Source organism: Haematobia irritans, chromosome 2 (assembly GCF_050003625.1).
Source record: "Haematobia irritans isolate KBUSLIRL chromosome 2, ASM5000362v1, whole genome shotgun sequence".
Taxonomy (NCBI): domain Eukaryota; kingdom Metazoa; phylum Arthropoda; class Insecta; order Diptera; family Muscidae; genus Haematobia; species Haematobia irritans.
The window spans coordinates 56,927,224-56,999,312 of record NC_134398.1 but is presented as its reverse complement, the minus strand read 5'-3'; positions in this window follow the sequence as shown (position 1 = coordinate 56,999,312).

The window sequence follows — 72,089 nt, the reverse complement described above, 5'->3', positions numbered from 1 at the left end:
ATAGTACCAACCTTCAAATGATTCGTGTCAAAATTTGACGTCTGTAAGTCAATTAGTTTGTGAATCCTACTTCATAAGTCAACAGTAGGAACATGGTTTAGCTATATTTCTCACTGTATCACTTCGTTTAGCTGACCTTTCGCATTTATTCAAAAATTAGATTTGCTAATTCTCCTATTTGATAATGTTTATAATTTAATTTCTTGTTTTATTTTTATAATGTACAATCTATAATAGTGAATGATAGAATACTTAATATAACCCTATATATTTCCAACAAAATTAAACAAATTGTCTGTCATTCTGGGAATTGTACCACATTTTAAGGAGGTTTCAATTTGAAATTTCATGCAATAGCATTTGTCCCTTTGACGCCTTTTTGGGCTATTAAGAGATTTAGCTAGGATTTTTTCAGAGCCATTGAACATGGAAAGTTGCGCTTGCACGCATATGTCATTGTCGTTCATTGGGGAAGAGGTCTTCCTCTCCGGCCAGTTTAGAGAATAGTTGATGGTTATATTTTAGCAGAGCTTTTAGCTACATATGACGGAAATGCTTTTTTTCACCATGGACCATGGTGTTCTGCAACCACGTTGCAACACAGCAATTGCATGGACTACAGTGAGCGGACATATACAACAGAGTACGTGTTCAAGTTAAGTCCCCTTAAGACCAAAACATGGAAGCACTTAACACCAGACTGAACTAAAATGAACAAGAACGAAGTGAACGACGAATTTTGCGAGTCAACATTTGAAAAGCGCTATAATTGTCAGAGTTTTAGTTTTTAATTCCAAACAGTTGGCATAGTTTTTATTGCAAAAGCTGTAGATGATGGAAACATCACATCTATCATGTCGCAGAGATGTGACGATAAGTGAGTGGCAAAGAACGGAAAAGTCCTAACAAAAGGCATGAAGGGTCATAGCAATTAGTTTTCAACATAAATAAAATCCCATAGACAAAACCGTTTAGTTTCTTAAAAGCCCAATAGCTATTCGAAGATCCATAAAATGCAATCTGTGAAAGCTTAAAGACAAATTGCATAAACGTATTATTGCATCCATTTAAAATGTTCAATATAAATTAACTTTGTTCAGGAAGAAAGATAAATTTATTTATATACTGGTTCAGATTTAAATGTATTGTCCATAAACAGAGTGGCTGGTATGCATCAAAGAAAAGCGCTACATACCCAGAAAAAAATCGGTAGTTAAACTAACGCTAAATTTAACTTATTTTTATTGCAAAATAATTATTTGCCTGTAGTTAAATTGTATTATTTTTCTTCGAAATTTTCAACAGTTTAATGAAAGTTTACTTCTTTTGTAGTATGTCTGAAACATTTTATGAACTAAACGTGGGTGTAAAGTTTAATGACCATACACATAAGTTCAATATGAACTACAGCAAACGAACATTTTCGTACGATTCCCATAAATAGTAGGAACACCCAAAAAAAAGTGAACCCACCGTGCAAGAAAATGTAGGTTTATTTTAGAAAATTTTAACTAAAATAGTTTTCTAATTGCAACATGTTACAAATAAGTTAATACTTTTTGTCAAATTGAAGAAAATTTATTAAAAATAATTAATTTTTTCTCGTGTTTAAGAAAATTTCATATGTTGAAAGAAAAAATTGGATTGAAAAATTATTAAAATGTCTTTAGCGCTATACGAAGTTCATGACAGGTACAAGTTTAGTAAAGTTTACTCATTTGACAGACTTATGAACTCAATTTAAGCAAATTTCTGCCATTTTAGGAAAACATGAACTATTTTATTTTTTAGTAAAATTGTGCACTATATTGTGCACTATGTTTGTCGCTTATATGGGGGCTATATACAATTATGAACTTGATATGGACCAATTTTTGTGTGATTGGGGATCGATTTATATGAGGGTTACATAAAACTACAGACCGATATGGACCTAGTTAGGCATGGTTGTTAACGTACTAGCACAATCTACCAAATTTCAACTGACTCGAATGAAATTTGCTCCTCCAAGAGGCTCCAAAACCAAATTACGTACCAAATTTCAACCGAATCGGATGAATTTTGCTCTTCCAAGGGTCGGTTTATATGGGGGCTATATATAATTATGCACCGATGTGGACCAATTTTTGCACGGTCATAAGAGACCATATACTACACCAGTACAAAATTTCAGCCGGATCGGATGAAATTTGCTTCTATACAAACCGACTTACATCAATAACAACTACTTGTGTCAAGATTCAAGTCGATAGCTTGTTTCGTTCGGAAGTTAGCGTGATTCAACGGACGGACATGCTCAGATCGACTCTGAATTTCACCACGACCCAAAATATATATACTTTATGGGGTCTTAGAGCAATATTTTTGGATGTGTTACAAACAGAATGACAAAGTTAATATACCCCCATCCTATAGTGGAGGGTATAATAACAATTTTTAACAAAAAAATGGCGTTAGTATAAAAAGTTTGAAATTTTCGAAGAAATTCAAAAACTCTACCAAAAGAAGAACGTGAAGTCGAGTATAAACATACATAAATTTACACTATACACATACATTTATTTAGGCTTTAACTATTTTTTTATACCCTCCATCATAGGATGTGGGTATATTAACTTTGTCATTCCGTTTGTAACACATCGAAATATTGCTCTAAGACCCCATAAAGTATATATTTTCTGGGTCGTGGTGAAATTCTGAGTCGATCTAAGCATGTCCGTCTGTTGAAATCACGCTAACTTCCGAACGAAACAAGCTATCGACTTGAACCTTGGCACAAGTAGTTGTTATCGATGTAGGTCGGATGGTATTGAAAATGGGCCATATCGGTCCACTTTTACGTGTAGCCCCCATATAAAGGGACCCCCAGATTTGGCTTGTGGAGCCTCTAACAGAAGCATATTTCATCCGATCCGGCTGAAATTTGGTAGGTGGTGTTAGTATATGGTCTCTAACAATCATGCAAAAATTGGTCCACATCGGTCCATAAGTATATATAGCCCCCATATAAACCGATCCCCAGATTTGGCTTGTGGAGCCTCTAACAGAAGCATATTTCATCCGATCCGGCCGAAATTTGGTATATGGTCTCTAACAACCATGCAAAAATTGGTCCACATCGGTCAATAATTATATATAGCCCCCATATAAACCGATCCCCAGATTTGGCTTGCGGAGCCTAAAAGGGAAGCAAATTTCATCCGATCCGGCTGAAATTTGGCACATGGTGTTGGTATATGGTCTCTAACAACCACGCAAAAATTGCTTCACATCGGTCCATACTTATATATAGCCCCCATATAAACCGATCCCCAGATTTGGCTTGCGGTGCCTCAAAGAGAAGAAAATTTCATCCGATCCGGCTGAAATTTGGTACATGATGTTGGTATATGGTCACTAACAACCATGCAAAAATTGGTCCATATCGGTCCTTAATTATATATAGCCCCCATATAAACCGATCCCCAGATTTGGCTTGCGGAGCCTCTAAGAGAAGCATATTTCATCCGATCCGGCTGAAATTTGGTACATGGTGTTGGTATATGTTAAAATTTGTTAAAATTTTATTTCTGTAGAAATTTTTGTCAAAATTTTCTTTCTATAGAAAATTTTGTCAAAATTTTTATTTCTATACAAAATTTTGTGAAAATTTTATTTCTATAGAAAATTGTGTTAAAATTTTATTTCTGTAGAAAATTTTGTCATTTGCTTCACATCGGTCCATACTTATATATAGCCCCCATATAAACCGATCCCCAGATTTGGCTTGCGGTGCCTCAAAGAGAAGAAAATTTCATCCGATCCGGCTGAAATTTGGTACATGATGTTGGTATATGGTCACTAACAACCATGCAAAAATTGGTCCATATCGGTCCTTAATTATATATAGCCCCCATATAAACCGATCCCCAGATTTGGCTTGCGGAGCCTCTAAGAGAAGCATATTTCATCCGATCCGGCTGAAATTTGGTACATGGTGTTGGTATATGTTAAAATTTGTTAAAATTTTATTTCTGTAGAAATTTTTGTCAAAATTTTCTTTCTATAGAAAATTTTGTCAAAATTTTTATTTCTATACAAAATTTTGTGAAAATTTTATTTCTATAGAAAATTGTGTTAAAATTTTATTTCTGTAGAAAATTTTGTCAAAATTTTATGTCTACTTTGTCAAACTGAATTATATACGTATTGGATCGATCTTTTTTGATTTAATATATACCACGTATGGACTTACATACAATTTAGAAGATGGTGTTAGGAGGTTTTAAGATACCTTGCCATCGGCAAGCGTTACCACAACTTAAGTAATTCGATTGTGGATGGCAGTGTTTAGATGAAGTTTCTACGCAATCCACGATGGAGGGTACATAAGCTTCGGCCTGGCCGAACTTACGGCCGTATATACTTGTTTGCATTTGAAATTTCCCGTATTTTGAAATACAAATAAATATGAATAGTTATTAACGAATAATTTTGTACTTAATTTCATTTTTACCGGAATTAAGTAGGCATTATCGCTCTAAAATGGCCATGTTTGCACGTTTTCTTTTCTTTAATAATTCATTTTAAAACAAATAAACTTTTTCAATTGTTGCTTTGGATCGATTTTTGCCGCTAAAATGAAAAATAATTTTAGCGGCAAAACTCGAACTTAATACCCGTTTTTATTTTTGAAAGTGTACGTTAACTCATCTTGGACTACTTATTAATAAAGAGGAACTAACCTTATTTTTTTTTGAAGATCCCATTGTAATTTTTATATATTTTGAACTGTTTTTTTTTTTTTAATTTCCTTTCTTGCTAAATATTTTGACTTACTCGTGGAACGTTCCGATTTATTTTGACGAACCAACAAAACAAATTTTGTCCATAATGCCAAAATGATAAACAAAACACATGTTCACACATACTTAAATTGCTGCTCTTAATGCAAAAACACATGCTAGTTTTTAATGTCTATTCTCTTGGTTCCGAATGTCTATTCTCTTTACTCCGAATACGCAATTTAATGTTCAAATTAAATAATATTTTGACTTAAGCATATCCAATTTTTGGCGAAGCCTTATTAACATGACAAGCGCATAGCCAAAACAAATGAACTCGTAAAACAGTTTTCCGAAACAACATACAAGCAGATTGCTCTCTTTTGATGCTCTAGCTGTGTTATGTTGATATCTTTCGTCAACCCTCCCGAGTTCTTTCTCTATACTCTCCCTGTCTCGGTCGCTCTCAGAATAAAATACCACATCATACATATGTTTACTCGAAATTTGTAAATTTATTTATGTTTACATTCACACATATTATTTTTATGAAACATTGTTGTCCTAAACAAAATATATTGTAACATATTAATATATGTGTCCCAAACATTTAATGCTAGTTTAGCAACATTATATTTTTGCACTTAAATATATTGTGTTTAAAAATTGTGCCCAAAACACATTTTGTTTATATCGGAACATATGAAAAACATATTTTTTTAACAGTGTGTAAACGAAATAGTCAAAAAACAAGTACATACGGCCGTAAGTTCGGCCAGGCCGAAGCTTATGTACCCTCCATCATGGATTGCGTAGAAACTTCTTCTAAACACTGCCATCCAGAATCGAATTACTTAAGTTGCGGTAACGCTTGCCGATGGCAAGGTATCTTAAAACCTCCTAACACCATCTTCTAAATTATATGTAAGTCCATACGTGGTATATATTAAATCAAAAAAGATGGAGCCAATATTTATATAATTCAATTTGACAAAGTAGACATAAAATTTTGACAAAATTTTCTACAGAAATAAAATTTTAACAAAATTTCCTATAGAAATACAATTTTCACAAAATTTTCTATAGAAATAAAAATTTTGACAAAATTTTCTATAGAAAGAAAATGTTGACAAACATTTTTACAGAAATAAAATTTTAACAAAATATTCTATAGAAATAAACTTGTGACAAAATATTCTATAGAAATAAAATCTTGGTAGATTATTTTTGGCTCGAGTGGCAACCATGATTATGAACCGAATAAAATTTGAACAAAATTTTCTATAGAAATAAAATTTTGACAAAATTTTCTATAGAAATAAAATTTTGACAATGATAAAAATTTTATTATGAACCGAATAAAATTTTAACAAAATTTTCTCTAGAAATAAAATTTTGAAAAAATTTTCTATAGAAATAAAATTTTGGTAGATTATTTTTGGCTCTAGTGGCAACCATGATTATGAACCGATATGGACCAATTTTTGTGTGATTGGACCAATTTTGGTATGGTTGTTAGCGACCATATACTAACACCACGTTCCTAATTTGAACCGGATCGGATGAATTTTGCTCCTCCAAGAGGCTCCGGAGCTCAAATCTGGAGAAAGTTTTATATGGGGGCTATATATAATTATGGGCCGATATGGACCAATTTTGGCACGGTTGTTAAAGATCATATACTAACACCATGTTCCAAATTACAACCGGATTGGATGAAATTTGCTTCTCTTGGAAACTTCGCAAGCCAACTCTGGGGATCGGTTTATATGGGGGCTATATATAATTATGAACCGATGTGGACCAATTTTTGCATGGTTGTTAGAGACCATATACCAACATCATGTACCAAATTTCAGCCGGATCGGATGAAATTTGCTTCTCTCTGAGGCTCCGCAAGCCAAATCTGGGGATCGGTTTATATGGGGGCTATATATAATTATGGACCGATGTGGACCAATTTTTGCATGATTGTTGGAGAGCATATACCAACACCATGTACCAAATTTCAGCCGGATCGGATGAAATATGCTTCTCTTAGAGGCTCCACAAACCAAATCTGGGGATCGGTTTATATGGGGGCTATATATAATTATGGACCGACGTGGACCAGTTTTTGCATGATTGTTACAGAACATATACCAACACCACGTACCAAAATTCAGCCGGATCGGATGAAATATGCTTCTCTTAGAGGCTCCACAAACCAAATCTGGGGATCGGTTTATATGGGGGCTATATATAATTATGGACCGATGTGGACCAATTTTTGCATGGTTGTTAGAGACCATATACTAACACCACATACCAAATTTCAGCCGGATCGGATGCAATTTGCTTCTCTTTGAGGAGATCGGTTTATATGGGATCTATATATAATTATGGACCGATGTGGATGAATTTTTGCATGGTTGTTAGAGACCATATACCAACACCATGTACCAAATTTCAGCCGGATCGGATGAAATATGCTTCTCTTAGAGGCTCCACAAACCAAATCTGGGGATCGGTTTATATGGGGGCTATATATAATTAAGGACTGATGTGGACCAATTTTTGCATGATTGTTACAGAACATATACCAACACCATGTACCAAATTTCAGCCGGATCGGATGAAATATGCTTCTCTTAGAGGCTCCACAAACCAAATCTGGGGATCGGTTTATATGGGGGCTATATATAATTATGGACCGATGTGGACCAATTTTTGCATGGTTGTTAGAGACCATATACTAACACCACATACCAAATTTCAGCCGGATCGGATGAAATATGCTTCTGTTAGAGGCTCCACAAGCCAAATCTGGGGGTCCCTTTATATGGGGGCTATACGTAAAAGTGGACCGCTACGTATAGCCCCCAATACCATCTGACCTACATCGATAACAACTACTTGTGCCAAGTTTCAAGTCGATAGCTTGTTTCGTTCGGAAGTTAGCGTGATTTCAACAGACGGACGGACGGACGGACATGCTTAGATCGACTCAGAATTTCACCACGTTCCAGAATATATATACTTTATGGGGTCTTAGAGCAATATTTCGATGTGTTACAAACGGAATGACATCCATCCTATGATGGAGGGTATAATAATCACGAAAATTTACGTTTTAGATAATCTTTCATGTTGGACTTTTAGCCTCACTGTGATGTGTTGATGTCTTTCGTTATCTCTCTCATTCACCTTCTTTAGTTTTTCTTTTTTAATCTCTCGGTCTCTCTTTCTAAACACATATATGTTTATAGCCAGTTACTAAATTAATATGTATTTGCATCCACGCATATTATATTTAAAAAAATTTTATGTTCCAAACATAATATTTTCTAACATATTAACATATATATCGCAAACATAGTATGCTAGTATATGAACACTATATGCTTGCACATAAAATTAGTGTACTAAATATTTGAGTTCCCAAACGTATAATTTTTATACCGAAACACATGAAAAACAGTCTTTCTCGTCCGTGCATACATACCTTTCGCCCGATTTAGACGGACATGAACATGTAAAGTCATATGACCACCGTAGCTAAAAGTTTCACTCCGAGTTACTTGCAATTTTGCACAGAGAGTACAATTAACATTATTGTAATATGTGCCAAACTTGGAAAAAAATCGTCTCCAGATAAATGTCTTTCCGATTTGGGCAAAAATGGTAAAAACACTCCCATTTTATTTGTAAAATCGCAACTGCTAAGTCGAAAACTCAAAAATAGATCATGGATCAAAATGCATTTATGTTATAAGCTTGTAAAGAACAAAATAATGTGTGATGATAGCAAACTGAAGTTTATTCGATAAATATGAATATAAATCCGCACAAAATCATTAGTTAACCCTTAAATGCACAGGAACGCCGATTCCTCTGAAAACAATATATATAATAGTAACGTGTATATATGCGGCCGTAAATTCGGCCAGGCCGAATCTTATGTACACTCCACCATGGGTTGCGTAGAAAATTCTACTAAAGATTGTGATTGTGATAATACTTTGCGATGGCCAGGTATCTTAAAACATCTTAACACCGTCTTTTAAATTGTAAATTAGTCCATACGTGGTATATACGAATATTAGACAAAAAAAAAAAACGTATGTATATATAGGGAAGTCTAAAAATAATTACGAACCAATATGAACTTTTGCGCAGTAATTAGAAAGACAGAATTGAAATATGGGGGTTGCTTTATATAGGAACTATATACAATTATGAACCGATATGGTCCAATTTTTGTGTGATTGGGGATCTGTTTATCTGAGGGCTATATATAACTTTAGACCGATAATGATCAAGTTTGGCATGTTTGTTAGCGGCCACAACCGCATCAACCGCATCGGATGAAGTTTGCTCCTCCAAGAGGCTCCAAAACCAAATATGAGGACCGATTATGGACCGATATGCACGGTTGTTGGAGACCATATTCTAACACCACGTATCAAATTTCAACCGAATCGGATAAATTTTGCTCATCCAAGAGGCTCCGAGGTCAAATTTGGTGATCGGTTTATATGGAGTTTGTATATAATTATGGACCGATATGGACCAATTTTTGCACGGTTGTTAGAGACCATATACTAACACCACGTATCAAATTTCAACTGAATCGGATAAATTTTGCTCATACAAGAGGCTCCGAGGGTCAAATCTGGTGATCGGGCTATATAATTATAGACCGATATAGACCAACTTTTGCATGTTTGTTAGAGACCATATACAACACCACGTACCAAATTTTAACCGGATCGGATGAATTTTGCTCCTCCCAAGAGGTTCCGCACGCCAAATCGGGGCGTCGGTTTATATGGTTTATATATGTATATGCAATGCCATCCGACCTACATCAATAAGAACTACTTATGCCAAGTTTCTAGTCGATAGCTTGTTTCGTTCGGAAGTTAGCGTGATTTCAACAGACGGACGTAATGGTTAGATCGACTCAGAATTTCACCACGACCCAGAATGTATACTTTATGGGGTCTTAGTGCAATATTTCGATGTGTTACAAACGGAATGACAAAATATACACTGAAAAAACAGTGAACCCTTTTCCATTGCAAAATGAACTAAACTGTAGTAATATTGACCATGATTTAGCCCTTAAGATTTTTTTCAACTTGTCTAGTTTATAATTTTCTTAAATTTTAGTTCATCTATAACATTGTAGTTTAGTTCATTCTTACAACACCATAAGATTTATATACCCCTACCAAGTTAAAAAGTCAGTATTATTTTGGTTTACTTGCTTATTTTGTGGGAAACCCGATAATAAAAATTGGTTAACAGTCTCTTTAAAATGTCGACGACTAAACTATTTTTAAATCAATCATTCCACAGTACAGAGAAATTAAATAATTAAAGGAACAACAAACCGTTTTACTATTATGAAAATTTTCATACATTAAAATTAAACTTTCTTTAAGCAAAAGTACTTTATTATAAAAACTTATAATGAAAGTTTTTAATACAATGTTTTTTGTGAATAAAAATGATGACCAAGTGGAACAGAGAGTAGTTCATTTGAACCCGCTGTTTGGACATTTTGACTTATCCTTTTTTTATTCATCGTAGGTAGTTTTTTCACATATCTTGCTGGAAAAAATGGAAACAAAAATGAAAATTGTTAAAACGATTGCTACTTAGGATTTGTAAAATTTCCTTCCGAGTAGTTAATTTTCGTTGAAGATGCGAAAAATGAACTAAAATGCTGGAAAATTCTTGTAATAAATTAATGTAAAAATTTTCTTAAATTTACGAGACACTTTTTTTTCTGTGTACTCACCATCCTATGGTGGAGGGTATAAAAACATAACTTCTTCATAGAAGGGTTTTTTTTTGACAAAAATAGTGTTTGTATCTTAAAAGATACAGTGCGCATTACATTTTGTTTTTACAAATAAACAAGTTTATTTTAATAGGGAATAGAGATATTTTTACACCACAGATTTTTATCACTTTTACTTTCATCTCTGGTATTTATTGTCCCAGTAACGTTACGTAAACTTTTGTTCGTGTATTCATTAAATTTTTCAAATATTTATGCAACATTTTAAATTAATCAGCCGTCATAGGCCAGAAATGAATTAACAATCAAGTGCAATTAAAATAATGGCCTGGATACTGTGTTAGAAGTTCTATTTCTGTAAGATTTGACTTACATTTAATTTAATCCTTACATGGTATATCTCACAAACAAATATTCGTTCAAGAGCCACCATTTTTATAGTCAAGTATGCGTGCACACAAATATGGGGAATGACCTGGAGTATACACACATATACATGTATACAATGCACAAGGATATTAACAGGCAAATGTGAAGAGGATTTTACAAATGTGTCACTGTGAGAAAATCTAATTAAAAGTGGATGTCATCAAAGCCAGCTTTAATGGCTTTCACACAGTCACATAATACGAGATATGGGACAAAAGACAAATTACACACAAACAAATTGTTGTACATACATTCATAAGCATTTGTAACCTGTGGAGCATATATATATGGTATACAGAGGTATTTCTTGATATATTTGCCATAAAAGTTATGTAGTAATTAAAAATTAAACTATTTAAATCAAAAAAGTATATTCGACAAAAAGACCATATTATTTATATTACCAAAATTTTTATTGTACTCTCTGTGCAAAATTTCAAAATTTTTGGTATGAAACCTTGGCCTCCGTGGTCATATGAATCTAAATCGGGAGTGTAAATTGGGAGCTATATTACATGGTCACCACCCAAAAATAACATTTTGCTCTTAAAACATGTTTGAGGTGATCATATTCTTTCTCTGGGTGTACATTTTTTCAAAAGTCTTTTTTTATGGATAATTTTAACTTTTTTTGCTACGAATAAGTTAAAAACAGAGTAAGAATTAATGATATGGTACAAATTATCTAAATTTATTTTTGAAAAAATGCTAAATCCTTTCCAGAAAAATTGCGAATTTTTGAATTCTAACGTTTCAAAAATCATAAAAAGATTCTATTAGTTATTTGGCAAAATATCACAAACATTTTTAATGCACATCCAAAACACTCTATTCGGATCATACATGTAGAAGTGATGCAAATTCAGAGCAACGTCTGTTAAAATGATGGACATCCGTCCTATGACAAGCCCATATTAAATTCATCGCTTCTGCGCCAATTTTGCACCACTTCCGGATCCAAAAAGAAAATTTTCACTACTTTCTTGGCGAAAGTTTTTTGCTGGGTAGCCTTATTTTTGTATACCTTGTTTATTAACAATCCCCACAATCACATAATAGAAATGTTCATATCCATATGCCGTGCAGTATACATAGTTGCCTACACAATTGTACACACAAATCGCACGTACAACAAAAGCCACGAACGGATTCAACAATTCCAAGCATAGAAAATTAAATACAAAAGTCATGTGTCTGTGAATGATCACTTTTTTGAGAAGGATTTTAATTACATATCAACTTTTGACATATGTTTTCTATTTTAGATATTGCAAATTATTTCGGACAAAACAGTCAGTTTGACATTATTACAAACAAATAAAATGAGACGTGCCTATGGATTTTAATAACAACTCAAAGTCAAACAAGTAAACACATCAAGCGTGAATATGAGCCAACTTCATTATAACCTCACTGTGGATTTCTCTAATTATCACTTTTGTATATAAAGCGCGTTATTATTTGCTACAGTGAAACCAAGTAAAAGTTGACAAACACGGTCGTCTAAAGTTTGTTCATATACCGGAATAGCTCACTTGTAGCAGGATAACTTTTATGTTATCATATATCTCAAACATTATAATACATTAAAGTCTCTCGAAAATTGTTCACTTTTGTGAACGCTTTTCCAGGTGTCTAAATTTGAAAGATTTTACTGTAGATGTATGTTCACTTTGTGTATATAGTATTTCCATTCATTACTTTTTTGATTGTAGGCCAAATATATTTTAAAAAAGTTGAATAATTTAATTTTTATTTAGTAAATTATAATAAAAAAAAATCCTGTTTATTTAATTTAATTTGTCGAACTTTAATTTAATTTCTTTCCATATTAGCTCGCTTTTAATTAATGTCCCAATACAGACAAAAAATTGACTACAAATGAAAAAAACGTTCAAAAATTGGAAATGTTTATCAACACTTTATTTCGAAGACGTTTTATACTTGATACATAGCATAATTTCTAATTGCAGACGAGTCTGATTTTGGTATTTTAAGTTGTCTTTAACAACTTAAACAACTTTTAAACGACCCAGCAAAAAAAGCGTCGCCAAACAAGTAGTGGTAATGTTCTTTTTGGATCCGGGAGTGGTGCAAAATTGACGCAGAAGCGATTTAACATGGGCTTGTCATAGGACTGAAGTCCTCCATTTCAACAGCCGTTGCACCTAATTTGCATCACTTCTTTAGGTGTGATCCGAATTCAATGTTTTGGATGTAAATTAAAAAATTCTGTGATATTTTGTCAAATAAATAATTTTTATAATTTTTTAAATTTTTTTGATGGATCTAATGCTTGTCTGAAACGTTTGACCTCAAATATTTTCAAAAATTCACAATTTTTTCAGATTGGATGTAGCATTTTTTTTTTCGACAAAATTTTAATAATTTGTACCATTTTATGAATTCTTACTCGGTTGTTAACCTATTTGAAACACAAAAAAGTAAAATTACCCATTAAAAATATGAAAAAAGCATATTATTGAATAAAAAGAACTTCCTGTGTAGTTAAAATAAAGAACATCATTGGGAGTACACCTTCTGGAAGTGCTCTTAAGGTTGTGCCTTTGAAGAACTTCAAAATTTTTTGCTGGGTTGTCATAGGACGGATGTCCACCATTCCAACAGCCGCTGCACTGATTTTGCATCACTTTTTAAGGTGTGAGGAGAATTCAGTGTTTTGGATGTGAATTAAAAAATTTTTTGATATTTTGACAAATAAATATTTTTTAAAAATTTTTATGATTTTTAATGCATTATAACGCTTATCTGGAATTTTCGTGATCAAATATTTCCAAAAATTCGAAATTTTTCTACAAACGATTTTGCATTTTTTTCGGCTAAACTTAAATACTTTGTACCATTTCATTAATACTTAATCTGTTTTTAACCTATTTGAAACACAAAAAAATAAATTTCCCATTAACAATAAGAAACAAGTAAGGAAAGTCTAAAGTCGGGCGGGGCCGACTATATTAAACCCTGCACCACTTTGTAGATCTAAATTTTCGATACCATATCACATCCGTCAAATGTGTTGGGGGCTATATATAAAGGTTTGTCCCAAATACATACATTTAAATATCACTCGATCTGGACAGAATTTGATAGACTTCTACAAAATCTATAGACTCCAAATTTAAATCGGCTAATGGACTAGGGTGGAACGCAATGTTAGTCAAAAAATATGCGAAACATTTAAATCTGAAGCAATTTTAAGGAAACTTTGCAAAAGTTTATTTATGATTTATCGCTCGATATATATGTATTAGAAGTTTAGGAAAATTAGAATAATCTTTACAACTTTTCGACTAAGAAGTGGCGATTTTACAAGGAAATTTTGGTATTTCGACCATTTTTGTCGAAATCAAAAAAACATATATATGGGAGCTATATCTAAATCTGAACCGATTTCAACCAAATTTGGCACGCATAGCTACAATGCTAATTCTACTCTGTGCAAAATTTCAACTAAACCGGAGTAATAAATTATGACCACATAATATAAGTGTAAATCGGGCGAAAGCTATATATGGGAGCTATATCTAAATCTGAACCGATTTCCACCAAATTTGGTATAGACAGTTGGAATGTTAATTCTCCTTTCTGCGCAAAATTTCAAGTAAATCGGAGTAAAAGTATGGCCACTGTGGTCATATGAGTGTAAATCGGGCGAACGATATATATGGGAGCTATATCTAAATCTGAACCGATTTCAATAAAACTTGACACACTTGACTACACTACTAATTGTACTCCTAGTGCAAAATTTCAAATTGGGGTAAAACTCTGGCTTCTGGGGCCATATAAGTCCATATCGGACGAAAGATATATATGGGAGCTATATCTAAATCTGAACCGATTTCTTCCAAACTCGACAGGGTTCTATACCGAGCCAAAATACATCTTGTGCCAAATTTGAAGTCGATTGGATCAAAACTGCGACCTAGACTTTGATTACAAAAATGTGTTCACAGACAGACGGACATGGCTATATCGATTCAGGAGCCCACCCTAAGCATTTTTGCCACGGACACCATGTGTCTATCTCGTCTCCTTCTGGGTGTTGCAAACATATGCACTAACTTATAATACCCTGTTCCATAGTGTAGCGCAGGGTATAAAAATTGCGGATGTGTCTTTTTTGAACACCTGTTTCTATATGAAGGAATTGCTACATCGAAACAAAATTTAACATGCGTTCATAATAGAGATGGAAGTTTCCAAAACACTTAACTTTTTTCTGTTTATACCGCGCTTTTTGTGCTAGGCTAAGAAGTTTCCGAACTGCCCTCGTACTTATATATATTAGATGTGTGCACTTGACATGAAATTGTCGTGAGTCACGAAAATTTTCGTGACTCATGCGTGTGTCACGCTGATGGTATCGGCGTGAGTGTTCGTGAGCGTGATTAACCAACCAAATGTCGAGCGTTAGTCACGAAAATAATATATTCGTTATTGTGCGTGAGTAACGAATTTCGGAAAAACACACTCACGAAAATATTCCAGCTAACGAAAATAAAATGCTTACGATTTGAATTCATTTATAATATGTATTAGTGACATCCTAGGTGGTAAGAGTTTTATAATGCTCTCGATTTTAATCATACTCATATTTTTAGTCAGGTTCTATAGGTAAATTACTCATAAAATTATTCGTGAGTGACGAGGTTTCTCGTGAGTCACGACATTTTTCGTGAATCACGCCATTTAAAAGATTTTCGTGCGTGAGTACAAATTTTGTTTTCGTGAACGTGAGTCCTACCAAAAAATATCGTGCGTGAGTGTGCGTGAATAAGATTTCTTCGTCGTGAGTGTGCGTGATCGTGAGTAAAATATTACTCACGTACACACCTCTAATCTATATATGTACTTCGTTATCTATCTCCGTCCCCCATATTTATCTTTTTTCTACTCTCTCGCTCTCTCTGACGTTTCTAAACATATATATATATGTTTATACGAAATTTCCCAACTTTATATGTTTGAATCCAGAGATATTATAATTAAGAAAATGTAAGGTACCTAACATAATATGTTCACTGAAAAAAATATTGTCCTGAGGTCAACGATTTCATGTTTTTAAAATACGAATGCAAATTTTGCTTAGCATACAAGACACATTTCTCTAATATAAAGTTTTTTTCCTTGTCCAAAAGTTGATAAACTTTTCAATGAAGTCGTATTGTCCTTATAATTAAGTGATTTCACTTAAAAATGGGTATCATAACATGAAAAAAATGTTTGGGCTAAGGTCAACTTGACTTTAATAATTCAGAAAAATTCTCTAAATTTATTGTCGTTTTGCATCTTGACTACAAAGCAAAACATCGTTCAAATATAGGACATGTTTTCCAACACCAAAGAAGTTTTTACTTGAAACATGGCATAATTTCTACTGGAAGTCGAGTCTTAATTTAGAAAATAAAGTTGTTGTTAACTCAGTTTTAGAGGACTTTGATAGCCTATGAAGAAAAAGGCTGAAAAGCGAAAAATTTAAATTTGCTTCCTCGAAGCAAGTACACAAAACCCAAATTTAAAAGAGAATTGTGTCTTAAAAGTATCCTTACTTATATACTCCACTTCTTTGGTTGGAATCAATACCAAAATTGTTAAAGTAAAGACAAAATCTTTGGAAACGGGCATGCTTTTTTCAGTGTTCTAACATATTAATATATCGATGTCCTGATTCCAGAGTACGCTAAGTCAACTTATCGTTTTTTTCATGGAGTGCGTTGTTTTTATTCGGATTGATATGAATTGCATCCTGTCAAAAGTTCCCATTTATTGGACACTTCTATCAAATGGTATGGTTAATGTAGCACGTAGCCTGTGATTTAAGTTTTAAGCTTTGTTCGGTCTAAAGTGGTCTAAGTCATTTTTAGCCATGTTCTATTATCACTATTTTGAATTGAATCTACAATAAACATGATTTTAAGACCGAAAAAGTGAATTTATATCTTTAAAGTGAATTTATATCTTATATGGTTTTTGAGAAATTAAAACAAAACAAAAAAAAAAAACTTTGAACTTGTTTCCTGTAACATTTACTTTTTAGACTTAGCGTACTTTGGAATGGTGACATCGATATATGTCCCAAACATGTTATAAAGGGTGATTTCTTAAGAGCTTGATAACTTTTTTTTTAAAAAAAACGCATAAAATTTGCAAAATCTCATCGGTTCTTTATTTGAAACGTTAGATTGGTCCATGACATTTACTTTTTGAAGATAATTTCATTTAAATGTTGACCGCGGCTGCGTCTTAGGTGGTCCATTCGGAAAGTCCAATTTTGGGCAACTTTTTCGAGCATTTCGGCCGGAATAGCCCGAATTTCTTCGGAAATCTTGTCTTCCAAAGCTGGAATAGTTGCTGGCTTATTTCTGTAGACTTTAGACTTGACGTAGCCCCACAAAAAATAGTCTAAAGGCGTCAAATCGCATGATCTTGGTGGCCAACTTACCGGTCCATTTCTTGAGATGAATTGTTCTCCGAAGTTTTCCCTCAAAATGGCCATAGAATCGCGAGCTGTGTGGCATGTAGCGCCATCTTGTTGAAACCACATGTCAACCAAGTTCAGTTCTTCCATTTTTGGCAACAAAAAGTTTGTTAGCATCGAACGATAGCGATCGCCATTCACCGTAACGTTGCGTCCAACAGCATCTTTGAAAAAATACGGTCCAATGATTCCACCAGCGTACAAACCACACCAAACAGTGCATTTTTCGGGATGCATGGGCAGTTCTTGAACGGCTTCTGGTTGCTCATCACTCCAAATGCGGCAATTTTGCTTATTTACGTAGCCATTCAACCAGAAATGAGCCTCATCGCTGAACAAAATTTGTCGATAAAAAAGCGGATTTTCTGCCACTGATTTTGGTAATAAAATTCAATGATTTGCAAGCGTTGCTCGTTAGTAAGTCTATTCATGATGAAATGTCAAAGCATACTGAGCATCTTTCTCTTTGACACCATGTCTGAAATCCCACGTGATCTGTCAAATACTAATGCATGAAAATCCTAACCTCAAAAGAATCACCCTTTACTAGTTTATGAACATTATATGCTTGCACTTAAAAATAATGTGCTAAAAATTTGAGTTCCAAACATATAATTTTTACACCGAAACATATAAAAAACAGTCTTTTTCGTCAGTGTAGACATTTTAGTTTACACCAAATTAAGAAAATTACACCAATGTGCACTGCTACAGTAATAGTGGCATAGCAGCTGTTGTCGGAGCTCCTATCTATTTCACTTTATCCCTGTTTGTATATTCTTTTACAGGCAAGTATGGGTACATTGTGTTTGTCTGTATATGCCTTTATAAGTCTCTTGGCTCTATGGTATTTTTACGATAAAAATATAATGTAACATTATTTTGCATAAACAGTTTTAGATAACTATGCGCTTGAGTTTGTAAATAAATTGTCGAAATTCCCCCGATAGTTTCTTAGTATTTTCCGTTCCATTTTCGGTGCTTATTGTAGAGCGCACAGAAGAAAGTAAAGCATCCTTCTCTCTATTAAAATAAGAAGTGTATCAGTGTGAGTGTACTATCTCTTTGGTCGCTTCTATGTTTCATATTCCCAAAAGTGTGCAAGTTTTTGGACCAGACAGAGTATTCTTGCTCCATGTCTATTTTCGCCAATGGTATTGTTGTTGTTTCCGTCCGATAGAATGCATATGTGTGGCTTATAAATTTATTTAAATCCTTAACATTATTTGGGGATTCTTTAAATTAAGTTGAAGCTTATTTTACAATGTTTAAGTTTACCAATCCGAAAAGTTAATAAAATCGAACCAAGTGGGGTAACACAATTCCTCCACTGATAACTAATATTGGACATTGTAGTTATTTTATATTTCGCGCTAGTTCGATTGAAGACACATTGGGAATGTTATTTGGGAAATGGGACAGGTCTATGCGTTTTCTCGTCGAAGGTGGTATGACCTATAAATCGAATTTGAATGGTTGCACATAGACCCCTCGCAAAGAAACACAAATATTGGCCCCTTGTGGTTAGGTTATAATAATCTTGATCTGTGTGAAAAACTAATATGAAATTTTTATGAAACTTCATATTTTCTCAATACGAGGTTTGCCTTTTATATTTTGTAACATAATAAGAGAACAAAAACAAATATTCATTATCGAAAATCGATTTATGCTTTTGAACCCATTGCCAAAGCACTTTTGCCACACTGATGCATTCTAAATGCATAAACCACTTCTTAAGATGTCGAATCGTTGGCCTCTCATACTATTTTTTACACACGGGTATAAAAAGAAGACTTTCGGTGCCAAGTCACATAACAGGTTGGCTGATAAGTCGCCGGTCTGACACATAGATGGCGTCGCTAGTATTAAATGCATATTATTTTTATATAGTACCAACCTTCAAATGATTCGTGTCAAAATTTGACACCTGTAAGTCAATTAGTTTGTGAGATAGAGCGTCTTTTGTGAAGCAACTTTTGTTATTGTGAAAAAAATGGAAAAAAGTAATTTCGTGTTTTGATAAAATACTGTTTTCTGATGGGGAAAAATACGGTGGAAGCAAACACTTGGCTTGATAATGAGTTTCCGGACTCTGCCCCAGGGAAATCAATGGTATGCAAAATTCAAGCGTGGTGAAATGAGCACGGAGGACGGTGAACGCAGTGGACGCCCGAAAGAGGTGGTTACCGACGAAAACATCAAAAACAATCCACAAAATGATTTTGAATGATCGTAAAATGAAGTTGATCGAGATAGCAGAGGCCTAAAAGATATCAAAGGAACCTGTTGGTCATATCATTCATCAATATTTGGATATGCGGAAGCTCCATGCAAAATGGGTGCCGCGCGAGCTCACATTTGACCAAAAACAACAACGTGTTGATGATTCTGAGCGGTGTTTGCAGCTGTTAACTCGTAATACACCCGAGTTTTTCCGTCGATATGCACTGAAAAAACTGTGAACCCACCAGGAAGAAAAATTTTGGATAATTTTAGAAAATTTTGAATATTTTTAGAAAATTTTAACTAAACAGTATAACAGTAAACAGTATAACGCTGGCATCACGCCGATAACATAAAAATAAGTAAATATTTTTCTACAAATTCAAGAAAATTTATTAGACATAATTAAGTTTTTTCGCTTTTTAAAGAAAATTTGGTAGTTAGAAGGAAAAAATTGGAGTTAAAAATTGCAAGAATGTCTTTAGTGACATACGAAGTTCACGATGGACGCATTTGTAGTAAAATTTACAAATTTAAAGAAATATTGAACTATTTTGTGGAAGACACGAATTTAGTTAATCTTTATCCTTCATTTGTGTATATTTTCTTCCTCGGTCTTAGTTAATTTAACTAACGTACACAAAAAATTATTAGAGTAGAGGAAACATTCTCCAAACATAATAATTCCATGAACTAAAATAAAGTTAAATTGGCTTTAGTGAAATAGAGAGTTCACTTTTTTTTTTTTGAGTGTGTGACAATGATGAAACATGGCTCCATCACTTCACTCCTGAGTCCAATCGACAGTCGGATGAGTGGACAGCGACCTGTGAACCGTCTCCGAAGCGTGGAAAGACTCAAAAGTCCGCTGGCAAAGTAATAGCCTCCGTTTTTTGGGATGCGCATGGAATAATTTTTATCGATTATCTTGAGAAGGGAAAAACCATCAACAGTGACTATTATATGGCGTTATTGGAGCGTTTGAAGGTCGAAATCGCGGCAAAACGGCCCCACATGAAGAGGAAAAAAGTGTTGTTCCACCAAGACAACGCACCGTGCCACAAGTCATTGAGAACGATGGCAAAAATTCATGAATTGGGCTTCGAATTGCTTCCCTACCCACCGTATTCTCCAGATCTGGCCCCCAGCGACTTTTTCTTGTTCTCAGACCTCAAAAGGATGCTCGCAGGGAAAAAATTTGGCTGCAATGAAGAGGTGATCGCCGAAAATGAGGCCTATTTTGAGGCAAAAGGAGGAGTACTACCAAAATGGTATCAAAAAATTGGAAGGTCGTTATAATCGTTGTGTCGCTCTTGAAGGGAACTATGTTGAATAATAAAAACGAATTTTGACAAAAAAAATGTTTTTTTTTTCTTTTGTTAGACCGGGGACTTATCAGCCAACCTGTTAATGACAAATCAAACCGATTTGTGAGTGCATGGATTGTCGTGGTGAAGAGTGATCCGTCTTCGGCGGTTGGTTTTTCTGATTTCTTGGAAAAACACTGGCCAGCCAATGGTTGTATACCATTGATAACACTAGTTTACAAAATATTTTCTTTTTCATGTACTTTGGATGAGATCTGATTTTTCTTATGTATTTTGATCAACTGAATTCGAAACAAAAATTAAAAAATTTATTTCTAGTGCATTTTTTTGTGGCCGAGTGGCATTTTTGTGTGGGTGAGTTGCTCATATTTGCAAGATTTGACATTGGATTTGTTCACTCTATTGCTTATAACTTTGTCATTGTCGAAACATAATGTAATGTAAAACAAGTAAGTAAAGTCCGAACTAGGGCGGGACCGTCTATATTACACCCTTCACCACTATGTATACCAAAAATTTGGATACCAATTTAACTCCTTCAAATTTGTAAGGAAAAGGGTAAAGTTTTATATTTCCAAAATCTCTAGAATTATAATTTAAATCGGCTAACTTTCTGGGACGAAACACCATGCTAGTAAAAAAGAGAAATATAAAGCTAGAATAATTTTTATGCATTTGCAATTCATTCCATTTTTATGCATTTGTGTTTTTTTAGTGTATTTTCAAAACCATTCTTCGAAGCTCTACAGAGACGAAAAAGATTGTTTGTAATATGTTTGGGTGTTAAAATTATATGTTTGGAACTCAAATTTTTAGCATTTTATTTTTAAGTGCGAGCATTTAATGTTCATAAACTAGCATAACATGTTTGCGAAATATATATTAATGTGTTAGACATATTATATTTGGGACTTAACACTTTTTAGATATAGTATGTGTGGATGCAAACATATATTAATTTAGAAATTGCCTATAAACACTTATGTGTTTAGAAAGAGAGACCAAGAGAGTATGCTGCAAGTAAAACAAGTATAAACGGCCGTAAGTTCGGCCAGGCCGAATCTTATGTACCCTCCACCATGGATTGCGTACACTGAAAAAACAGTGAACCTTTTTCCATTGCAAAATGAACTAAACTGTAGTAATATTGACCATGATTTAGCCCTTAAGATTTTTTTCAACTTGTCTAGTTTATAATTCTCTTAAATTTTAGTTCATCTATAACATTGTATTTTAGTTCATTTTTACAACGCCATAAGATTTATATACCCCTACCAAGTTAACAAGTCAGTATTATTTTGGTTTACTTTACAGAGAAATTAAATAATTAAAGGAACAACAAACCGTTTTACTATTATGAACATTTTCATACGTTAAAATTAAACTTTCTTTAAGCAAAAGTACTTTATTATAAAAACTTATGATGAAAGTTCTTAATACAATGTTTTTTGTGAATAAAAATTATGACCGCGTGGAACAGAGAGTAGTTCATTTGAACTCGCTGTTTGGACATTTTGACTTATCCTTTTTTTATTCATCGTAGATAATTTTTTCACATATCTTGCTGGAAAAAATGGAATCAATAATGAAACTTGTTAAAAATTAACTCCATGTAATGAAATATAGTTTTTTAATTCATCATTTTAGCTTGTAACTTACCATATTTGGAGGCATTTTATCAAATGGTGTAAGGAATTCAACTTTTCTTTGGAAAACGTATCTCATAAAATTTATACCTGAAACAATTAGAGTTGTGTTGTTATCGATGTGAAGGATATAATAAAATAAATATTCTAGTTGAAAGAAAGCCAAAGTTTTAATATAAAACTTACCAATTCTCTATTAAATTGTACGCTGAGGGGAAATATATTTGGGTTACTCTGAAATTAAATATTTATTTTTTACATTAAATACAATTATTAAATAGGTTTCTAAAAAATCTAATGGTAAAAAAAACTAATGGAAAAAATAATAATATGGATAAAAAAACAAATATTCTGGTTAACCATAGACAGTCATCATTCGTCAAAATGACGACATTTTATTTTCGATTTAAAATGCATTTTAGTCTTTTGGGAAATGGTAAATTTAAATTATACTAATTCGACCGTTTTATGAATTTTTGCTTTATACTACTTAAAACCAAATTGAATAAGAAAATAAACTCAAGTTTGGTTCACTTTTTCGCTCACGATGAAAATGATAGCGTCTTGAAATGAGCCGTAGTCAAAATGACGAAGGATGACGTTAATGTAGAAAAAATAAGGATGACTGTCCAGGGTTAAAAGAAAGTCAAAGAATCCTTACCAATTCACTATTAAATTACAAGCTCCTTACTCCTTTAGTACTAAAAATTTTTCCAAATTTTTAAGGGGTTATTCTGAAATTAAATATTTGTTTTTTACATTAAAAATATTACATTGGTTTAACAAAAATTGTAATGTAAAAACCTGTAATTTTGATGATAAAAATGTAAATATTCTAGTTGAAAGAAAGCCAATTTGTAAAAGAAAACTTACCAATTCTCTATTTTTTAAATTTGTTCGAATCCATCTGGAGTTACTCTGAAATTAAATATTGCTTTTACAACAAAGAAAAACATTAAACTGGTATCCAAAAAAATTAATTAACTAATAATGATATACATAAAAAATATTATTTTTAAAAGAAAGCCATATTAAAAAATACTTACCAATTTATGACTAAACTATACGCTGAGATATTACAAAAATTTTCCAAATTCATCTGGAATTGAATATTATTTTTTTACATTGAATAATAAAAATTTCAATACACTTTCAATTTCAACATATTTTCCTAAATATTCTTAATAACTTTTTTCTAAACTACCGTTAAAATATTAATAACTTTCATTTAAAAGGTTTAATAAACAAACACCAATATATGTCTCAAAAATACAAAATATTCCATGCCTTTATATTTCCGTTGCATACCTGCTTAAAAGATGCAACAACCCACGCCAACGCCAACTATACAACGAAGCATGCCAAACAAAACCAAGCAAAGCCAAAACATCCCTACAACAACAAAAACACATGTGCCTTTATTGAAAACAACACCTCATCCAGCCAAATAAACCATCCACGAATAACAAACACACACACAAACCACTAAATGAACAAAAATAAAAACAACCCGACGCTCATGTATACACAACAAAACTCAAGTAACATCATCTTTACATTAATCACATTCCACTATTCCGATAAAGATCTCTGTACTATGCATTAGTTCATCGCATCTGCTGACAATTTACTCTAAGAATAATATTCGTAAAGGCACACCAGTTTATGAACGATGAAACGTTTAACTTAAAATTTGCAAAATTTTCATGAAATGTTATCTACCATTTTTGACGCAAATGTCTATAAATTTAATTACATGTGAACTAAAAATATTTCATTGGGTAATTTTTTACCAACAATTATTAACTATAGGAATTGTCAGTAAGAAATTGCTATCCTCTTTCAAGTTAATTTTTCGTAAAAAAATATTTTCTCATACAAAAAAATCTTATAGTAAATTGCATTTATTATTAAGAAAATACTTTACATTTCACAAGTAGTTTTATAGCATGACAAACGAATTTTTAACTACCAGTTAAGACATTTTTTAAGGAAATTTCCACCGTATTTTGTAGGCCATGAACTAAATGATTGCTACTTAGAATTTGTAAAATTTCCTTTCGAGTAGTTAATTTTCGTTGAAGATACGAAAAATGAACTAAAATTCTGGAAAATTCATGTAATAAATTATTGTCAAAATCTTCTTAAATTTACGAGACACTTTTTTTTCTGTGTAGAAACTTCTACGAAAGACTGTTATACACAATCGAATTACTTGGGTTGTGGTATCTTAAATCGTTTTCTAAATTGTGAGTTAGTCCACTCGTGGTATATATTAGACAAAAAGGTATGTAAGTCTACAAATAATTACGAATCGATATGGACTTTTGCACGGTACGTAGGGAGCCAGAATTGAAATATGGGGGTCGCTTATATGGGGACTATATACAATTATGAACTTGATATGGACCAATTTTTGTGTGATTGGGGATCGATTTATCTGAGGCCTATATATAACTTTAGACCGATATGGACCTAGTTAGGCATGGTTGTTAACGGCCATATACTAGCACAATCTACCAAACTTCAACTGACTCGGAGAAAATTTACTCCTCCAAAAGGCTCCAAAACCAAATCTCGGGATCGGTTTATATGGGGGCTATATATGATTATAGACTGATATGGACCACTTTTGGCATGGTTGTTAAATATCATATACTACCACCACGTACAAAATTTCAACCAGATCGGATGAAGTTTGCTTCTCCACAAGGCACCGGAGGTCAAATCTGGGGATCGGTTTATATGGGGGCTATATATAATTATGGACTGATATGAACCAATTCATGCATGGTTGTTGGAAACCATATACTAACATTACGTACCAAATTTCAACCGAATCCGATGAATTTTGCTCTTCCAAGGGGCTCCGGAGGTCAAATCTGGGGATCGGTTTATATGGGGGCTATACATAATTATGGACCGATTTCGACCAATTTTTACATGGGTGTTTGAGGCCATATATTAATACCACGTACCAAATATCAACTGAATCAGATGAATTTTGGTCTTCCAAGAGGCTCCGGAGGTCAAATCTGGCGATCGGTTTATATGGAGTTATATATAATTATGCACCGATGTGGACCAATTTTTGCATGGTCATTAGAGACCATATACTAACACCATGTATAAAATTTCAAGGGGCTCCTGAGGTCTCTTAGAGGCTCCGCAAGCCAAATCTGGGGATCGGTTTATATGGGGGCTATATATAATTATGGACCGATGTGGACCAATTTTTGCATGGTTGTTAAAGACCGTATACTAACACAATGTACCAAATTTCAGCCGGATCGGATGAAATTTGCTTCTCTTAGAGCAATCGAAAGCCAAATTTGGGAGTGCGTTTATATGGGGGCTATACGTAAAAGTGGACCGATATGAACCAATTTTTGCATGGTTGGTAGAGACCATATACTAACACCATGTACCGAATTTCAGCCTGATCGGATGAAATTTTCTTCTCTATGTGTTTCTCTTCTTTTGAAACACATAGAAATGTCACTAGCATTTCTGAGTGGCGATAATCCACCGCTGAAAAGCTTTTTGATATTTGCTCAAAACTAGGATTGAACTCATGATCTTTGTATACCAGACGGGTATGCTAACACCACAACATTGCACCACTGAAACTCTATTTTAAACATTGACTCTATGGGAGATCCAATGTGTAATTAATAACTTCATCAAATTCTGTCGTCAGATCCTTTAGATTTGAAACAATGTTGCGCTTTTCCCTTTCTTTCATCTTTTCGCCTTCTTAGGAATACCTTTCATTTCATCACCACATTGGCTTTCATACCTAAGCCATATACTTCGCTTTGTAAAATAGAAAATTGAAAATTCAAAAAAAAAAAAAAAAGAAACAATATAAACCACCATTGCCTACAGGAATGGAAAACCATTTCCTTTGTGATTTCTGCTCATAAAACCACAGAATTCAAAAACCCAACAATGGCAATAAACCATGTCAAACGGATGTTTGTCTACGCATTTTCTAAGCCTCTGAATAGGAAAATAGTATCTTACGGAGACAGTAACTCCACATACAATTTTTCATTGCATTTCATCATGTGGCATGTGATGACATTGATCATCATCTCATGTTGATGGAGAAAATGGTGATGGCGATTTGAGACCCTGTGGACTCATGCGGTGACGGTGATGTGAAGTGGTAATGCACTATGGGTTGTTTTTCTACTGAATATTTTTGTAAACTCCACCATAGTAGAGTGAAAATTTGTCAATCACTTTGTAACACCTTGAAATTTCTTCTCCTCATAGAAAATTTAAATTTTAAGACAATCGATTAGTAAATAAGCCAAATATAACCGCATTTCGTGGATCCAGCTATACGTATATAGGGGCTATATCTAAAATTGATCACAAATTCAATAACATTTGAACCTAATGATTTCATCCGCTTTATATATATTTACAGCCAATTCGCACACTGAAAAAAGTATTGTCGTTTTTTTGCTTAACATAGAAGACGCATTTCTCTGATATAAAGTTTTTTCCTTGTCCAAAAGACGGTAAACCTTTCTATAAAGTCGTTATTTCCTTATAATTAAGTGATTCGACTTAAAAATGGGTATATTAAAATGAAAGAAAATGTTGTTTGGCTAAGATCAACTTGCCTTTAATTAGTGTGAAAAATTCTTTAAAATTAATGAAATTGTCTTTAAATGTCTGGCCTTTTTGCATCATGCCAACAAAGCAAGACGATTAAAGACAATTTTTACTTGAAACATAGCATATTTTTTACTTGAAGTGGAGTCTATTTGAAAATTTAAATTGTCATTAACACGTTTTAAAGGACTTTAATTTTACATAAAAAACGACATAAAAAAATAAAAAATAAAAATTTACTACCTAGAATCAAGTACGCAAATCTTAAATTTAAAAGACAATTCTGTCTTAAAAGTATCCTTACTTCAATTCTCCACTTCTTTGGCTCGGAATTAATACCAAAGTCATTAGTGTCAAGACAAAATCTTTGGAACCGGGCATGCTTTTTTCAGTGTAAATTTGACTTTTTGACCCTCTTGGGTTGAATTTATCCTCTGATCCACTTCAAACTTGACACGCTTCTCTAATGAGTAAACAAGATTTTGATTTCGTTTGAATCACGCCGTCGATGATTTATTTTAATTATCTTCGAAATTGCACACATAGTGCAAACACTTTGATTCGAGGAAATAGTAATTTCATAAACTTTTTTCTTTTTCGTTTGCATTTGGTCTAAATTCCCTATAATGCCCTTCGGCTATTGTATACAAATGTTTCGCAAAAATGCAAATCCAAAATTTGCCTTTGTTGCTGGAAAAACACTAAAGTTGTAACTCACTGCACACAAAGTCCACTACACAAGTACTTTTCTGTAGTAACCAAATTCATATTGACTGAATTTTGCAATACCCTCTCTCACACCAAAATCCAAATGGAACTCCCAAATGCCACAATGTGATCGAACAGCGAAAATTGCCGTGTCTTGTATACATTATGTTGGCCAACAAAAATCATAAAGTATTTTATGTCCCCAAATTGAACCCTTTGTGTGGCATATTTTCACCGGAGTATGTGATTTAAATCCTCAACCTGTGATTTGGAAGATGGATAAAATTGAATAATTCCAGTGATGTTTATATGTTATAATATTTTTAATGAGACATGTTCTTTGGCAAAAATAATTAAATAAGTAAGGATACTTTTAAGACACAATTCTTTTTTAAATTTAGGTTTTGTGTACTTGCTTCTAGGAAGAAAATTTTAATTTTCGCTTTCTCAGCTTTTTCTTCATATGCTATCAAAGTCCTTTAAAAAAGAGTTAACGGCAACTTTATTTTCCAAATTAGGACTCGACTTCCAGTAGAAATGCTATGTTTGAAGTAAAAAACTTCTTTAAAATAAAGTTTTGAAAAACATGTCCTATATTTGAACGATTTTTTGCTTTGTAGTCAAGATGCAAAAAGACAGCAAATATAAAGACAATTTCATTAAATTCAAAGAATTTTTCTGAATTATTAAAGTCAAGTTGACCTTAGCCTATACATTTTTTCTTTCATGTTAAGATACCCATTATTAAGTCAAATCACTTAATTATAAGGACAATACGACTTCATTGAAAAGTTTATCGACTTTTGGACAAGGAAAATAACTTTATTTTAGAGAAATGCGTCTTCTATGCACAGTTAGAAAAATATGTTTTTCATATGTTCCGATATAAACAAAATGCGTTTCGGGCACGATTTTAAACCACAATATATTTAAGTGCGAACATGTAATGTTCCTAAACTAACACTAAATGTTTGGGACATCTATGTTAATATGTTAGAATATATTATGTTTGGGGCATGAATGTTTCATAAAAATCATATGTGTGAATACAAACATATATAAATTTACAAATTTCGACTAAACATACATATGTTGTGATATTTTATTCAAAGCGACAGAGAGAGTATAGAGAGAAATAGAGATGGAAACCGGGAGAGTTGACGAAAGATATCAATATAACACAGCAAAAGAGTCAAAAGAGAACAATTTCTGTGAAACCGCTTGTATGTTGTTTCGGAAAACTGTTTTATGATAAGGCCAAACATTTGATATGTTTAAGTCTAAATATTATTTAATTTGAATAAAGAGAATATACATTCGGAACCAAGAGAATAGACATTTGAAGAACAAACAGCTTATGTTTTCGCCTTGAGAGCAGCATTTTATATATGTGTGGACATGTGTTTTGTTTATCATTTTGGCATTATGGGCACAATTTTTTTCTTGGTTCGTTAAAAGAAATCAGGGGTCTTCATAAAAATAACGAAAGGGCACTATACTCTTTTTAGATTTGGGACAGTAAAATAAAATAAGGAGGAAATAGTGAAAAATTACATAGTAAAATGTAAAAAAAACAAACTTTAGTTCCTCTTTTTTAAAAAGTAGTCCACGAGGAGTTGACGGACACCATCAAATATAAAAGCGGGCATTAAGTTCGAGTTTTACAGCTAAAACAATTTAAAAAGTTTATTTTCTTTAAAATGAATTATTAAAGAAAAATAAAAGGCATTTCAGAGCGATGGTGTTAAATGCTAGTAAAAAACTGTTCACTCCTTAATAAATTTATGTTTATATTATAAAATTATGTATGTATGTTTATACTCGACTCCACGTTCTTCTTTTGTTAGTTTTTGAATTCCTTCCAAATTTTAAAGTTTTGTACAAAAACAGTTTTTTATTACAATATTGTTATTTTTGCAATAAAAAATAATATTTTATCCAAAAATCTGTCAATTTCGTTTATATCAAGCGCTGTTACTGACTATAAATCTTTAATAACGCACATTTCGAAGTTTCATTTAAAAAAAAAATAATATAGTATAAATATAAATGTGTAAATTAAAAAAAAAAAAAAAATGTTCGGTCGGAGCAGGGATTGAACCCACGACCCTTTGTATGCAAGGCAGACATGCTAACCACTGCTCCACGTGGCAAACAAATGTATGTTTCTGTTAAATAATGTTATGTTTGCATGGGCTCGTGGGCGCTGCAAACTATGCTATATAAATGTAACTTAAAACGATAATTATCTACTGATGACTATAACAGCTACGTAGCCCAATGGATAGTGTGTTGGCTTACGGTCCTCGGTTCGATTCTCCGTGCAGGCGAAAGGTAAAATTTAAAAAATTTATAAAAGTGAATAATTTATTGAACATTATTTGTATTACAGAAAAAGGAGCCAATAACTAAAAAATTTCGTGGAAGTGAAAATTACGAGTATGTTAGGGAATGAGTACAATCGTGTTTGGGAAAAAATTCTTCCAAGCATATAATATTTTTGGCTCAAAATGCTTCCAAACATATAATATGTTCACATAAAACAAACATATTAATGTTTCGGCAGTATGCAATAATATATGTGCTTCCTGCAAAATATGTTTGGAACATATGTTAAAGAAGCGATTTTTTTTGAGGGTGTGATAAGCAAAATTTGTATTCGTATTTTAAAGACGTGAAATCTTTGACCTCACGACAATATTTTTTTCAGTGCACATATATATTTATACCCTGCGCCACCCTATGGACCTGGGTACTATAATCCAGCAAAAAAAGACAAAAATGTGAAAATGTTCTTTTTGGCTCCGGTAGTTTTGCAAAATTGGCGCAGAAGCGATGATTTTAACATGGGCTTGCAATAGGACGGATGTCCACCATTTCAGCAGCCGTTGCACAGAATTTGCATCACTTCCCAGCAAAAAAAGCGTCGCCAAAAAAGTAATGAAAATGTTCTTTTTGGATCCGGAAGTGGAGCAAAATTGACGCAAAAGCGATGAATTTAACATGGGCTTGTCATAGGACGGAAGTCCTCCATTTCAACAGCCGTTGCACTGAATTTGCATCACTTCTTTATGTGTGATCCGGATTCAATGTTTTGGATGTAAATTAAAAAATTCTGTGATAATTTGTTACAATTTTTAATGGATTCTAACGCTTCTCGGAAACGTCAAAAATTCACAATTTTTTCAGATTGGATTTAGCATTTTTTGTCGGCAAAATTCAAATATTTTGTACCATGTTATGAATTCTTACTTTGTTTTTAACCTATTTGAAACAAAAAAAGTTAAAATTATCCATTAAAAGTATGAAAAAACCAAGTTATAAAAAATTTAATTAAAAGAACTTCCTTGGTAGTTAAAATAAAGACAATCATTGGGAGTGCATCTTCTGGAAGTGCTTTTAAAGTTGTGCCTTTGGAAGAACTTCCAAATTTTTCTGCTGGGTTCTTAAGGTGTGATGCGAATCGAGTGATTTGGATGTGAATAAAGAAATTTTGTGATATTTTGATGAATAAATAATTTTTAAAAATTTTTATGATGTTTAATGCATTATAACACTTGTCTGGAACGTATGACATGAAATAGTTTCAAAAGTTCGCAATTTTTCTAGAAAGGATTTAGCATTTTTATACCCTCCACCACCGGATGGGGGGTATATTAACTTCGTCCTTCCGTTTGTAACACATCGAAATATTGCTCTAAGACCCCATAAAGTATATATATATATATATATATATATATATATATATATATATATATATATATATATATATATATATATATATATATATATATATATATATATATATATATATATATATATATATATATATATATATATATATATATATATATATATATATATATATATATAGACTCGTGTTCATAATTGTATATAGCCGCCATATAAAGCGACCCCCATATTTCAATTCTGGCTCTATAATTACCGCACAAAAGTTCATATCGGTTCGTAATTATTTCTTCCCTATATATACCGGTCAAGAACTGAATATATACGTATTTAATCGACCTTTCTTTTGTCTACTATATATACCGCATGGACTAACTTACAATTTAGAAGATGATGTTAAGAAGTTTTAAGACGCCTTGCCATCGGCCGAAACCCAAGTAATTTAATTGTAGATTACTGTAATCTACAATTAAATTTTAGTAGAAGTTACTACGCAATCCATGGTGGAGGGTACATAAGATTCGGACGGGCCGAACTTATACTTGTTTCACGCAGAGAAGGAATATGATCACCTCAAACATGTTTCAAGAGCAAAATGTTATTTTTGTATGGTGACCATGTAACATGTTTGTCACTAAAATGTTATTTTATCGTCAAATATAAATTGCTTGCCGAAATCAGATACATGATTTCCGAGAAAATAACATAGTTGCGAAAACCATGTTACATGGTCACCACCCAAAAATAACATTTTGCTCTTAAAACATGTTTGAGGTGATCATATTCTTTCTCTGGGTGTTTAATTTGCATTATTTTAATAATTTTTAATCTGTTTTTAACCCATTTGAAATAAATTTTTGAAATAAATTTTAAATTCCCATTAAAAATATGAAATAAGGGAGTTATAAAAAATTGACTCAAATGAACTTCCTGTGTGGTTAAAATAAAGAACAACTGTGGGAGGACATTTTTGGAAGTGCTTTTAAAGTTGTACCTTAAGAAGAACTTCCAATTTTTTTGCTAGGAAGTTTGTGCATATGCTAACAACACCCAGGAGACGAGATAAACATATGTTTAGGGCCGGCAATATTGGCAATATTGTTTAGGGCCGGCCCCTGAGTCGATCTAGCCACATCCGCGAAGTATGTGTTTTGGGTCAGAATAGAACACTATTGATTGTGATAATCGGTTCAGTTTTAGAAATAGCTCCCATATATATCTTTTGACCGATATCTACTAATATGGCCCCAGAAACCAGAATTTCAGCCTGAATTGTTTTAAAATTTGCACAAGGAGTGCAATTGATTATGTCATAAAGTGTGCCGAATTTGTTTGAAATCGGTTCAGATTTAGATATACATAGCTCCATTATATATCTTTCGCCCAATATCCACTTATATGGTCGCAGAAGCCATAGTTTTACCCTGATTGGGTTTAAATTTTGTACAAAGAATAGAAATAACGTCTTCGATATAAATTTTGGTTGAAATCGGTTCAGATTTGGATATAGCTCCCCTAGATATTTATTCCGATTTACACTCATTTGACCACAGAGTTCAAAGTTGTAATCCAATTTACGTGAAATTTTGCACAGAGAGTATAATTAAAATTATACGTGTGTGTGTGCCAAATTTGCTTGAAATCAGTTGAGATTTAGATATATCTTCTATATATACTATAAGAAGTCACCAGAAATATTGATCGCCCGATTTCGACAAGTGGGGTCACAGTGTGCTTCTTTAATTTCCAATCGTCGTCAAATTGGCACTAATTAATCTTATTTACCTTCCTTTAAGTGTTAAAAATTTCTTTGACATCGGTTCAGATTTAGATATAGCTCCCATATATATGTGTCGCCCGGTTTTCCCGAATTTGATCATAAGACCCTAATTGATTAACCGATCTTACTCAAAGTTGGCTTACTCTAATCTTTTATAGTACAGACGGTATGTGCCAAAAATCATCGAAATATGTTCAGATTTAGATATACCTTTAGATATACCTCCAATATATATGCATCGCCCGATTCTGAAAAATTTTGTCATAATAGCCTTATTCATTAACCAATCGTACTCACGTTTAGCAGAAGGTAACCCTCTGTGGTATTAAATAATCCTGCTAAGTATCATCCAAATCGGTACAGATTTAGATATAGCTCCCATATATATTTATCGCCCTATTTTCAAAAATGTATCCCCCTTTTTTAAAAAATTTGGCCCTTAATATCAAACAAACCCATAAAATATTATCCAAATTGACTCAGATGTAGATATACACAGTCTTATACAAGTTTACATACGGTTTAAGAAATTGTATTTTCTTTAATTAATAAAATATGCATATATATGCTTTAGATTTTGTAAATTAATTTGAAAAACAAAGTATTTGTCAGCTCCCATTTAATAATAATGCTCTTATTTATTAACTAATGTCAAATTTCAAATTTTGATGTATTAGCCGATCGTGTTTAGAATTACATGTAGCTTTTTATAGCTCTTTTACCAAATTGTCTACATTAGCAACCATTACTTTAGCGATTTCGTCTATTTTAATCATGGACTCAATATTAATGGCCTACTAACTCTGTAGGTGTAAAATCAACTATAGCTCCTAATATCAAGTCTTTCTGTTCAGATTAAGATAAGCTAACATGAGCATACACCCCTTAATTTTCTTAAATTAGGAAATAATACAAATGCTTATGTTTACCAATTCAATAGGGGTGGTTTAGGGTATGATATAGCCCGACTTTCTACTTTACTTACTTCTTTCTGAATGGAATATATCAAAATGCTTTTTTAAGCTTATAAACAATAAGGGGGCCTGAAATATCGGCTTGACCGACATTTCAGACTTTCTTAGACTATTCAGTCCATTGTGATACCACTGTGATGAACTTCTGTCTTAACGCCCGATTCTGTGTTTAGCTCATTGACAAGGGATCTACTTTCTATAGCCGAATCCGGACGTCGTGACGTTCCACATTGTGGTAAAACCACTTTAAAAAGCTTTGAAGCACTCAGAAATATCACCAGCATTACTGAGAGGGTATAATCCACCGCTAAAATGTTTTTTTTTTGTGTTCGGTCGAAATTGGGGTTGAACCCACGATCCTACACGCACAGAAAAACCATGTTTGGACATGGTTGCCGCATCCATTTAATGCTTATTTAGAGTATGTAATTGTCGCGAAAACCATGTATTTTGTCTTTGTAAAAATAATTTTCGAGCGGAGAAAAATATATGTTGGCAATAAGCATTTAAATGGTTCTCAAATGCCGCAAACATGTTCTATTATTTAAATTATAGAATTTGAGACCATTATATGGTCAGGAAAATCATGTACCTGACCATTCAATTTTTTTACTTTTTTGCAGAGAAAAAAGTATTTTTATAGCTTACGTATAGACATGTCTACAACCATTACATGGCCATAAAGACCATGTACATTGTTTTCGTGACCATTTAATTTTTTAATTTTTTGCAGCGACAAGAATTTTATAAAAACATTGAGCAGGTACACAATTTTCATTTTGCGCGTCAGTCGTGTGTTGATTGTTTCTTGGAATGGACGGAGAATACGGATTTACGGTGTTTTGTGTTAATTTATTTATTCATAAGTAGCACGTGGTTTTATGTGAACACAAAAAAGGAAAGTGTAATTGAAAAATATAACTGTTTTTTGTTCTGCATTTTGCTATATGGATCATTTATTTTTATTTGCAGTTACATGATGTCTGCGTTTGTACATTTGATGGGCACACGATGTAAATATGGAATGATTACTTATTGTTGAAATTGAAATAAAATAGTGTGTGTAAAAATATGTGATGTTTGACATTATAAATGCAAACAAACAATGAATTAGTTTATAAATAAATAAAAACAAATAAATAAAGTTAATTTTGTGTTTTCTTTTCTCAAGTGGCGTCCTTTTTTCGACGATGAAAAAAGTTTTTTCATAAAGATCAAAACATTTTAGGTTGTGACCATGTTCTTTTAACTAGAAGAAAAACATTTTGAATGAATACCATAACATTTTAAATCGTGACCATTGTCTTTTCATCCAAACAAAATTCTTTTTATCAATATAATAACATTTTAGATGAGGACAATTATATTTTTCTTAGAACCATGTTCACTGATCCAACATGGTTGCAGGTTAAAATGTTACATGGTCGCCGCAAAAATAGCTCCTATCATATTATTTTGCTCTTCGAATATGATTGTGACAATCATGTTTCTTCTCTGCGTGTATGTATGCAGGGTGGGCATGCTAATTGCATCATGATGGCTCCCTTATAAACAATAAAAAGAGTTGGCATGAATAAATCTGTCATTTGGTGTGGAAACTATAGCCTTATAGTTGAATTTTGTACGTAATCCTTCAGCCGTGTGTACTTGTTGTATATTCGTTATCAGCTGTATTCCTTTTTCATTACAAAGCTTATGTTTCATCTTGCCTCAATTTGTTCAATTGTTATCTTTTACATATTAGTTACAAGAAATTATAAAACCTTCGCTATAATTGTATAGAACATTTTGAAGCCACCGGGAAATAGTTTTAACATTATTAGTTTACTTGAATTTATTGTGCTAATCGTTGCGACGAACTCGTGCTGCGCCAGGATTTGTGAGTTTATTCTATTGTATTCACCGAGTTGAGCGCTTCCTATAAACTTGCCAAGGGACACACCCTACTATAAACATTTAGCCATGTAACCACACCATCGATGGAGAAATAATCTAATTACTCTATTAAGTTTCGCCGCCCTCACGCATATTTATGCCTCTGGAATTATTCAAATTTTTGTTAACAACTTTTCTTTCTTAACTGCCGCGAACGAACAATGGAGATAGGATGTGTATTATATTTACACCATAATTACGAGCCACACTTTTTTTGGTGCGGTCTCAGTTTGGAGGATTGTTGTGAACATTTTGGGCGTGATTGTTCGACGGCAGGAATGTTATATGCTGTTTTTTTACCAAGCATCTACAAAAAAAGTTGTTAGCCGAGGTTTGTTTTGGGCTGATGTGGTAATGGTGTTACCTTCATGATAAAGTCTGTACTCCAAAATGGATGGAGTGATACTACTAGTGCTATAGTGAAATTATTCGTATTAAATATTGGTTGTATGACGGTGATGGGATGTTGGGGATATGGAATTTTGGTGGTGGTGGTCCCCTCTTTTTTTATACTGCTTCTGGTTTGTAGCTGGCGTATGTTGTTATATGCTAATAAACTCTGAAGTACTTTCATTTACACAATGCTCATTGAGTGGTAGACGTGCATACATTTACAAGGGAACATATGGCGGATAAGAGAAGTAGAATTGTTTGCTATAGCCGAGATTTGTTGGCTCGGAGGGATGTCTTGAAATTGTAGTAAAACGAAAATTTTACATATGACTTTGTATTTGACAAAGATATTTTAAGAACCCATAAGTTAATATAAAAGTAATGTCGACACCCTCAAAAAACTGCTTCTGTACCATATACCATATACTCCCAAACACAGTCTGCTTCAATCATATATATTTTTAGAATCCGATCAAATAAGGTTTTGTTTGTATCGTGCAAATATGATATACTTCTTCCGAAATATATAAAGGATGTTTTTTATAATTTTTTTTTTAAATATGAATCACTCTGTTGTCTGACAACTCTTTTGATAGTTTAAAGTCACGTCTCTACTCAGTATTGTTTGGCAAATCATCATGATTAGGTTAACTCCAGAACAACGCTTGCAAATCGTATCATCATATTATACTGAAAAATTATCTTCAGTGATGAAAAGAACTTTTTGCTGAATTGATATCTCAACAAGCTAAATTGCCGTAGTTGGAGCACAGGTAATTCACTCGCCGTTCAAGAATTTTCAATGCATCCCGATATATGTACTGTTTATTTTTTTAAAAATGAGGAAGAACGACACGTTACCGTGAATGGAAATCGATAGTGACTCATGATCAATAAATTTTTGTTGCCAAAACTTCATGATATAGATGTAAGCGAAATGTGGTGTCAACTGGATAGTACCAATTGTCATACTCCGGGCGAAATAATGAATTTATTGAAAGAAAATTTCAACGATTACATTATTTCGAGAAATGAACCGGTGAATTGGCTTCGGCGTTCGTGTGATTTGACGGCACTTGATTATTTCTTGTGGGGATAACTGAAGTCGTTGGTGTACGTGTACGTACGTGGATAAACCAGCACATATGTTTTTTATACCCTTCACCACTACTGTAGTACAGGGTATAATAAGTTTGTGCATTTGTATGTAACGCCAAGAAGGAGTAATCATAGACCAACCTTTTAGTATACGGATCGGCTTAGAATTAAATTCTGAGTCGATTTAGCGATGTCCGTCTGTCTGTCTGTCTGTTGATGTATTTTTGTGTGCAAAGTACAGCTCGCAGTTTTAGTCCGATTGTTCTAAAATTTGGTTTAGGGTCCTGTTTCGGCTCAAAGACGATCCCTATTGATTTTGGAAAAAAATCGGTTCAGATTTAGATATAGCTGCCATATATATTTTTCACCGATCTGGTCATAATTGGCGTGTATATCAACCGATCTTCCTCAAATTCCGTAGATCCCAATATTTTATGAGTCTCGAAAAAATTGCAAAATATCAGCAAAATCGGTTCAGATTTAGATATAGCTCCCATATATAGCTTTCGCCCGATTTACACTCATTTGCCCACAGAGGCCAATTTTTTGCTCCGATTTAGTTGAAATTTTGCACAGGGAGTAGAATTAGCGTTGTAACTATGCGTGCCAAATTTGCTTGAAATCGGTTCAGATTTGGATATATCTCCCATATATATGTTTTTCTGATTTCGACAAAAATGGTCAAAATACCAACATTTTCCTTGTAAAATCGCCACTGCTTAGTCGAAAAGTTGTAAAAATGAATCTAATTTTCCTAAACTTCTAATACATATATATCGAGCGATAAATCATAAATAAACTTTTTCGAAGTTTCCTTAAAATTGCTTCAGATTTAAACGTTTCCCATATTTTTTTACTAACATTGTGTTCCACCCTAGTGCATTAGCCGACTTCAATTTTGAGTCTATAGATTTTGTAGAAGTCTATCAAATTCTTCCAGATCGAGTGATATTTAAATGTATGTATTTGGGACAAACCTTTATATATAGCCCCCAACACATTTGACGGATGTGATATGGTATCGAAAATTTAGATCTACAAAGTGGTGCAGGGTATAATATAGTCGGCCCCGCCCGACTTTAGACTTTCCTTACTGGTTTTGTATGTTTGCTTGTCCTAGTGTGGCTGAAAAACGTCTCTTCCTTAGAAGTACGTCTAACAGCCTAAGTATTCTTTGATCAACATTCTGAGTTGTCAATCTTAATTTAATATCAACCTCGGATGGACGTTGTTGAATGCCCCTTCGATGTCTAGAAAAGCCACAATTATGTATTCATTGACAGATAGTGAGCTTTCAGAAAAGCTGACTAGTTCGTGCAATGCGGTCTCAGTAGATTTGCCCTTCGAGTAAGCCTGAGGTCATTTCGAGAGCTATCTTGAATCGATAAATATCTATCATCCTCTCCAGAGGATAAGCTGATTGATCGCAAATCCTTCGTACTCGAGTGAGAAGCTTTTCCCACTTTAGGTATGAAAATGACCTTTGTTTCTCTTTCCTGGAATATATGCTAAGTTGATACATCCTTTATATATCACCGACAACCAAGTGATAGTTCTGTTAGTCACTGCTTGTAACTTCGACCTGTATATAAATTCGAACCGGTATCAACCAAAACTATGAACTCTGGGGCGATATGAGTGTAAATCGGGCGAAAGCTATATATGGGAGCTATATCTAAATCATGTGTTCACAGACAGGCGGACGGATATGGCTAAATCGACTAAGGAACCTGCCCTGAGCATAATTCCCAAAGACATTCTTCTGGGTGTTGCAAACTTATGTATTAACAACAGTGTGGTGCAGGATATAAATATTGTCGTAAGAACAAAGATTTCATGTCCTTAAAATATGAACTTATTTTTTTGCGTAGCCTACAAGACCCATTTCTCTTTTATACTTTTCCAAACATTGATAAAATTTTCATTTAAGGCGTTGTGTTCTTACATGGGTATCGTTACATGAAAGAAAATTTTGTAGGACTAAGGTCAACTTGCCTTTAAAAAATGTGTAAATTTCCTCATCATTAATGAAATCGTCTTTTAATTTATTGCCTTAAGAAGTAGGAGATGTTTTAGTTTAAAGACGCTTTCACTTGAAAAATAACATAATATCTATTTGATTCGAGTCTGAATATAGAAAATGAAGTTGTCGTTAATACATTTTTAAAAGACGAATAAATTCAAAATTGTCTCCTACACTGAAAAAACAGTGAACCCACCAGGAAGAAAACTTTCGGTTAATTTTAGAAATTTTTGAATATTTGCAGAAAATTTTAACTAAACAGTATTACAAACGTTGGCATCACGCCGATGTCATAAAAATAAGTAAATATTTTTCGACAAATACAAGAAAATTAATAGACATAACTAAGTTTTTCCACTTGTTAAAGAAAATTTTGTAGTTTGAAGAAAAAACTTGGAGTTCAAAATTGCAAAAATGTCTTTATTGACATACGAAGTTCACGATGGACGCATTTTTGGTAAAATTTACAAATTTAAAGAAATTCTGAACTATTTTGTGGAAGACACGAATTTAGTTCATATTTATGCTTCATTTGAGTATATTTTTTTCCTCGGGTTTAGTTAATTTAACTAACTTACACAAAAAAGTATTAGAGTAAAGAAAACTTCCTCCAAACCTAATATTTCTATGAACTAAAATAAAGTTAAATTGGCTTTAGTGAAATAGAGAGTTCACTTTTTTTTTGAGTGTAATATTAAAAACTCAAATTTAAGAGAGAATTGTGTCCCAAATGTATCCTTACTTCAATTCTTCACTTCTTTGGCTCGGAATCTATACAACCGTTATTAGTGCAAACTTAACTGTAGTGGTAATTTTGTTTATAATCAAATCAATATTGTTTGTTTATCAAATTTCCATGCATATATATTTCTTTTCGAAACAAAATGTGTCCAACTGATTATACCTTCCTCGATGGAAAACAAACTTTTCATAAAGTTGGGATTTTTTGAGAACTTTTATTGTTCCTCAGTTATACATTAATACTCATACTGGTAAAATATATATAAGCGATTTTTTTTTTTTGCTAAGGTTCGTGATAATTTGTAAATTATTACGAGTGTTGGCAATTTATGCACAAACAGTGAAAACAGCTTTACAGCAATAACCACACCCAGCCAACCCACTGTAACACTCATCGCCAACAGCGGCAGTTGTAGTCAGTAACAACTGCAAAAGCATCAGCATTGCTGACATCCTTTTATTATAAACTTATTATTATGCTAAAGGATTATCTGGTTTTGTTGTTAACAATAACAGCCTGCATTACAAGAGATGGGTGGGTATTTAAAAGTCGGTTTTTCTAATCGAGTTTTTGGAAATTTTCAACAAAGTGTTCAGTACCACATGAAATTGGATATAAATGAGCTATGTTTGTCTTGCCTTTCACACCTTGCTTTATTTTGTTGAAGAAGACGTTTCAATTATATTGTTAATTACTAATCGACGGCTGCAGAATAGAATTTGCGATTGTTATTTCATTTACAGGCTGTCATACGCTGATACACGTAGGTATGGGGGAATTCGTGGACGAAAAAGTACACAAAGGTTTTCAAAATTCATGGCGATTGGAAAAAGATACAACATTCTCGAAATTGACTACAAAATACACAGGGGAACAAAATTTAACTTTTTTTCGTGTTGATTTGAAATTTTTAGTAATTTGAGGTCGCTGAATCAAAATCTTGGTCAGTTCACCATATTGGATTAAAAACAAAATCCAACAAGTATATACGGCCGTAAGTTCGGCCAGGCCGAAGCTATGTACCATAGATTGCGTAGAAACTTCTTCTAAACACTGCCATCCACAATCGAATTACTACAAGGTATCTTAAAACTTCCTAGCACCGTCTACCATACGTGGTATATATTAAATTAACAAAATTTTCTATAAAAATAAAATTTTAACAAAATTTTCCATAGAAATAAAATTTTGACAAAATTTTCTATAGAAATAAAATTTTGACAAAATTTTCTATAGAACTAAAGTTTTGACAAAATGTTCTATAGAAATGACATTTAACAAAATTTTCTATTGAAATAAAATTTTGACAAAATTTTCTTTAGAAATAAAATTTTTGCAGATTATTTTTGGCTAGAGTGGCAACCATGATTATGAACCGATATGGACCAATTTTTGTGTGATTGGGGATTGGCTATATATAACTATAGACCGATACAGACCAATTTTGGTATGGTTGTTAGCGGCCATATACTAACACCACGTTCCATATTTGAACCGGATCGCATGAATTTTGCTTCTCAAGTCAAATCTGGGGATCGGTTTATATGGGGGCTATATATATCATTATGAACCGATGTGGACCTATTTTTGCATGAATGTTAGAGACCATATACTTACACCACGTTCCACATTTGAACCGGATCGGATGAATTTTGCTCCTCCAAGAGCCTCCGGTGGTCAAATCTGGAGAACGCTTTATATGGGGAGCTATATATAATTATGAACCGATGTGGACAAATTTTTGCATGGGTGTTAGAGACCATATATCAACACCATGTACCAAATTTCAGCCGGATCGGATGAAATTTCTTTCTCTTTGAGCCTCCGCAAGCCAAATCGGGGGATCGGTTTATATGGGGGCTATATATAATTATGGACTGATGTGGACCAATTTTTGCATGGTGTTAGAGACCATATATCAACACCATGTACCAAATTTCAGCCGGATCGGATGAAATTTGTTTCTCTTTGAGCCTCAACAAGCCAAATCTGGGGATCGGTTTATATGGGGGCTATATATAATTATGGACCGATGTGGACAAATTTTTGCATGGTTGTTAGAGACCATATACCAACACCATGTACCAAATTTCAGCCGGATCGGATCCCTTAGAGGCTCCGTAAGACAAATCTGAGGGTCCGTTTATATGGGGGCTATACGTGAAAGTGAACCGATATGGCCCATTTGCAACACCATCTGACCTACATCAATAACAACTACTTGTGCCAAGTTTCAAGTCGATAGCTTGTTTCGTTCGGAAGTTAGAGTGATTTCAATAGACGATCGGACGGACATGCTTAGATCGACTCAGAATTTCACCACGACCCAGAATATATATATACTTTATGGGGTCTTAGAGCAATATTTCGATGTGTTACAAACGGAATGACAAGGTTAATATACCCCCTATCCTATAAAAATCCCAAACAATATTCTATTTAAGCTGTCTTTACATTGTGTTTTTCCAAGTCGTTTTAGAGATATCGTTGAAGTTTTGCAAAAAAAAATAAATAAATAAATAAATAAATAAAAAAACTTGTACTTTAAAAATTCTTAAAAAATAAAAGTGGGACAAAAATCACAGTTTTTGTCTAGAAACACTTACGGCCATTTTCATGTAGCTCCGTTAGACTTTAAATCCCAGTTAAAAGAAAGTAAAATAGAAATAACTTCTCTCCGGTTAACTTCAACTGAAAAGTTTCTAACTAGCATCAGGACTATATTGCCAAGATGACAGATTTGTCCATAGTACGGTTTAATAGTTCGTTAACTAACGTAGCACTAACGGAGCTTCATGAAAATGTGGGTTAGTGAAATATATTTAGAATAAAATGAGCTTTAATTCATTACAATCGGTGCACAACTTTTGTTCACAATTTACTGAATTGATACAACCCTCTTTGAAATAAAGTATTGAAACGCATCACCTATTATTGAACACTATTTTGTAGTCAAGATACAACAAGTTAGAAAAACTTAAAGAAAACTTAAAGATTTCATTTATTAAAAAAAAAATCAGGATTATTAAAGCCAAGGTGACCTTAGTAAAACAAATTTTTCTTTCATGTAAAGATAAACAGGTTTAAGTCAAATCAGTTAAATATATGGTCAAAACGACTTCATCAAAAATGTTATCAAATTTTGGGCAAGGCAAAAACGTTATAGGAGAGAATCGTCTTCTATGCTATGCAAACCTATTTTAAGGACGTGAACTGGTTGGCATCACGACAATATTATTTTCAGTGTAAAAAGTCTTCATTACATTTTTATCAAATCTTGAGAAACCACGGGTGGAAACTATCAATGACAATAAAAAAGTAAAAGTAAATGGATGTAGTACCATCTTTAATAAAAGAAATAAACTTAGATTCCCATTTATAGCGTAAACTTCTTCTATATATGGTACAAAAAACTGATATAAGCTTCGCTTAAGAAGTTAAATCTCGAGATCGGTTCATATAAGTTGAATCGATACAAACTAGATGTATTTTTAAAAGAGGCATATATATTATATTCGTGACTCACTCTCACGCATACTTACGCCGTTACCATCAACGTGATTCACGTTACCATCAACGTGATTCCCAAGGTATAACTGGATGTTAACACTAAAGTCACTTACCGTATTTTCACATTATTATGCTCGGAAATTCATATGTGGAGATTGGCGTGCATGAACTGTTAGAAAAATATGTTTTTCATATGTTCTGATATATACAAAATGTGTTTCGGGCACAATTTTTAACCACAACATATTTAAGTGCAAACATGTGATGTTCCTAAACTAACGCCAAAGGTTATGTTAGAATACATTATGTTTGGGGCATGAATGTTTCATAAAAATAATATGTGTGAATGTAAACATATATAAATTTACAAATGTCGAGTAAACATATATATGTTGTGATATTTTATTCAGGGAGCGACAGAGAGAGAGAGAGTATAGAGAAAGAAATAGTGATGGAAACCGGGAGGGCCGACGAAAGATATCAACATAACACAGCGAGAGAATCAAAAGAGAGTAATTTCTGTGAAACCGCTTGTATGTTGTTACGGAAAACTGTTTTATGATAAGGCCAAAAATTTGATATGCTTAAGTCTAAATATTATTTAATTTGAATATTAGAATGAGTACTCGCAGTAAAGAGAATAGATATTCGGAACCAAATTCGGAAAAGAAAAACAGCATGTGTTTTCGCCTTGAGAGCAGCAATTTATGTTTGTGTGGACATGTGTTTTGTTTATCATTTTGGCATTATGGGCACAATTTTTTTTCTTGGTTCGTTAAAAGAAATCGGAACGTACGATGAGTAAGTCAAAGAAAATTAAAAAAAAGAAAGAAAACAAGTATATACAGCAGTAAGTTCGGCCGGGCCGAATCTTAAATACCCACCACCATGAACCAAATATTAGGGTTTCCTTTGAAATTTCAGGAGGGCTTGAGGACTTGAGGACACAACCCGAAGATAAATTTAAAGATTTCACCTATGAGGACTATATCAGATTCTGGATTTATAAGAACCATTTTTGTTTAAGGTTTAGAGGAATCATTAACATCTCTTGTAAGTGTGCAAGAAAATTATAAAATAACGTCTTGATTTGAAATCTTAAATCTGTAGAAGTAAAATCTGGAAATTTTACATTGAGTTTCAAGCAATTTTCATGATCAGTGCGCCTTCTACACCCTCAAGAAGTGAAGTCGGTCTATATGGAGGCATTACCAAATGGACCGATAAAAACTTAATCCGATACACGTTTTTGTGAGCCTAAAATACCAGAATATTTACAATTTCAGGCATATCAGATAAAAACTACGGTTTCTAGAAACCCAAGGAGTTAAATCGGGAGATCGTTCTTATGGGGGCTATACTAAAATATGGACCGATACTCACAATTTTCGGCACACCTCTTTGTGACCCGAAAATACCTCTAGATTTCCAATTTCAGGCAAATAGGATAAAAACTACGGTTTCTAGAAACCCAAGGAGTTAAATCGGGAGATCGTTCTTATGGGGGCTATACTAAAATATGGACCGATACTCACCATTTTCGGCACACCTCTTTGTGACCCGAAAATACCTCTAGATTTCCAATTTCAGGCAAATAGGATAAAAACTTCGGATTCTAGAAGCCCAAGAAGTAAAATTGGGGAATCGGTCTATATGGGGGCTATACCAAAATATGGATCGATACTCACCATTTCCGGCACACCTCTTTATGGTCCTAAAATACCTCTAGATTTCCAATTTCAGACAAATTGGATAAAAACTACGGTTTCTATAAGCCCAAGACCCCTAATCGGGAGATCGGTCTATATGGGGGCTATACCATAATATGGACCGATACTCACAATTTTTGGCACACGTATTTGTGGTCCTACAATACCTCTAGATTTCCAATTTCAGGTAAATTGAATAAAAACTACGTTCTATAAGCCCAAGAAGTAAAATCGGGAGATCGGTCTATATGGGGGCTATACCAAAATATGGACCGATACTCACAATTTTTGGCACACATATTTGTGGTCCTACAATACCTCTAGATTTCCAATTTCAGATAAATTGAATAAAAACTGCGGTTTCTATAAGCCCAAGAAGTAAAATCGGGAGATCGGTCTATATGGGGGCTATACCAAAATATGGACCGATACTCACAATTTTTGGCACACGTATTTGTGGTCCTACAATACCTCTAGATTTTCAATTTCAGGTAAATTGAATAAAAACTGCGTTTTCTATAAGCCCAAGAAGTAAAATCGGGAGATCGGTCTATATGGGGGCTATACCAAAACGTGGACCGATACTCACCATTTTTGGCACATCTCTTTATGGTCATAAAATACCTCCAGATTTCAAATTTCAGGCAAATTGGATAAAAACTACGATTTCTATAAGCCCAAGACCCCAAATCGGGAGGTCGGTTTATATGGGGACTATATCAAAACCTTGACCGATATAGCCCATCTTCGAACTTGACCTGCCTGCAGACAAAAGACGAGCTTGTGCAAAATTTCAGCACGATTGCTTCATTATTGAAGTCTGTAGCGTGATTACAACAGACAGACAGACAGACAGACAGACAGACAGACGGACATCGTTATATCGTCTTAGAATTTCTCCCTGATCAAGAATATATATACTTTATATAGTCGGAAATCGATATTTCGATGCGTTACAAACGGAATGACAAACTTATTATACCCCCGTCACCATTCTATGGTGGTGGGTATAAAAACGGTGGGAAATATACAAAAATTACAAAGGGATCTTCATAAAAATAAGGAAAGGGCACTATACTCTTTTTGGAGTTGGGACAGTAAAATGAAAAAAGGAGGAAATAGTGAAAAATTAAACAGTAAAATAATAAAACAATAAAAACAAGAGGAGTTGACGGACACCTTCAAATATAAAAGCGGGTATTAAGTTCGAGTTTTGCTGCTAAAACAATTGAAAAAGTTTATTTTCTTTAAAATGAATTATTAAAGAAAAGTAAAAGGCAAAACAGGGTCATTTAGAGCGATAATGCCAACTCATTTAGAGCGATAATGCCTTAAAGGTAAAAATGAAATTAAGTACAAAACACGATAAGGTTTAAATGCATTTCACTATCAAACATCTTCAATTTAGTCGAAAACAAAATCGTTTCTGTAAAATATACTCCCAAACGCATTCTTCTTCAAGCATATATATTTCAGGATTGGCCCAATCAAAATATTGTTTGTATTGGTCAAACATATATTTTTTTGTTGTTTATTGAATTCATTAGGTACAAAAATAAATGTGCCTCAGCGCCCTTAAGGCATTTTTGAGACAATCTGGCAAACTATTACAAAACACCGTAAATATTAACAAGTATATACGGCCGTAAGTTGGGCCAGGCCGAATCTTATGTACCCTCCACCATGGATTGCGTAGAAACTTCTACGAAAGACTGTCATCCACAAATTTCAACTCACATGGTTGTTAAATATCATATGCTACCACCACATACCAAATTTCAACCAGACCGGATGAATTTTGCTTCTCCAAAAGGCACCGGAAGTCAAATCTGGGGATCGGTTTATATGGGAGCTATATATTATTATGGACTGATAGGAACCAATTCCTGCATGGTTGTTGGATACCCTAAACTAACATCACGTACCAAATTTCAAGCGAATGGGAAGAATTTTGCTCTTCCAAGGAGCTCCGGAGGTCAAATCTGGTTATCGGTTTATATGGGGGCTATATATAATTATGGACCGATATTGGACCAATTTTTGTATGGTTGTTAGAGACCATATACTAACATCATGTACCAAATTTCAGCCGGATCGGATGAAATTTGCTTATCTTAGAGGCTCCGCAAGCCAAATCGGGAGATGGGTTTATATGGGGGCTATATATAATTATGGATCGATGTGGACCAATTTTTGCATGGTTGTTAGAGACCATATACTAACACCATGTACCAAATTTCAGCCGGATCGGATGAAATTTGCTTCTCTTAGAGGGTCTGCAAGCCAAATTTGGGGGTCCGTTATTATGGGGGCTATACGGAAAAGTGGACCGATATGGCCCATTTGCAATACAATCCGACCTACATCAATAACAACTACTTGTTCCAAGTTTCAAGTCGATAGCTTGTTTCGTTCGGAAGTTAGCGTGATTTCAACAGACGGACGGACGGACGGTCATGCTCAGATCGACTCAGAATTTCACCACGACCCAGAATATATATACTTTTGGGGTCTTAGAGCAGTATTTCGATGTGTTACAAACGGAATGACAAAGTTAATATACCCCCCATCCTATGGTGGAGGGTATAAAAACAGCACGTTTCACCTTTTAATAACATTTTCTTTTTGTGTATATATTTTAAAGGCGCAAATTGGTTACTTCCTTTTTTTACTCGCAGCATACCCTGTCGCTCTCTTTCTAAACACATATGAACCGCGGAATTTTCTTTAATACGTACATATGTTATGAGATTTATGTTATGATTTATGTCTCCCAAACTTATTTTTTAATAATACCCTCAAATGTTTAGGTTTACTAATTCAGTAGGGGTGTATTAGGGTATGATATAGTTGGCCCCGCCCCAGTTTCAACTTTACTCAGTTGTTTTAACTTCCAATAGTTATTGCGGAACATGTTCATTTGTACCAGAATGTTGTTTGTTATCGAAAAGCAGCATGCAGCATATGCTACGTTTAGCAAGATTATACTGGGAAGAAATCGCCAACAAAAACTTTCAATTTCTCTATCTGACAATTGTCAAATGTAGTCTCTCTCCACCGAAAGGATTTTCTTCGTAAAAAGAACGAACAATTTTGTTAAAAGTACGAAATTTGTCATTGTTTTACAACCAAAGAAATTTTTCATTTAAATTACGAATTATTTCGTTCTTTTTACGAAGCATATTCTTCCAAATTTTTCGTAGTTTGTAAGAAATAACTTCGCACTTTTTATGAAAAAGTTCATACTTTTTATGAAATTGTAACGTTCTTTTAATGAAACAATTTCGTACTTTCTATGAAAATCTGTCGTACTTTTTGTGAAAAATGTTCGAACTTTTACAAAAAAAAATTTAAAGTCCAAAGTGCATTTGGTTGTAGTAACAATTTTGAAAAATGTCATCACTACTTTACATCTTAAGTTTTTGAATAATTTTCAGTTTGGTTGCCTCATTCTTATTCATAACATCCTATCACCCAAATGAAAAGTAGCAAAGACATGCATTAAAAAAATTAAATAAAGGAATACACGCAAGCACATTATCAAAGACAATTTTATGTCGTGAATGAAAATTTGACAACTTCAATTACTTCTTCGTTATTTCAAAGAAAATGTTCCGTACTTTTCATGAAAAAATTTTAACGCAGAATGTTTCGTAAAATAGGCATAAATTCGAAAAACTTCTTCACAAAAGTCAATTTGAAGAAAATTTCGTTAAAAGTACGAACTTTTTACGAAGAAAAGTTAATGTAGAATATTTCGTAGATGTTGCGGATATTCGTGAAATGTTCTTCGTAGTATTTATGAAAATGAATGAAAATTTCATTGTTTTAATGAAGAATTTACTAAGAAATAGGCATAAATTCGAAAAACTTCTTCACAAAAGTCAATTTGAAGAAAATTTCGTTAAAAGTACGAACTTTTTACGAAGAAAAGTTAATGTAGAATATTTCGTAGATGTTGCGGATATTCGTGAAATGTTCTTCGTAGTATTTATGAAAATGAATGAAAATTGCATTGTTTTAATGAAGAATTTACTAAGAATGGTTAATGAAGAATTCTTCGTAAAATTAACGTAGAGAATTGTTTCTGTGCCGGTCCCCTTTTGATGGATCTTCGGTGTAAACTGGTTTTTTAACGGAGCTAATATCGTCACAACGCCTTTAAATTGGGAGCACTGAAGACGAACTATGCGAATAAGACCAAAGAGAACTTGCGGGAGAATTCTCGGATTACCAAGTTCAAATGAGAGTGGCATAGAACACTTCGAAGGAATATTTCCCAATCTTGACACTATGGGTTACAGAAAAATATTCACTCAACTTGAATATTCTTTATTCAACCGTCGAACGGAACGGACGTGTTTTTTAATTGGGGATAAAATCATCGTAATAAGTACCTACTACGAATTTCAAGTGTGGTGGGGTATTAGAAATTCAAAGACATCCACTGGGTTGCTAACCCAATTAGTCGACCTGTAGACGGGTCGACAGGTGGCGACAATTTTACAAGTCGAACCTTTTCCAAGGTAACGGCATCAAAAGGAGGTAATCCCTCACGAAAGAGATTCAAGGAACGCAGAAATGCTTTGTTTATCCTAAAGAAATTAGGATCAGTCGACCCAAGCACGTTGTCGGCTAAACAAATCGATTCCTTACAATGGACTCAAGGAATTCTTGAGGCTGGAAAAAGGGAACGATCACCGGATGCTTTGTCTGGCGTCTACTCACAGGTGCTGGAAAAGTTTCCCGGCCCAGATCCTCGACACCAAGAGGCTGGTTGGTATCAAGGACGATTTGAGCTAGTCGCATTTGAGGACCAGAGGTCTATAGAATGTTTTAAAGCTGCTCTGATACTAATTGGTGAAGTTTGGGAAGGAGCTGCTCTAGAGTTAGTCGAAAAGAAAGACATACCGGCTAGACCAAGAGCACATGCGTGGATACCTGCAAACCCGCCTGGCCCTGAATCTATTTTAAATAGACTGAAACAATGCAATCCAGATCATCCAACAGCTGATTGGAAGGTTGGTCGTTTGGATGAAGTGGATGGGCCAAGACGGCATGCAGTGTTTATATTGAACACTCAGTCTTTGCCACATCTAGCAAAGTCTCAGGGCCGTTTATGTTATGGCTTTCATTATATCCAAATGAAGGTGTATAAAAACGATCAGCTAAAGGATTCAGAAATGGTTAAGCCTCTGTCTGAATCAGAAGTAAGCGGATCCTCTTGCGAAGTTGAGGGGGATACCAAAGTTGAAGACATGGATAGATACCGTATGCGTGAGGAGGCTTCTACTGCCTCAGAAGTTGAACCTATGGTTATTGCGAGTGTCACCGATATCTCTGAAGAGGACATTCTTGATGACTCGATTGAAGCGGCTGATGTGACGGTTGTTGAAAATTTCGATGGTCCTACGGATCCTCCAGATAAATCTTCATCATTGTAAGGCTGCATGTGCTGCATTAAAAGTTCTCCTGATGAAAGGGGACATAGACATAGTTCTTATTCAAGAACCATATGTTTATAGAAACAAAATATGTGAATTAAGTACTCCGGGGTTCAAACTATTGCAGTATACTGGTAATTATGTAATTCGAGCCTGTATAATTGCTAAAAAAATTGCTTAACTTGTTTCTGCTTCCTTCAATGTGCAATGCAGACACTGTCGTTGCCAATTTAGAAATAGCCAAATGCAAATATTAGGTATCTTCGGTCTATATGGGACATGACAGGGAGATGCCTCCATGTGCCGTTAAGACCTTAGTTGAGGAGTCATTGAAAACAAAGACGAAACTCATTATGGGATGCGATGCGAATGCGCATCATAGTATATGGGGAAGTAGTGATACTAATGCAAAGGGAGAGTTGCTAATAGAGTTTATTTTGCATACTAATCTGGTAGTTTGCAACAAGGGAGATGCCCCAACCTTTGTCACTAAAAACAGGCAAGAGGTTTTGGACATCACCTTGGTCTCGCAAGAACTGAATGAAATGATATCTGAGTGGCATGTTTTAAGTGAACACAGCTTCTCAGATCATCGCTACATCAGTTTCAAATTTGATGTTCATACCACCAAGACCATATTTACGCCAAATGTTATGAAAGCTGACTGGAATAGGTATAGGGAATCGTTCAATATGATGATACCGGAAATACCAGAGACAAATATGAGCACTGTGCAAGTTATCGAACACGCAGTGGAGAGGATTACTAAGGCCTTCAACATTTCACTGAAAGCTGCATGCCCTAAAGGGAAGCCAAGGGGGAAAATCTACCACCATGGTGGTCTACGGAGTTAGGTAATATGAGGAAATCGTGCAGGAAGCTCTTTAACAAAGCAAAGTCCACCAGAGCTCCTGTGGATTGGGACGCTTACAAGAAGAATCTGAGAGGATACAAGCGAGAACTGAGAAAGGCTCAGCATAACTCTTGGAATGATTACTGCAGCAGCATTGAAAATACGTCCGAGGCTTCCAGACTACGGAAGGTGCTAGCATCCACGAGCTCCGCTCCAGGTTTCATTAAAACATCGGAGGGCAATTGGACAACGTCCAGTGAGGAGACGCTGGAGGTACACAGAAAAAAATTTCACCAAAAATTTTCCAATTAAAATTTTAATTGAGTTTTAAAAAATATTCAATTAAAAATTTAATTGATTCAACAAATTTTTTAATTGATACAAAAATCAATCACAAAAATAATAGTATCAATTAATTTTTTAATTGGATCAATTAATTTTTTAATTGACCTCCAATTAATTTTTTAATTGATACTATCATTTCTGTGATTGAAGACATTTCAATAAAAAAATTAATTGGGTCAATTAATTTCGTGATTGAATCAGAATTTTTTTTTTGTGTACTATTGGACACACATTTTCCCGGAAATCAGACGGTGGAACCATGCACTGGCGGTGCCACAGTGGCACAGCGGTCGTTTCCTATCGAGGAAATTGTATCAGAATCTAGAATAAAATGGGCGTTAAATAGCTTTGGATCATTCAAATCCCCCGGACCTGATGGAATTACTCCGGCGGAGTTACAGGCAGTGGCTGAAAGAATTATCCCCTGGTTGTCGGCGATGTATATAGGATGTATCAACTTAGCATATATTCCACGAAAGTGGAGAGAATCAAAAGTCGTTTTCATACCTAAAGCGGGAAAAGCCTCTCACTCGAATGCGAAGGATTTCCGACCAATCAGCTTATCATCATTCCTACTTAAGACTCTGGAGAGGATGATAGATATTTATCTTAGAACTAGCTTCGATTCAAGTTTGCTCTCGAAACGACAACATGCATACTCGAAGGGCAGGTCTACTGAGACCGCATTACATGAACTAGTCAGCTTTATTGAAAGCTCACTATCTGTCAAAGAATACACAATCGTGGCATTTCTAGACATCAAAGGGGCGTTCAATAACGTCCATCCGACCTCGATATTAAATGGACTGACAACTCTGAATGTTGATCCAGGTATACTTAGGCTGTTAGACGAACTTCTAAGGAAGAGACGCATTTCAGCCACACTAGGACAAGCAAACATACAAAGGCATGTGAACAGAAGCATACCTCAAGGAGGAGTTCTATCACCTCTTCTTTGGAATGCTGCTATAAACGACCTTCTGGTTTCCCTAGAAAAAGAAACGATACAAGTGGTGGCATACGCAGATGATGTGGCGCTAGCAGTCAGGGGAAAATTCCCATCAACAGTTAGAGATATTATACAGAGAGCCCTCCGGATGACTGAGAAATGGGCGAAAGATAATGGTCTTGGGGTAAATCCTGCAAAGACAGAACTAGTCATGTACTGCAAAGATCGCAAAACTCCCACGGTTAGGCCCATTTCCTTAGGGGGTATTGAAATTCCCTTTAGGGAGTGTGCAAAATACCTTGGCGTTATTTTTGACAGGAAGCAGAACTTTAAGCTTAATATTGAAGAAAGGGCGAGGAAAGCAACCGTAGCTTTATACTCGTGCAAAAAGACAATAGGGAAAAAGTGGGGACTAAAACCAAAAATTGTGCATTGGCTATACACGGCAGTGGTTAGACCTATAATGCTATATGGTGTTGTATTCTGGTGGCCGGCACTTCACCAGCCGACAAGTTTAGACAAAGTTCAGCGTATGGCGTGCTTGTGTATCTCAGGTGCATTCAGCAAGAGAGGAACAAACTCCCTTAATGTCATACTGCATCTATTGCCTTTAGACATTTTGGCCAAACAGTCAGCTGCAACAACGGCTGTGCGGTTGCGCGAGCTATCGCTGCGGTCGGAAAAAATTTACGGTCACAGTTCGGTCCTCAAAATAATGCCAGATGTGCCTAACGTAGTGGATTACACTTTGGCGAGTCCACTTTTCGACAAAAAGTTTGAGACTCTAATTCCCAACAGTGAGGCGTGGTGTACACGGACCCCGGGGAATAAAAGATATATAGATTTCTACACTGATGGCTCCAAATTGGATGGCCAAGTGGGTTTCGGAGTATATTCTAAAGATCTGGAACTTCGAATAGCGAAAAGATTACCTGATCACTGTAGTGTTTTTCAGGCTGAAATATTAGCAATAAGAGAAGTGGTGAATTGGCTGAGAAGTAATGCTCCAAGCAATATTGGCATTAATATATACTCAGACAGTCAACCTGCAATAAAATCCTTGGACTCTGTGTTCCCCAACTCGAAAACGCCCATCGACTGCCGCAAATCTCTCAATGAGATGGCTGAGCAGCACAATATTCACCTAATATGGGTGCCTGGCCACAGGAACATGCCGGAGAACTGCGAAGCAGATGAGCTAGCAAGGCTAGGAACTACCTTACATATTCCAGGGGAACTAGAATCTGTTGGTGTGCCTCTGGCTACCTGCAAGCTCTTACTGCGTGAGAAGGCTGTCATGATGGCAAATGTTCGATGGGAGAATTGTAAGGGTTGTAACGACACCAAGCAAATATTGCCCCATTTAAACTTAAACCGCACACTAGATATGCTAGTGTTCTCGAGACCCCAGATTTCACTCCTGATATCTGCTATAACGGGTCGCTGCCTGATAGGCGATTTTGCAAATACTATTGGTGCGAAGTATAATGACTATTGTATGAGCTGTCATGATGCGCAGGAAAAGGAATCAATAAAACACCTCTTGTGTGAGTGTCCTGCATTTTGTGTAAGGCGTAAGGGGCATATAGCTTCAGATTACTGGCGGACCTGAAAAACGTTAGCTTAAGCAGTCTGCTAATGTTTTTGGAACAATCGGGTTGGTTCAACAGAAGAAAATAATCAAGAAGGTTCAACGGTTAAAACTAGAAGTGCCCATATGTAATAGGTACTTTTAGTTAATGTGGTATCACAATGGACTGAATGGTCTAAGTGAGCCTGAATCTTAATCGGGCTGCCACTTTAAGCTAACCTAACTTAAGCTAACTTGAACACTTTCTTAATTATTTTAATAATGGGGTTACGACTATTGGCTTCGTAAGATATCATATATGGAATACTTTGTTTACACCTATGGAAGTCTGCGAACGGAAATCCAAACAAGCACATGTGATATTATCTGTAATAACAGGCTGTTGGTCGATGACGATGATCCCATTTCTTTATAAATATCTTCCTCCAGTTGCTTCTGCACATCAGCATATTTTCATCCGTATTTTGTAGTTAACAAAAATAAACTTTTTCCCTGATGGTTGTTGAATTTTTTATCGTCAGCAATATTTTTTAGTTCGTCTTTTTTACAATCCCTCAACCTTATGCTGCTTTTTATTGATGCACCTTGAATGTATCCTGTGCTGTTGTTTGCATCATATAAAATAATTCCGTATTGTAGCTATATTTTGTGTATTTGCGTACATGTGAGATGTACTAAAGGATTTTCCACTTAGCCATTATGGCCCTGTAGTTGGGTTTGCGAATATGAACTTCGCCGTTTTGACCAACCTGTAACTAACAATGAAAACAAACAATATGTTACCATAGAGGATATTCGTTTTACCTTTGACTATGCCAAATTACATTGTTAGTATTGAGGATCTCGTAGGAGTTGTTATATTTTTTTTTTTCGTTTTCACTCATTCTCCGTGAATGATGTTGTCAAGAGATACTTGGCTCTATATGTGGGAAACTCACAAAAATTGTATTTTGAATGATCGATTTCGGTAAATATTCAAATCTTTTTCCATAAATCGAAATGTGTGTCAAAATTACACTGACCCAACAAAAAATATGCTGAACTTTCAGCATTTTTTCTAAATGCGCCTATCAGTTTCGTATGGCGCTAAAACCATTTTTGCTTCAATCTACTATATTTTCTGTAACAAGTAAAACAATATTTATTATATCTAACAAGTATATACGGCCGTAAGTTTGGCTAGGCTTAATCTTATGTACTCTCCGCCATGCATTGTATAGAAACGTCTACAAAACACTGTGTCATTCTCAATCGAATTACTTGAGATGTGGTAACACTCACCGATTGCATATATAGTCCATGTTATTCAAAAAAGACGCATTAAATACCTGTATACACAAAATCAGTTCCTGATACCTTTATATAGTTGAGTCTATGAATAATTTGAACTGATACGAAAGTTAATTAGAGAGGCAAATTTCAACCGGATCGGATGAAGTTTATTCCTTCATGAGCTTTCAGAAGTCAAACTTAGGGCTTGGTCTAAATGGGAGCTATATATAATTTCGAAGAGTAGGAACCACATCACATATCAAATTTCAACCGGATTGGATGAAATTTGCTTTAAGAAGTTGAATTTAAGGATCGGTTTATATGGGGGCTAAATATATATAATTATGGGCCGATGTGGACCAATTGTTCACGGTTGTTGGAAGGCATATACTAACACTATATTTCAACCGGATCGGATGAAATTTGCCTCAAGAGGCTCCGCGGACCAAGTCTGGTGGTTGGTTTATATGGGGGCTACACTTACAAATGGTCCGATAAAACCCATGTGCATAAAAAAATGAAAGTTGTTCTAAAGTCGCAACTTTAAAGGCACTTGTGAAAATCAAAATGACGTTCTTTATTTCAACTACACAGGAAGTTATTTTAATTAGATTTTTATAACACGTTTTTTAATATTTTTAATCGGTTATTATACCCTCCTCCATAGGATAGGGGTTATATTAACTTTGTTTGTAACACATCGAAATATTGCTCTAAGACCCCATAAAGTATATATATACTGGGTCGTTGTGAAATTCTGAGTCGTCAAATCACGTTAACTTCCGAACGAAACAAAGCTATTGACTTAAAACTTGGCATAAGTAGTTGTTATTGATGTAAGTCGGATGGTATTGCAAATGGGCCATATCGGACCACTTTTACGAATAGCCCCCACATAAACCGACCCCCAGAATTGGTTTGCGGAGCCTTTTACAGAAGCAAATTTCATCCGATCCGGTTGAAATTCGGTACGTGATGTTAGTTTATGACCTCTAACACCCATGCAAAAATTGGTCCATATCGGTCCATAATTATATATAGCGCCCATATAAACCGATCCCCAGATTTGCAGCTCTTCCGGAGCCTATTGGAGGGGTACAATTCATCCGATACGGTTGAAATTTGGTACGTGGTGTTAGTATATATGTGTATATATGTGTATATATATATATATATATATATATATATATATATATATATATATATATATATATATATATATATATATATATATATATATATATATATATATATATATATATATATATATATATATATATATATATATATATATATATATATATATATATATATATATATATATATCAAAACCGTGCAAAAATTGGTCCAAATCGGTCCATAATCATATATAGCTCCCATATAAACCCATCCCCAGATTTGGCTTGCGGAGCCTCTAAGAGAAGCAAATTTCTTCCGATCCGGCTGAAATTTGATACATGGTGTTAGTATATGGTCTCTAACAACCATGGAAACTTTGGTTCACATCCATAATTATATATCGCCCTCATATAAACCGATCCCCAGATTTGACCTCCGGAGCCTCATGGATGAGCAAAATTCATCCGATTCGGTTGAAATTTGGTACGTGGTGTTAGTAAATGGTCTCTGACAATCGTGCAGGAATTGGTCCATATCGGTCCATAATCATATGTAGCCCCCATATAAACCGATCCCCAGATTTGACCTCCGGAGCCCCTTGGAAGAGCAAAATTCACCCGATCCGTTTGAAATTTGGTACGTGGTGTTAGTATATGGTCTCTAACAACCATGCAAACTTTTGTTTACATCGGTCCGTAACTATATATAGCCCTCATATAAACCGATCCCAAGATTTGACATCCGGAGCCTCATGGATGAACAAAATTCATCCGATTCGGGTGAAATTTGGTAAATGGTGGTAATATAGGGTATTTAATAACCAATAAAAAATTGGTCCATACCGGTCTTAATTATATGTAACCCCAATTTAAACCGATCCCCAGATTTGACCTCCGTAGCTATTGGAGGAGCAAAATTCATCCGACCCGGTTGAAATTTGGTACGTGGTGAAATTTGGTACATTGCGCTAGTACATGGCCGCTAACAACCATGCCAAAATTGGCCCATATCGCTCTACAGCTATATATAGCCGATCCCCAAAAATAATCTACCAACATTTTATTTCTATAGATAATTTTGTCCAAATTTTATTACTATAGAAAATTTTTTCAAAATTTTATTACTATACAAAATTTTATCGAGATTTTATTTCTATAGAAAATTTTGTAAAAATTTTATTTCTATACAAATTTTGTCAAAATTTTATTACAATACAAATTTTGTCAAAATTTTATTACAATACAAAATTTGGTCAAGATTTTATTTTTATAGAAAATTTTGTCATAATTTTATTTCTATAGAAAATTTTGTCAAATTTTATTGCAATAGAAAATTTTGTCAAAATTTGTTTTCTATAGAAAATTTTGTCAAAATGAATTATTTACGTATTTAATCGGCCTTTTTTTAATATATACCCCGTATGGACTAACTTACAATTGAAAAGACGGTGTTAAGAATTTTTAAGATACCTTGCCATCGGCAAGTGTTACCGCAACCCAAGTAATTCGATTGTGGATGACAGTCTTTAGTACATTACCATAGAAAATTTTGTCAAAATTTTATTACTATAAAAAATTTTATCGAGATTTTATTTCTATAGAAAATTTTGTAAAAATTTTATTTCTATACAAATTTTGTCAAAATTTTATTACAATACAAAATTTGGTCAAGATTTTATTTTTATAGAAAATTTTGTCATAATTTTATTTCTATAGAAAATTTTGTCAAATTTTATTGCAATAGAAAATTTTGTCAAAATTTGTTTTCTATAGAAAATTTTGTCAAAATGAATTATTTACGTATTTAATCGGCCTTTTTTTTTAATATATACCCCGTATGGACTAACTTACAATTGAAAAGACGGTGTTAAGAAGTTTTAAGATACCTTGCCATCGGCAAGTGTTACCGCAACCCAAGTAATTCGATTGTGGATGACAGTCTTTAGTACAAGTATGCAATCCATGGTGGAGGGTACACAAGATGCCTGGCCGAACTTACGACCGTATATACTTGTTCTATTGTTATTATTATTATTATTATTATTATTATTATTATTATTATTATTATTATTATTATTATTATTATTATTATTATTATTATTATTATTATTATTATTATTATTATTATTATTATTATTATTATTATTATTATTATTATTTGTTGTCTCAAATAGATTAAAAATAGAGAAAGAATTAATAAGATGGTACAAACTATATAAATCTTGTCAAAAAAAAAAAAAAATGTTAAATCCTGTGATTTTAACAGATGATGGACGGACATCGCTAGATCGGCTCAGAATATCACCATGGCCCAGAATATGTATTATCTATGGGTTCTTACATACAAAAAATTATCACAACAATTTTTTAATTTAATTAAATTTTTTTTTCAATTAAACACTTAATTGAATTTGGAAACGGATTCAATTAATATGTTAATTGATTCAATTAATTATTTAATCAAATCCGAATAAAAACCAATTAAAAAAATGATTGATATTTGTTACGTTTCCAATTAAAATATTAATTGATTCAATCAAATTGTTAATCAATTCGGAAATAATTTTCAATTACAAACGTGATTGAAAATTTTTCCGTTTCCAAGTACACTTGTGATTGATCCAATTACTTTTGTGATTGAAATTGAATAATTTTGAGCAGTGGAAAAAGCGAAAAAAGAACAAGAGAATGGGTAATTATTCAACAATGTGTGATGGAGAGATCAGTCTGTGGAAGTTATTCGTAACGAATGGTTGGGTTTTTGTTTTTCGCGTAAATTGAAAAACATAATTGGCGACATTCTGTCTGCTGCATTCATAGCAAAAAAATTTTATTTCAATCACGAAAATCGCGGATTCAATCATTTTTTAATTGAAATTTCTTCAATCATGAAAATGATAGTATCAATCACCCATTTTGATTGAAAACCGACACGATTTTCAATAAAAAATTTAATTGACTTTTGTCACGGAATCAATTAAGTGTGTGATTGAAGCAATTAAAAACGTGAATGATTTTTAACATAAAATTCAATCACAGTTTTAATTGAGTCAATTAAAATTTTAATTAATTTCGCGACAAAAATCAATCAACTATTTGATTGATTCAATTAAATTATTAAATGATATGGGCAATAAATTTCAATCAAAAAATGTATATATTGCGCACCCAATATCTTATTTAGTTTTATTTGAAATAACAGAAAATATGAGTTTCTTATAAAAAATCTTCAATATTTTATTTTTCTGAATTATGCTATAGACTAAAGAATTTGGTTTTTGTTATTTGTATGTTTTATTCTAACATAACTTATGCTATGGTCACACTGGGCAAATATTTGACAGAAATCAAACAATAATCCGTCGCCACAGCCAAACTAGCGAACATTTTAATCTTATATTGGATATATAACATCATGGTAGGATTATTTTCCACAAACGGTACTCAGATATTTGGAAATGGTTCTGGAAAAATGTTTGACACTCATTTTGGTCAAATATTTGCCTAGTGTGACCGTAGCCTTAGACATACAATTATGATCAATAACACTAAAAGGTTAAAAAATAAATGATATAAATCATTATCTTCCTTATCATATTAACGATGTCAGCATGTCCCTTCTAATATTTAGGTGCACCTAGATTTCCAATAAATCAGCAGTTTGTAAGCTAAATTAGTTTTTCTGAATGTAAACAGAATAATTCTAATTTAATTTTGTTCAATTAAAAGTTAATTTTGTTAAACATTACCTGCATAGAATATCAAGTTCAATTCTTAGTTCCAGGTTGCAGATTTATAATCTTCTTTTGCAGTTGTAGTCTTTTAGCATAAAGAGGTGTATTAAGGAGGTCGGTAATTTAATTTTAGTAACAATTCCTTTCCAAAATTTCCACACATTAAAATCGTCTATTAAAATTTGAACCAATCAAAGACAAAAATAATGGGAAAGCAATGTAATATTTGGTATTATATTGATGATACTTTGCAAATTCTGGAAATAGAAAAAAATATTTTAAAATCCAAAAGAAAGAACTTTTTTACCATTACATAATTCAGCTCATTAGTTTATATACCAGATATACTGCTCTCTACTTGGGTTCAAACTGAAAAAGGCAGGTAAAACAAAAATGCAATTTAATGCCAACGCTACTTCGCAACTTCAAGGTGAATCTTCCAACAAACCCATACCGCTCTTGGTTTTAAGAAAACTACACACAAAAAAATTTCACGAAAATTTTTCCAATTAAAATTTTAATTGAGTTTTAAAAAATATTCAATTAAAAATTTGATTGATTCAACAAATTTTTTAATTAAAACAAAAATCAATCACAAAAATAATAGTATCAATTAATTTTTTAATTGGATCAATTAACTTTTTAATTGACCTTCAATTAATTTTTTAATTGATACTATCATTTCTGTGATTGAAAACATTTAAATTAAAAATTAATTGGATCAATTAATTTCATGATTGAATCAGAATTTTTTTTTGTGTGTAGGAGTGAAAAAAATTTATAATTTTAAAAGATCAATACGGTACCCACTTTTTTATTGCAAACATATTATTATATATTTGATAAAATGGTGGGATTGATTGGTCAATTTCACGAAATAAAATTGGTCAATAAAAGAAATGAAAAAAAAATATGTTAATTTAATCCGTTTAATATAAACAGGCTTCAATGGAAAACGGTATTCACATTTCACAATTTCTTACCTTCAATAAACGTAGATTGTTTTCCATTTTTACAATGCCACAAAACACAGGCAATTTCAAATGCGTTCCGTCATATATTTTTTTCAAACCTTTACCACGTGGCTGTTTGTTGTTGACCACTTTATTTATTTAAACCCTTTGCTATGATTTGTTGTTGCGTTCAAAATATTTATGCAAACATTTTTAATGCATCAGACAGAATGTCGCCAATCATGTTTTTCAATTTACGCGAAAAACAAAAACCCAACCGTTCGTTACGAGTTACTTCCACAGACTGATCTCTCCATCATACATTGTTGAATAAATACCCATTCTCTTGTTCTCTTTTCGCTCTTTCCATTGCTCAAAATTATTCAGTTTCAATCACAAAGGTGATTGGATCAATCACATGTGTAATTGGAAACGTAACAAATATCAATCATTTTTTTAATTGGTTTTTATTCGGATTTGATTAAATAATTAATTGAATCAATTAACATATTAATTGAATCCGTTTCCAAATTCAATTAAGTGTTTAATTGAATAAATTTTGGTGATAATTTTTTGTGTGTACGTAGAGAGCCATAAGTGAAATATGGGGGTCGCTTATACGGGGGCTACATACAATTATGAAGGTGATATGGACGAATTTTTGAGTGATTGGGGATCGATTTATCTCAGGGCTATATAACATATAACTATAGAACGATATGGACCTAGTTAGGCATGGTTGTTAATGGCCATATACTAGCAAAATGTAACCAGTTTCAAATAGTTATCACGGTAGTTGTTGTTGACTAGAAACAAGACATTGTGTGATCGGGGGATCGGTTTATATGAGGCCTATATATAATTATTTACCGATGTGGACCAATTTTTGCATAGTTGTTAGAGACTATATACCAACACCATGTACCAAATTTCAGCCGGATCGGATGAAATTTGCTTATCTGAGAGGCTCCGCAAGCCAAATCGGGGGATCGGTTTATATGGGGCCACACAAATGAGAAGAACCAAACTTATTTGCTTATTGCATAATTCAAAAAAAAAAAAATTAAATATTGAATATGTTTTATAAGAAACACATATTTTCTTTTATCTCAAATAAAACTAAATACGATTTTGGGGGCGCAATATATAAATTTTTTGAATGAAATGTATCGCCAATTTCAATTAATTATTTAATTGAATGAGTCAAATTGATGATTGATTTTTGTCACGAAATAAATTTAAATTTTAATTTATTCAATTAAAACTGTGATTGAATTTTGATTGAATCAATCACGTTTTCATTTTCAATCACACAATTAATTGATTCCGTGACAAAAGTCAATTAAATTTTTAATTGAAAATCGTGTTAGTTTCCAATCAAAATGGGTGATTTATACTGTCATTTTCGTGATTGAAGACACTTCAATTAAAAAAATGATTGAATCCGCGATTTTCGTGATTGAAATAAAAGAAGTATATACGGCCGTAAATTCGGCCAGGCCGAAGCTTATGTACCCTCCATCGTGGATTGCGTAGAAACTTCATCTAAACACTGCCATCCACAATCGAATTAATTAAGTTGCGGTAACGCTTGCCGATGGCAAGGTATCTTAAAACCTCCTAACACCATCTTCTAAATTGTATGTAAGTCCATACGCGGTATATATTAAATCAAAAAAGATCGATCCAATACGTATATAATTCAGTTTGACAAAGTAGACATAACATTTTGACATTTTCTACAGTTTTAGTATGGTTGTCAGCGACCATATACTAACACCACGTTCCTAATTTGAACCGGATCGGATGCATTTTGCTCCTCCAACAGTCTCCGGAGGTCAAATCTGGAGAATGTTTTATATGGAGGCTTTATATAATTATGGACCGATATGGACCAATTCTGACACGGTTGTTAAAGATCATATACTAACACCATGTTCCAAATTACAACCGGATTGGATGAAATTTGCTTCTCTTGGAGACTTCGCAAGCCAAATCTGGGGATCGGTTTATATGGGGGCTATATATAATTATGAACCGATGTGGACCAATTTTTGCATGGTTGTTAAAGACCATATACCAATATCATGTACCAAATTTCAGGCGGATCGGATGAAATTTGCTTCTCTTTGAGGCTCCGCAACCCAAATCTGGGGATCGGTTTATATGGGGGCTATATATAATTATGGACCGATGTGGACCAATTTTTGCATGATTGTTAGACACCATATACCAACACCATGTACCAAATTTCAGCCGGAGCGGATGAAATATGTTTCTCTTAGAGGCTCCACAAGTTAAATCTGAGGGTCCCTTTATATGGGGGCTATACGTAAAAGTGGACTGATATGGACCATTTTCAATACCGTCCGACCTACATCGATAACAACTACTTGTGCCAAGTTTCAAGTCGATAGCTTGTTTCGTTCGTAAGTTAGCGTGGTTTCAACAGACGGACGGACGGACGGACATGCTTAGATCGACTCAGAATTTCACAACGGCCTAGAATATATATATACTTTATGGGGTCTTAGAGCAATATTTCGATGTGTTACAAACGGAATGACAAAGTTAATTCAATTCATTGAACAGACGACATCATATTTTTTAATCGTGTTAAAAATGTCGAATTTTGTACCAGAAAGTGATGATTTGCGGAAGGCATTATTTTTTTGTTTTCATTTGAAGAAAAATACTGCAGAGTCGCATCGAATGCTTGTCGAGGCATGTGGTGATCACATTCTCAAAAAAAATCGCTTCTGTAACATATACCCCAAACACATTTTGCTGCAAGCATATATATTTTCAGGATTGGTCCAAACAAAATATTGTTTGTATTGTTCAAACATATTATGTATCACGTTAGGGCATACACTGGTAGTAAAAAATTTGACATTTTCTTTGTGTGGGTATATTTTTAAGGCGCCTATCGGTTACTTCCAATATTTTACTTGTAGCATATTCTCTAGGTCTCTCTATCTAAACACATATATGTTTATAGTCTATTTCCAAATTAAAATATCTTTGCATTTAAGCATATTATATTTACAAACATTTTATGTCCCAAACATAATATGTTCTAACATATTAACATATATGTCCCAAACATGTTATGCTAGTTTATGAACATTATATGCTTGCACTTAAAAATATTGTATTAAAAATTTTGAGTTCCAAACATATAATTTTTACACCCAAACATATGAAAAACAGTCTTTTTCGTCCGTCTGCTCTTGCAAGATTTTAAAAATTCGAAAAGTGAAATGGTTTAATTGATATATCTGATTTCGAAAAAATAACATGGTTGCGACAAAAATGTTACATATTTACGGCCCAATAATAACATTTTGCTCTAGTAGGTGTTCATATTCCTTCTCTGGGAAAGTAGAAAAGGAATTTCAATATGATTATTTTCTATTATTGTACCAATTTTCTGGTTTTGTTTTGTCTGGATTCAATTATAGACACAACATGTCCCATAATTTGTCTCCATATTTATTAGTTTGTATTTTGATGTATCCTCAGTCCAAATACAATCACTCCATTTCTTAAAATTCCCTGTATCAATCTTTATTCGAAGTTTATTGTGTCATGCTGTCATGTATTTTTTCCTGTTTTCTGTAAAAAAAAATTTAAAAGAACAAAGTTTTATTTTAATACCCATTATTCTACGGCACCCAGACCAAATTTGCTATGCTATGCTTTTGGCAACCCTCCTATGATGGCCTTTTCGGACATTGGGTGAGAGAAAAAAAAAATACAAAAAACAACTTCAGTGCAAGAATGGTGTGGAGATAATTTTAAAGTTAAACTCATAACAGGAACACCTGAAGCAACAACAAGAACAAAGGGCAACAGCAACAGGATCAACATCCTCAACATCAACTGGAGTGACAACAACAATAAATTGAGTAACAACAGATAATGTGCTTTACAAGAAAATGATGTCAACGTGTCACAATGATGATATGGAAACAAATGCGAAGAGTTGAACAAACCGAAACAAAGAGAAAAAGAATAAAGGGCAAGAAATCACAGGATAACATTTGGACGTGATACAGAAATTATTGTATACCAGTTGGTCAAAATATTCTGATACACTTCTCACTCACTGTCATTACAATTGGATGACATGCATAGCAAGGAACTTAACCACCCCCTTCATAGAATATCACTCGCAGTGTATGCTAGACCTCTATGATCATAGGAGAGTAAAGCAGGCGAAGGGAATAAATGGGTGTTACTGTAATGCCCGCTTAATTACCTCGCTGAAAATATTTATACTTTGGATAATTGTTCGAGTAATAATACTTGATTATCTACCTCAAAACATACTTCATATATTAGGAGTGGAAATTAAAAATGCGGGATGTTTACAAATGTTTGAGAATTTACGGACTGATCGATCGAAATGCTGTTAATCGTTCTACTCAATTCCCAGGTCATCAATCGGAGAAAGTGGTAAGAAGTAGGATCAATGTCTGAACTATACGGAGGGAGGGGTAGAACATTCCATTCACGTCTTTCCAAATAAGTTTCATCTAAACTGATTGTAAAATTTGATGTTATTTCCGATATTTTTTTATTTTGAACATTAAAATTAGAAAGAAAAAAATAAATAGCGTTTTACTTTGTTGTATTACATATCAGCCACGCGTGTAGTCTGTTTTTTTTTTTTATGGAAGTATGACCCTGGAACAAGTTACAATCAATTACACCGGCTGGGAATCGAACGTGGCATCTGCCTAACAGTAGTCGCCGTTATCACAAATTGATCCGCACCATTCTCTAGACCTTTATATATAACTAGAATATATTTGAAGCATATAACAAATAATTTATTTTCAGTGCAGCTTGAATCTATTTTTTCTCAAATTAACATACATACATTCGAATTGTCAATATATACACGTAGAGAAGAAACATGATTGTCACAATCATATTCGAAGAGCAAAATAATATGATAGGAGCTATTTTTGCGGCGACCATGTAACATTTTAACCTACAACCATGTTGGCTCAGTGAACATGGTTCTAAGAAAAATGTAATTGTCCTCATCTAAAATGTTATTATATTGATAAAAAGAATTTTGTTTGAATGAAAAGACAATGGTCACGATTTAAAATGTTATGGTATTAATTAAAAATGTTTTTCTCCTAGTTAAAAGAACATGGTCACAACCTAAAATGTTTTGAACTCTATGAAAAAACTTTTTTCATCGTCGAAAAAAGGACTCCACTTGAGAAAAGAAACACAAAATTAACTTTATTTGTTTGGTTTTATTTATTTATAAACTAATTCATTGTTTATTTGTATTTATAATGCCGTTCAAGCAAACATCATATATTTTTACACACTCTATTTTATTTCAATTGCAACAATAAGTAATTATTCCATATTTACATCGTGCCCATCAAATGTACAAACGCAGACATCATGTAACTGCAAATAAAAATAAATGATACCATATAGCAAAATGCAGAACAAACAAGTATATACGGCCGTAAGCTCGGCCAGGCCGAATCTTATGTACCCTCCACCATGGATTGCGTAGGAACTTCTACTAAAGGCTGTCATCCACAATCGAATTACTTGGGTTGCGATAACACTTGCCGATGGCAAGGTATCGTAAAACTTTTTAACACTGTCTTCTAAATTGTAAGTTAGTCCATAAGGGGTATATATTAAACAAAAAAAAAAAGGCCGATTAAATACATATATAATTCAGTTTGACAAAATTTTCTATAGAAATAAAATTTTGACAAAATTTCCTATAGAAATAAAAACTTGACAAAATTTTCTATAGAAATAAAATGTTGACAAAATTTTCTATGGAAGTAAAATGTTGACAAAATTTTCTATAGCAATTAAATTTTGACAAAATTTTCTATAAAAATAAAATGTTGACAAAATTTTCTATAGAAATAAAATGTTGACAAAATGTTCTATAGAAATAAAATGTTGACAAAATTGTCTATAGAAATAAAATGTTGACAAAATTTTCTACAGAAATAAATTTTTTACAAAATTTTCTATAGAAATAAAATTTTGACAAAATTTTCTATGGAAATAAAATGTTGACAAACATTGCTATAGAAATAAACTTTTTACAAAACTTTCTATAGAAATGAAATTTTGACAAAACTTTCTATAGTAATAAAATTTGACAATTTTTACATGGCTGTTAGAGGCCATATACTAACGAAATGTACCAAATTTCAACCGCATCGGATGACTTTTGCTCCTCCAAGAGGCTCCGGAGGTCAAATCTGGGGATCGGTTTATATGGGAGCTATATATAATTATGGACCGATATGGACCAATTTTTGCATGGTTGTTAGAGACCATATACTAACACCACGTACTAAATTTCAATTGGATCGGATGAATTTTGCTCATCCAAGAGGCTCCAGAGTTCAAATCTGGGGATCGGTTTATATGGGAGCTATATATAATTATGGACCGATATGGACCAATTATTGCATGCTTGTTAGATACCGTATACTAACATCAGGTACCCAATTTCAAACGGATCGGATGAATTTTACCCCTCCAAGAGGCTCCGGAGGTCAAATCTGGGGATCGGTTTATATGGGAGCTATATATAATTATGGACCGATATGGACCAGTTTTTGCATGGTTGTTAGAGACCACATACTAACACCACCTACCAAATTTCAATCGGGTAGGATGAAGTTTGCTCCTCCAAGAGGCTCCGGAGGTCAAATCTGGGGATCGGTTTATATGGGAGCTATATATATTTATGGACCGATATGGACCAATTTTTGCATGGTTGTTAGAGACCGTATACTTACATCAGGTACCAAATTTCAACCGGATCGGATGAATTTTGCCCCTCCAAGAGGCTCCGGAGGTCAAATCTGGGGATCGGTTTATATGGGGGCTATATATAATTATGGACCGATATGGACCAATTTTGGCATGGTTGTTAGAGACCGTATACTTAGACCACGTACCAAATTTCAACCGGATCGGATGAATTTTGCTGCTCCGGAAGGCTCCGCAAGCCAAATTTGGGGATCGGTTTATATGGGGGCTATACGTAAACGTGGACCGATATGGCCCATTTTCAATACCATTCGACCTACATCAATAACAACTACTTGTGCCAAGTTTCAAGTCGATAGCTAGTTTCGTTCAGAAGTTAGCGTGATTTCCACAGACGGACGGACAGCCGGACAGACGGACAGACGGACGGACGGACGGACATGCTTAGATCGACTCAGAATTTCACCACGACCCAGAATATATATACTTTATGGGGTCTTAGAGCAATATTTCGATGTGTTACAAACGGAATGACAAAGTTAATATACCCCCATCCTATGGTGGAGGGTATAAAAACAGGTACATTTTTTCAATTACACTTTCCTTTTTTGTGTTTACATAAAACCATGTGCCACTTCTGAATAAATAAATTAACACAAAACACCGTAAAGCCGTATTCTCCGTCCATTCTTTTCGCTGCAAACAAGTTAAAAAATTCAATGGTCACGAAAAAAAATGTAAATGGTCTTTATGACCATGTAATGGTTCTAGATATGTCTATACTTAACCTATAAAAATACTTTCTTCCCTGTAAAAAAGTAAAAAAAATTGAATGGTCAGGTACATGATTTTCCCGACCATTTAATGGTCTCAAATTCTATCATTTAAATGATAGATCATGTTTGCGGTATTTGAGAACCATTCAAATGCTTATTGCCACCATACATTTTTCTCCGCTCGAAAACTATTTTTATAAAGACAAAATACATGGTTTTCGCGGCAATTACATGCTCAAGATAAGCATTAAATGGATGCGGCAACCATGTCCAAACATGATTTTTCTGTGCGTGTACGAATTTGTTTTGTTGGTCCAGCCAAGTATAAAAAATATGCTTTTTTGTTTGCTTTTTTCTTTTAGTTTTTTGAAAGACAGTTCCAGAATACATGGATAGGTAATTCCCTGTTATTTTGTCTCGCATAACGACCACCCAAAAAATATATATCGAAAATATGATGTAACAGCCGAAATGATTGTATCTTCTCAAAGCCTAGTGCTACCTTTATCTACCGGCCGTGCTCAGGGAAATGGGTGGAGTTCTTGTGTTGGAAAAAATACATCAAGCGCATTACTAAACTAAAAATTAGGTAGCTAACCCTGTACACCGAAAGAATTTTCTTCGTAAAAAGAACGAAAAATTTCGTCAAAAGTACGAAATTTGTCATTGTTTTACAACCAAAGAAACTTTTCGTTAAAAGTACGAAATATTTCGTACTTTTTACGAAGAAAAGTTCTTCCAAAATTTTCGTAGTTTGTAAGAAAAAAATTCGTACTTTGTATGAAGAATCTTCGTACATTTTATGAAAAAAGTTCGTACTTTTTATGAAACAATTTCGTTCTTTTTATGAAAATGTTTCGTACTTTTTATGAAAAGTTTTCGTAGTTTTCATGAAAAATGTTCGTACTTTTTATGAAAAACTTTCGTACTTTTTTCTGAAAAATGTTCGAACTTTTAGAAAAAAAATTTATAGTCGAAAGTACATTTGGTTATAGTTACAAGTGTGAAAAATGACATCACTACTTTACATCTTAAGTTTTTGAATAATTTTTAGTTTTATTGCTTCACTTTTATTCATAGTGCGCTATCACCCAAATGAGAAGTAGCATAGATTTGCATAAAAAAATAGAATAAAGGAATGCACTCAAGCACATTATAAAAGACAATTTAATGCCGCGAACGGAAATTTTACAACTTCAATGAAACTTCTTCGTTATTTCAAAGAAAATGTTTCGTACTTTTTATGAAGAAATTTTAACGCAGAATGTTTCGTAAAATATTCGTAAAAACTTCTTCACAAAATTCATAAAATGTGAAGAAAGTTTCGTTAAAAGTACGAACTTTTTACGAAGGAAAGTTAATGTAGAATGCTTCGTAGAAGTTTCGTATATTCGTAAAATGTTCTTCGTAAAATTTACGAAAATGAATGAAAATTTCGTTATTTTAATGAAGAATTCAGGAAGAATAGTTAATGAAGAATTCTTCGTAAAATTAACGAAGAGAATTCTTTCGGTGTACGACGATAACGAAATTCGATATAGAAAAAAAAAAAAAAAACAAGTAAGTAAAGTAGAAAGTCGGGCGGGGCCGACTATATCATACCCTATACCACCATTACAGAATTAGTAATCATAAGCATTTGTGGGGCAACATATAGGTCTGGGAGATAAACCGCAGTTGCATATTTAAGAAAATTAAGGGGTACATGTATATGGGTGCTTTGTGTCAAGCTGACTATTGCTCATAGTCAATGTTGCCAGAGAAAATGTTCGGTTTACCCTACAAGGACAAAAAAGTTCCCTACTTTCCCATACATTCCCAAACACTTTTCCCTACTATATTTTTCGTTAAATTTAAAAAAAAAAATTACAAAACAAAAATGGCTCTAAGTACTTTATTATCTTAAAACATGAATATGCAACGTATATAACTTAGAATATAAATTTGTATTACCACCACGGTTGCCACAGTTGGTAGAATTCTACCCAAATTAGTAATCTTTTTTGTTAAATCTCTATAGAAATAAAATTTTGGAAAAAGTTTCTATAAACAAATTTTTGTGAGAAATTTTTCTATAGAAATAAAATTTTGACAATAAATTCTATAGAAATAAAATTTTGAGAAAAAATTCCACAGAAATAAAATTTTGAGAAAATTTTTTATAGAAAAAATATTTTGAAAAAAATTTTCTATAGAAGTACAATTTTTACAAAATGTTCTATAGAAATAAAATGTTGACAAATTGTCTACAGGAATAAAGTTTACCACACATTGTTAAAGATCAAGCCTTGCCGGCTTCTAATTTCCTCCTCTATAGCCACCAAAATGTAAAAATTATTACAAATTGTGTTGAGTGAAAATGCCCTACATTGTGGCCCTACGCTAAATA